Genomic DNA, 72,089 nt, shown 5'->3' on the forward strand with positions numbered 1-72,089 from the left:
TCATTTTCCTAACTTTATAATTTCATTTTCCTAACATTGTAATTTCGTTTTCTCACAAACATTTATTTTATTTAATAAATATATTTAAACAATTAATTTTATTTTTGAAAAAATAATAAAAATTTATTTTTAAACGTAAAATTATTATTAAAAAATAATAATAATTTAAATATTTTAAAACATATTTATTTAATATGATATAATGTTAAAATGAGTGAGTGGACGGTGGGACCCATGAATAATGAGTATTAATTTTAAAAGGGATGTGGGTGAAAGAAGGATGTTGTTATAACGAGTATGTGGCAGTGGGGACCATGCTTTTTGGTGATGTGATAGGTGTTATAACACTAGAGCATTGTGGATGCTCTTAGTTAAATCTCAAAATGAATATAAAATTACGATTTATTCTCTTAATTATCAACAGATCTTCCTGGGGAATAGATAAGGTCAACTCGCGCAAAAGCTCTAAAATCTGCAATAGTCACTACAAAAATAGTCGTGAATAATGATCGAATATTCCGTCGGCATTCCGACGGTATATGAGATTTCCGACGGAATACCAACGGAATTTTTGATAACGGGAAGAATTGGGTCGGCGCTCAATTTACCGACAGAAATTATATTCGGTCGGCAATTGCCGACGGAATTCATGAATTCTGTCGGTATATATTAACGATAGAAAACTTATCCCGTCGGCAAAGGACAAACAGAATGTAACGGAGGTTGTCGACTGAATAAAATTCAGTCGGGAAATCATCGACGGAAATGGTAATTCCGTCGGTGATCACAGACGGAATTTAATATTCGTCGACAATTACCGACGGAATTCAAATATTCCGTCGGTAACTACCGACGGAATTACCGTTTCCATCGGCAATTACCGACGGAGTCACTTTTTCCGTCGGTGATTTTCGACGGAACTACACATCCCGTCGACATTTTATCGTAAAGACCCTGTTGCAGTTCGATATATTCCCGACGGAATGTGGATTTTCGTCGGAAATTACAGACGGAATATTGAATTCCGTCGGCAATCTGTAGTAAAAAATTTGAAATCTCTACTCTGCATTTTCCACTTATCATATATACAGTTTTTATACAATAAAAATCATCACAAACGATGGTAACACAAACACAAGTCATACATCATTCACAATCCACACAATCAACAACCAACACAACATACAATATGCTCACAAACAAATGATAAAACTGTCTAAAAAATAATACAAAACATACTAATAAAACATAATTCAATACATCCAAAAGTAAAATATCAAGTACTGACAATCATAAACATTTAAAAGTATTGACAAGTGAAAGTCAAATATAAAATATCCAAACTTACCATAATACATCACCTACACATATATCCAAATATAATTCTGTAAAAGTCAAATATAAAAGATTATAATCAGACTGAATCGATATAAATGTAATATATAACTAAAAAATTGTAATATATAACTAATTTTACATGTAATAAAATATCTAGATTATATTGTAGATATCCAATGATAGTACGATGGTGAATGTATCAAAATGAACTCTTGAAAAATATAATACAATTTAAGATAAATATCTAAGAATATCCAAATAGAATAATTATATTTCACTTAATTAATGTATGATAAATTAAAACTACTACAATATACTTTAAGCATACAACTACTAAAATTGAGGATGATATGCCAACTATGGCTTGGTTATTGGTGTCAAGGATAGTTAATCAATCAAATAAGACATTGTTAGTAGATCAATAATCTAGCTTCTTTATTTTTTCTACTTCCAGTATCATGGTTAAAGTATGCAATAGCAACCCCTAATACACATATGAGACATGCATTCCATAACAAAATTTAGACTAGATGATTTCACACAAGAGAATAGAATAACAAATAGGATGATTGCACTAAGAAAAAAATTAAGTTGTAATTAAACATACCTCAGAAAAATCTAATCATCAATAGGGTCTAATGGGTCTCGAGTCTCCTGTGACTCAATACCATGCTCTGACTGGGGCTCCTGTGACTGGGGTTGTTGTGATGGGTCCCATCTAGCAATGATTGCTTGCATCTGGGCCAATGCCTGCTCCTGAGCAGCCCACTTCTTCTCCCACCTTTGATCCATGGTAGTTATCTGAGTCTTCAATTCTTGGTTTTCTTTTCTTAATGACTCCATCTCAGAAGAAGAAGAAGAAGAGGAACTCACACGACCCCTAGGAGTCCTCAAGCGATCAAATACCATCTTGGTCTGGGAGCCAAGGCCGTAGAGGGAGGAGTTCTTTGTCCTTCCACCCACAACATTATAATAAATTTCGTTTATTTCCTGGGTGAATAGATCCTGTGACTCCCCTCCCCCTAGTGGTGGCTGAGATGCTTGAGCAACCCTGCTTATCATTTCCTCCTGTGTAAAAAAAAACACAATTATTAAAGTTAACTAATCATTATTAAAGATTAAATATAAATTGCAAGTTAATAATTCAAACCCCAATGTTCTTTGATTGAAGATCTACATATGTACCATCCTTTCTCTTGTAAGTTTTAAGAAATACCTCCAGGCAAGTGGGTTGTCTTTCTAAAGAACGCTCCTGCATGCACAAATAAATTGGGTCACAAATATACAAGCTTGTTAATAATAAAAATTTAATTTACAAAATATTAAATTCAATTCACCAGATCTATAGCGTGCTCCACAATAGATCGCGATCCTGATGTATGCAGAGCAGATCCAGTACTCGGGCCACATGGCTCTGTATTCCTATTTTCTCGTGCTTTTAGAGCCTTTGTCTGCCATCTTTCGGCAGACCAAGTGGCTGTCCATGCATTCCAAATCTCATCGGATACATAAGCTGGTCTAGTGTCATCCTTTCTCATATAATATAAAAGGTCTTTGTATAACTTGGCATAGTAGATATTCCAAGTCGCTACAAATTCTGCCTCGTGTCCATCCTCTCATGTATATTTTTTCTATAATTAGAAATTAAAAATTTAGTATATTAAAGAATAAATATATTTTACATATTCAAGTTACTTACCACAAATTCTTTATAATAAAAATCTTTAGTCTCACTATCTACATGTCTCCATGTAGTACCAACAATGCAGACTCTTTCTTTAAATTTTCTTGTAATGTATGTGGATACTCGATGGCCGTCAGGAGTAAATCTGCATATAAACAATTTTAAGACATAAGATATATATTTAAAAAAAGAACATTAATTACTAATAATTAAAAAATACTTATGACTCTCCAACAACCCTAAGAACTGTAGATCCACGAAGTGGTGGTGCTGGATGATCTGCCTGGTCTAGTGACGAGGATCAACTTGTATGCCCTCGTTATCTTCTTCCTTCTAACCTAGTCTAGTAGTTCAATCATGATAAATTTAGTTAGTTTCATTCACTAGTCCTAAGATAATCGGTCTAGTCCCACAAAATTTTTCCATATTCTCATTATCTTCTTCCTTCTAACCTCATCGAGTAGTTCAATGATGATAAATTCAGTTAGTTTCATTGACTAGTCCTGAGGTGATCAGTCCGAACTCATAAAATTTTTTCACTTGTTACCAAAGTAAATTGGGAAGCGAGCACGACAAGCAATCTAAAAGTCTAGTATCGTTTGGTTACACATCCCATTTAGAGGAAAAATTCCTATAAATAACTTATAGTTAGGGATCGAACTGGGAGTACCTGACTAATAACCTAGATATTCTACCGCAATACCATAACCTTGGGGATAGTCGAGTAGTCGTTATCAATGGTAATGATTGTCACCCTAGTCGAGTGTGTCATGTAGGTTCTCAGTAGCGATAACAATGAATATCCAATATATATATATATATATAACAAATATAAATTAAGAACTAGTTTTTGGATAGTAACTTATCCTTCTCTCAAATAGAACCATTAATATGGAGCTGTATTTGGACGATGATTCAAAGTTGGATTTCTTTGCGTAGAATTAGCCAAATTAGACCACTCTAACTAAAAGTAGCCAAAGTTGACGTGAGTGATTTAGACAATGTAACTAGACACAATTCTCTTTGATTTGATCAAGAGGTACACAAGTTTGAATCATAAACCTATTGATCAATTTATATTGCATGAAAAAAAAATCTATATAGATAAGTACATTCTTTGAAATAAAAGGAATAGATCAATCCATGTCTTCTCCCTTCACTTGAGTTTTGTTCATAGTTGTAGACTTACCTCCATGTTTATAATGCATAAAAAAAATTATATTGAGTGCACTTTGAAATAAATATGGATCAACTATTTCATCATATTTCTCCTCTCATCGATGATAAACAAAATCAAGTTCAATATGTTTTTAATGCAGTATACCTTTCTATCATGTGCTTGCCGATCGCCACCGATTTTTATCAAAATCGAGTATATAGTTGGTACAACAACAATCATCTCTCTACCGTGCTAATTAAGATTTGAACATCCTAATGTATTAAATATAACAATAATAACAATCAAATTATCTCACTAAGCAGGATTGATTATATTATATAGATCCTCCAATATATTCCTTGCACAAAGTGCACACCCACATGCACAACATTTTATGATTCAACTCTATCCTTTCTTGACTCGAATAACTTAGTGTATCAGCAACACTTTTAGGGTTAATACATGGGCTAGATTTGATAAGGAGGATGAGAGAAGGCAAGGGCAATGACTTGTGGAATAATGAGGCTTGTAGTGGTCATATATCACATGGACAAAAGAAATTTCCTACTATGACAACTTCACATGCCATCCTCTTCCTTCGCACGTGATACGACGAGTAAAGTTGAATCCTTAAAGTCAGGTTCGATGCTAAGAAAGTCAGTTAATGTGATGGTTAAAGTTAGAAAGAGATTAACTTTCAGGTCGTAATGATGCCATGTCGAAATAAGTTTAGTGCACCGTCAAATACTCCGACCGATTGGACCAAAAGACCGATCAAATACGCTAGACATATTGCTCGACTAGACCGAACTCTATACTCAAGTACAGAGGCTAAATACAAGATAAACCCCTGACATAAAGTCCGATCGGACATATTGTCCGAGCGGATTCCGAACCCCGAGCATAAACCCGATCGACTCAAAGGTCGATTGAAACTTAGGAGCTCAACTCCCCACTTCTCCAAATCCAAGGCTCTTAACTTACATACGCTCTACCCCAGAGCTGGTCAGACCTCTAGCACTCAACTTCCCATGCATGGACATTACCCTCAGCTTATATCTGCTCGGCCGAGCACCGATCAGACATCTAGGGCCTAATTTTCCACATAAGTATGACTCCTAGTCTACAGTCATCCGACCCAGTGTCGGTTGGACTCTCTTTAGGAGATATCATTGTTAGAGAATCATAATAACTTATCAGGGAATATGTCATTATTCTGACATATGTATGCAATGGAGTTTTCCTTCGTCTATAAGAAGGTTGTCGTATATACTCCACCACTCGACATACTTTGATACCATATATTCTCTACCACCTCATTAATACGGAGGTTATGAGAGGCGGTATAAAAAAGGGGTTTTCTTCATTGGCTAGGTACGCGCATGAATGCATACGCATCCGTAGACACATGTATCTACTATTGTTCTACTACTCATCGTCTTCTCTATTTTGCTTGGCTATTGTTCTGACTTGAACATCGGAGTGTCTATGCCATGGACCCCTTCTCTGGTTCTTGTTCTAACATTTTTGTTGGCTTTGTCTGGTGGTACGCACAGGTTCGCTCGGTGTCACTTTATTTCGGCTCATAGTTTTTACACGGTCAACATCCAAGCCACCTCGACACCCCCTAGCCAACACGTAATTTCTCCCACTTTTAGACATGATCAAATTTGGCGTTGTCTATAGTAACTTCACCTGAATTTGAAACGCGGAGATGGAAGAGGCTGGAAGACTCACTACTGTTACCTTGTCACAAGAAGACTTGAAGCTGCTAATAGCTGCATGAGCGCAGAAGTTAGTGCAGCAACAACAGACAGTAGCGGGGTGTCTGATAAGCGCGCAACTGTCACTTGTGCTGGATCAAATTAATTCATTTATACTCAACGAAACCCCTTAACCTACACTAAGGTAGTATAGTAGAGGATCGGGTCGTCTCTCACGTGGAACCAGTGATAGGACGTTTGCTCTCAGACGAAATCGAATAATGGGGTTTTGTTTTAGAATTTCTACACCTAATGCAAATAAGGAAATCCTAACTAACCATCAAATATGAATTCACAACGCAGTGTCACTCTACACTGTGAGGATCCTTTCTATAGAAGAAACATGCATAAAGAAAGAAACAGTTAAGCAAAAGCAATTGACTAAACAAACTTAAGAACAATTAAACAAAACCTAATTATGCATAAAAGCTAAACCTGTAGTACATTGTCACCTTATGATACAAGATCAACAATCATACATAAATCAAGCTAACATGCATTAATGAACTAAACAAAGTGCATACTATCAATCTAAGAAGCACAGAAAAACATAACAACCTAATTAAGCAAGAAAGTAAACTAAATTAACCTCAAACAATTAACATGAAGGTAAACTAACAACTAAGCAATTCAAACATGAATCAAAACAAAAACTACACTATCCAAAATGCATACGAAGAAAGACAAAACAAATCAAACATGGAAACAAACTAAGTTAAACAACCAAATCCACTCCTCCTCAATCATAAACCAATTCAACTATCCTTTGTCGTCGAACCAAGGGCCCAGATTTGGAACGCCATCACTGGTGAACAACAACACCACACAACTGACCTCTGATCATTGCTCGCAATAATGTCACAAAATTGATAGACAGAATTGGATGGTCACTGCTTCCGGAACGTCGTCCACAAGTGAAAGCTCCATAGCAGCATAGTGATGGATTTAGAGAGGCTTCTGCTTGCCAGAGGAGAACGCTCCACCACAAGAGAACCCTAGATCCATGCTGTTGTTCGCTCAAAGAATCAAATGAAGAGGTACTCGTCGCTTGCCAGCGCAGAATGCTCCGCCGGAGAAGACGAGCCCTAGTAGAAGTCGTCGTTGCTCACAGGAGTTGCCAGAGTTGTTACCGTAGCCGGATCGGAGAAGATCGCACGAAGAGGGAAAGGGGGTGTCAGGCGTGCGAATAAAAGGTAAGGATTCTTAATGGGTTTTGGGTTTGGGTCCATTAGAGCTTCGATCCGGATCCAATAACCAATAGGATTGAAATTGGGTTGATGAATCAGGCTTTTAAAAGTGGACTTTGGATTGAGTTTGAATTGGAGCTCTACTTCTTTGGATGAGGATGATCTCTACAAATGATCCAGATCGCTTTAAATTAGGATGGAAGGCTGGATCAGTTGATCTGACTGAAGGGCCAGGATCTCACTGGATCTTGATCAACGGACCACACTGATTCTGCTTGATCTCCTCTGTTTGACCTCCAAATCAAGTCAGATTCGATCTGATCCGACTCTAATTAACGACTCTTTGAATTTCCTACAAAACCAAAATAAAAACATGCGATTAAATTCCATAATTGTAGAAAATTTATATTTAAGTCCAAAATAAATTCCTACTCACAACACATAGTATAAACAATAAATTAAGTATGCTGAGAAGGTAAAAATGCTAAGTATAAGAGCCAAAATAATGTACAAAAATACTCGTTATCAACTCCCCCACACTTATTCTTGCTCGTCTTGAGCAAATCAACAAAAGAAGAAAGATAACTAAAGATGCATTCCCCTAGCAATTCTCAATCATGCTTAGAAAATAGTGAAAAGAAAGTTACCTAGGATTGTCAAATCTCAAAGACTCACGCATTCATAGATTTAGTTCATACATTGATTAACAAGCATGATAACTTCAATCTATAATTGATAAATTGATGATGATAACAAAATAACCTCATAAGGTAAGTAATGGTGGCTCTCTTCTTATATAAATGTAATAGTGGAGCTCACTCAAGCTACTCATGATTTATGCAATACCATATGCTTGCTTTGCTTCTAATCTCCACCACTATAAACATAAGAATGCACAATAAAATAATGAAGGCATTATTTGAAATATAAGGAAAACTTGAATCAAGACAAATGATAGTGTAAGAAAGAAATAAGGAAGATAAAGCAAGGTAATAGTGGAAGACATGGATATATTGGAATATTACATAAATGAGTACAAGTAAACAATGCCCAAAAAGTATTTCATCCAACTTCCATGCTAGCTCTAAAAACTCAATAAAAACTTGAACAATCTCTACTATAGCTTTTCAATAAACATCCACTCATAATATACAATAATATCTCAATGTCGCTACAATAAATATTGTCACTCACAAAAAATTCTATCGTCTTTCACCAATACAATAAAAATGTGAACAACTCTTACTCTAGCATTTTACACTAAAAATCTACACATGATATGCGATAATATCTCAGGGGACGTTTGGTTTAGGGTAATAGGAGTGGGGAATGGGAATGAGAATCAATTTTTCCCATTGTTAATGTTTGGATTATAGAAATAGGAATACAAATAAGGGAATGAATCCTTGAAATTGGGTAATAACTCATTCCCATGCACCTCCCCTTCAATGAGCCATTACCCTATTTTCATCAATCAAAATATTCCCTTATTCCAAAAATATTCTTGACTTAAAACTAAAATTTTCTCCATTAATATTAAATATCAAAATATATTTATTTATTTTTTCTTTCATATCACTTATCTCTCCTTATTCTCTCTCATTATATTTTCTCTCTCATCATTTTATCACATACTTTCTCTCTCTTTAATCTCTCCTATCACACTCTCTTTCCTTTTTTTTCTCATTACACTTTCTCTCTCATCATACTTTCTCTCTCCTCAATCTCTTCCATCGCACTCTCTTCCTTCTTTTTTTCCTCATCACAATTTCTCTCTCATCACACTTTCTCTCTCCTCAATCTCTCCCATCACACTCTCTTTTCTCTTTTTCTCATCACACTTTCTCTCTCATCATACTTTCTCTCTCCTCAATCTCTCTTATCACACCTACTCCTTTTTTCCTCAACACACTTTCTCTCTCATCATACTTTCTCTCTCCTCAATCTCTCCCATCATATTCACTGTTCTCTTTTTCTCTCACCATACTTTCTCTCTCCTCAATCTCTCTCATAACTCTCTCTCTCCTCATTTTTTCTCACTATATTTTCTCTCTCTTCATCCTCTCCTATCATACTTTTTCTCACATCATATTTTCTCTCATTATGTTCTCTCCAATCACACTCTTTTTTTTCATTTTCTCTCATCACACTTTCTCTCTCTTCATTCTTTCTTATCACACTTTCTCTCTCATAATACTTTCTCTCTCATCATTCTCTTTCATCATATTTTTCTCTCACATCTAATTTTTTCTTTTATTTTTCTTTAAGGGTAAAAAAGGAAACTTTGATTTATTCCGATAAAAGATATACAACTAACCAAACATTATTTTTAAGAGTGATATCCATGCTCATACTCATTCCCATTCCACAATACAATGATTCCCATTTCGATTCCTATTCCTAGGAAAGAACCAAACGCCCCCTCAATATCGCTAAAGTAAAAATTGTCACTAACAAAAATTCTACCACAAATGAATAAAAATGACACAACATGTCAAAACATTTTTTTTTCTTTCTTCTTTTTTTTTTCTCTTCTATTTTTTTTTCTTTGTTGTTTTTGTTTTTTTCTTTTTTTTCATTTTCTGCTTTTTTTCCAATATGTTGTGCACTTTCCTATGCATCATCAACAATAGCTCAAATAAAAAGATAAATAGCCTGTCTTACCTATGGTGATCAAGCATGGTTCACCTATGGTTCTCCTAAATTCTACTAAGCTATTTTCCTCCCCCACACTTAAACTTTTGACCGTCCCGGGCAAAGTACTCATTATGTACATCCAAAAATATCCACATCCCGAGAAAGAGTAAGAGAGTGAAATAAAATGGAAGAGAGAAAAGAATGAAATGACAAATGATATAAATTTATTTAAAAAACATGTGATAACAAAAGGAATGAATAAAAGAAAGTGAGATAACCTTCATAAAAATCATGCAAACCTATAATAATGTGGTCTCGAAAGAATTAAGCAAGTTCTAGAGTGGCATTAACCACAAGTGTATCACACATCAATAGGAATAATAGGCTCAAAAATATCCTCACTAGGTATATTAAAAATTATCATCTCAATCTATCAACATGAAATCCATCATCAAGTTGTAATCACATGCAATCCAAGAATACAATCATGACAATAAATTATCAAATTCGACAATCAAATTTAACTAACTTTCACAATTTCTAAGATGATAAAAAGAACTCATAGAGAATTTATTATAAAAACTGACAAGACAAACTAAAAATGAACTACTAAGCAAAAGCAAACCAATCAAACAAAGCAAACAAAGTAAAGAAATATATACAAGCAGAAAGAAAAGTAAAAGTGAGATGGAACAGACTCTCCTGAAATTCTGGTGGTCGGAGTCGATTCAGTTCCAGAAGCCATTCTGGAAGTGGGATGAATGTAGGTGAAGCTAGGGTTTCGATTATGTAAAATTTGTAAGATTTTCCTTGTATTTTCTTCTTCATTTCTTCTTGCTGTATTGAGAGTTTGTACAAGGCTTCTCCGCATTCAGTAATTACCGAGAAGGAGTGTTTTTATAGTGGATGAGTGTGTGAGGGTCGGATCCTTGGATTAGTCACCTCTTCTTGAGGTGAATACCAAGTAAATCCTTCGTGTTAGCGTTGTAAGTGTTGCTTCAAGTTCATTCCACTGCATATTATCATCACGAAGCAAGACAACGAGTACGATGAGCTATTCACCCCCCTCTAGCTATAAATTGACCCTAATAGGGACATCCATGGTCACTTAGTTGAACCTCTTAATATAGACCCGCAATACTTCCTTGAGCCCTTGTTTGACTGTGAACAGGTTGACATTCATCTTCTAATAGTGACGGCTGCTTGCAAAATGCTAGAGGAATGTTGTTCAGAAGTCTTTAAAGTTGCATATGGATCCAATCGACAAGTGCTTGAACCACCTTTATGTTGAGTTGGAGAGCGTGGTGAGAAATATTCGGCACTTGACTCATTGGTATATTGGCGGAGTGTGGCTATATTGTCGAACTTGATCAGATGGTCCTTGGGATTGGTTGCCCCTGTGTACTCCTCGATCGTCAGTGGTCTTTAGTGAGGTGGCAGTTAGTCGTCCAGGATCTCTTAAGTGAACTACCTATTGATCCACTCGAGAGAATCGTCGAGTCAGGGTGCTTTGCCTTTCCACCCATCCTGGACAGGCGTGTCCTCTGAAGAGGACCCTTGTGTCCTTTCCGCTCGGCCTTGCTCTTCTGAGGGTGTGCGAAATAGCACTCGGTGATATGAGATTGACGCTTTCAGCTCTTTCCAGAAGGTGCTAGTTAGCCTGTTATTCGACTTGCGGTCAGTGGGGTCTTCCTCTCGAGCTCTTGGGTCAACTTGTTGACCCATCGCTGATACTGTCGGGTCGTTCGACACTAGGTAGTCAACTGTTATTTCTTGCTGTTGTTGCATCATCTTTGCAGCTCGAGTGTTTATCAACACCTCCAAATCTTCTCAAGTTAGCATCACAGTGGTGAGTTGTCTAGTGTCTTCTATCCTCACGTTTCGACTACAGGTGAAGTTTCCATAGACGGTGCCAAATATAATCATTTTTGAAAGTGGAGAAGATGATAGGCTGGGGATGTGGCTCTAAGGTTGATGAGGCAAAGACTCCATGCGGTCCTGCAACACAAGAGGTGTTATGCCGGGCCGGGAAGGGGTTCTTGGCATTGATCCTCTGACACTCAAGTCAGTCCTCAGTGGGGAATAGTAGAAAGTTGTAGTAGTGAGGGTGTTGAACAGTAAAGTAATGCATACCTCCACCTATGGATGAAAACCTCCTTTTATAGTGTCACTGTAGCGTCTGTGCACGCATCTTAAAGCATGCACACATTTTTTCAAGCATCCTAGGAAAAGAGAAGTCAAAAAATATACCTGACACATTTCCTTAAGCGAGCATGTAAATCCTTGATGTGACAAGCTTCTAAAGTACGATTTGCGTGTTAAACATGTTCTGTTGTCAATGACATAAACCTCCAAAAAAGATACTATGAGATATGTAGGTGGGTTCCGCTATAAGCCGACCAGCGGCCGCTTAGCAGGGACGTCCCCGTTCGATCGTGCTGAACATAGGTAGCTTCCTTCACTTGGCTTTTTGTTGTCGGAGAGTTGCCTTTCATCTGACCGACTATAAAGCCTGGTTGGATGGGATGGTAGTCCGGGAGATTTATGGCTTATTTCTTAATCGCAGTCACAGGTTCTCCATGGACGATCGCCCGGACCGCCATGTATGACCGGCCCTCTAGCCCGTTCGGCTCACTACACCCGGTCAGTGGACTTTGGCTTTGATTGTCTTGACTTTGACCTTCACGTAAGTCATTCTTCCCTACTTTGACCCATCTTCGATAGGGCCCTCTTTATCACCATATCACACATAATAGAATCTTCCTTTGCCTAGAGGAAGGTTGTCATACATTCTTCACCACCTTACATATTCTGACACAAGACATTCTCTGTCGCCTCATTATTACGGAGGTTATAAGAGGTGGTATAAAAAAGGGTCCTCTCCGTTGGCCAAGTACGCGCGCACACATACACATTACTGTTCTACTATTCATTTTTTTTACTATTTTCGCAGAGCTACCATTCTAACTTGAGTGTCGGAGTGCTTGCGTCAGGGACCCCTTCCTAGTTCTCGTTCTAACGTTTCCATTGGCCCTGTCTTTGATGTGCATAGATCCGAAGGGATCACTCATCGTGATAAGCAGTAAATATATAAAGGATGTATGCATACACCAGAAAGAGGATGGAAAAAACCAGTAACTAATTTCCCTTTTTTTTTTCTTGCAATTTGTTGTAGTATAAAAGCACCATTTTTGGTACCTGAACTTGGAGTTACGAAGCTGCACTTCTTCTCTTCCGGGACGCTCACGACCATGCCGGGACTCTCAAACGAATCCGTCATCTCCCCCAGCTTCGCTGGATAATAAAGAGTCTCTTTTTTTTATCCAAAATTAATTATCGTTAATTGTTGTACAAGGTTTATGCAAGATCTTATTTTTCCCTTCTTTATTGGGAAAAAAGGCAGCTTCTAAATCTAATTGCATGTGAAAGTTCTTGAGAGAAATTAAAACTAGAAAAGAGGCATCCATTTGAAAGTTGATTATTTTTAAATTTGGTGATAAATTGAATAAAAAGGCCTTCATTTTATTTTATTTTGCGCGATGCTCCTTCTCAATCGCACTGGTTTTGTTTGTCTGGCGGCCGTGTTCACGGTGGTCCTTTGGGATTCAAGCGCTTCTCGCTTCCAGGAATGCGTGGAATTCCTCGATCGCCTTCTGCATCGTCGGACTGATGGAAGCAGAGGACGGGGACGGAGGGCACGACCCCGGCGACGTCGGGAACTTGACGTGCCGGTCCGACTCCGACTCCGCCGACAGCTTCCTCAGCGCTGCCTTCCGGTCTCTCTCGAACACAAAGGCCGCCGTCACCGGCAAGTGGGTTGCGATCTGCCCGCTGCTCTTGATCAGCTCCAAGGGAAGGTCGAAGTACGACTGCGCCGCGCCCTCCTCGTCCCCGTCGAGTATTGCCGACGACGACCACGACTCGCACTCGAACCGCTCGAGCGAGGCCGCCCTCGACGCCGTCGTCGTGACGCTGCCCTCCATCGACGCTTCTTTCTCGTCTAAGTTAGCTTCCTCCGGGGGAGGAGGCGGTGGGTGGTCGACGTTGACTAACGGCAGAGGCGGCGGTTTGGTCACCCCCTTCTCAGGCGCTGACACGTCCCCGGCCGCCGGGACGTAGAGGCAGCCGCAGTAGTTGAACATCTGCCTGCCACAGCGCCGACGTCGCACAATCCCCTGCTCGACGGGGTCGAGTCCGGTGATCCCCTCGCCGCTAGCACAGCCGTAGCGAGGCTGCTGGCGGTTTTGGTCGTGGCGTTGTGGGTAGTCACAGAAGGCGAGGCACCTGGGGCGGGAAAGGAGCGGCAGGATGTGCCATTTGGTTGGCGCCATGGTCGCGGGAGATCACTCTGCTCTGATCAAATTCTTCTATAGATACAAAGATGTAAACTTGCAGGCACGAAGTAGTCTATAGACATTGTAGTGGTGAACATGATGAGCTGTTTGTTGCCCTTATCACTTATATATATATCCTGGAGTACAAATCTTACAGATACAAACAGTTCACTCCATCTCTATTATATATCTTCGTTCATATTTAAACAAATTACAAAAATCATTTATATTTAAACAAATTACGAAAAAGAAGGTTGAAGACATGATCAAGATGCAACCCCTAACCTGAGCTATTTGGATCAGTTCAACCTACCTCACCTTTCGGTTGTTTGTGCGTGGCTGGCAGCCGGAGAAAGCCAAACCCTCTCTTCTTCCTATTCCCTCCTCTCCATTCCCTGCACGTAAGCATACCTTAGTGAGAAAACAATCAGATTTTACCAACCTACAAATCATCTCATGACAAATACCATACAAAGAGTTTGCTCTACATTGTTCATTCATTGGGAAGCAAGGTCCTACAGGATAATTAACAATCTTTAGAAGCAAACATGAAATTCCCAGTTTCTTACTCTTCACAGTCAAAGAAAGTAGCTTTACTCACAAACTTGCAATTGTTAAGTACAAGAAGAAATCTGTACAGTTTGTGTTTTGGTATAAATTGTGTGATACATTATAAATTGTTTTGATACATTAAGAAATGAGTGCATTGTCTTTCGGTTTCTTCATCAGCCTTTGCAATAGGCAGCTTCTCCAGAAAATAATTTAAGGCTTGAGAGGTACAAGTTGTGCCTAACAATGTGTTTCGACATAACTATATGATTCAGAGCAAGCGTCACGGTCAGATCAGGTCTATGCAGGGGGAAGAGCACGCCTGCATGTCGGGCATTCCATCTTTATATCCATCCATCTCTGTAAGCACACCGAGTGGAAGCAATGGTCACATGGTGTCACCTGCATGCCCAAGACACGATGGATATGTTCTTGATGAGAAAGAACGTTGATGTAGATGCTATGCACAAAATAAAATTTTGGTTGAACATTTATTATTACCATATAGCGATTTGAGTTCTCTGTGAAGTCAATGGTAGTCATGCAAATGACACAATCTGTCGCTTGAGATGCATAACTTTCAAACTTCCTGTAATAGCAATACTTTTCAGGGAGCATCTGCCAATAACCAGAGAACAATGAGAACTTAAGATGTTTAACTATCGATCGTTAGAATCATAATGTTCTGAAGATCCACACATTTGTATGCATCATCATTCCAACATGAACGATAGGCATACTAGTTTTTGTAATCCTTAAACTAAAGGCAACATGGTCAAATAACACATATCAGGCATGAAGCATTAAAATTACTCATTCTGAAGCAATAGAGTATAATGAGCAAAAAAGATTGGCTCCAAAAAGCACTTTAAATTCAAGGGAATTGACAGTTTATATTATCATGCCCGAAAATTATGAAAAATCAGTGTTATCATATTTTGCTGACAATATGATAGAAAAGAAAGAAAGAACTCAAACCTGACGGGGAATGAACCATCGGGATCCAAGATAATGCTGAAGTAGGAGAATCAATGATTGCAATCCCAAAAATACTCCCAAACATATGCACCAATAGTTATCAACCTCTATTCGCAAAAAGTTGCTTGGGCAGCCAAATATGTAAAATGGTATGGCGAGGCGAGTAACAGACATTCCGATTATGTAATATGGGTGCAAGGGCTTTCTTGTATCCCGAATGACATTAGTCACTATCTGGGGAATCCAAAATGAGTACATAATGAAAATTACTGGCCGCAAGAAATTGTGCAGATGGTATAGTAGCAGAATACCACCTAACAAAATCCCATCTGCAAAGTAGCATAATTGGATTAAGCAAGCAAAAAAACTAAATAGAGTAAATAGCAAATATCTGGAACAGTGGAAAATCTAGAGGATGAAAATTATTATATATAATTAATTAAGAGGATGTAGCTAAAATTTCAGGTCAAGAATAAAGGCACTAAACTTTTGAATTTGTAGTGTTAAAACCCAAGTAATTGACATTTCCCATAGAAAATACACCAAGACTGAGAATAATGGGATGAGCTGCTCAAGTAGCAACAAGGTGTCAAGCACACCTAGATGGCATAATACCTTCTCTTCCAACATTTTGCTCGCATTTGTAACTGCCTTAGTGCATCTGCAGCCTCCACAACTCCCTGTGATGGTATTATTCACGTTATTGAATGAAGTTGGGAGATTGGTGGGTGTCCTCATGGTTCATTTCCACCATGAGTTCACTTTGATCCGCCAACTATCCATCACAGCATTGTTCGGACAAGTTATGGTGACCTTTACTTCACAACCTATTGTTATTTCAAAATCTTCTAACTATGCTTCTGCATCTTCTATTATTACTATTAGTTAACCTAGATAAATAGTTTAAGGTTTTATTTCAGAGATTTTCTGTCAGTACTTTCACATCAAGTTGTGCTTTATGGTTAAGCACAAGGCTCCTGTGGTTGGTTGATTTTGGTGTCTTCTCATATGATAAGTTACCATAAGTTGTTTTACACTACTCAGCTTTCTTCTGTGCCACCTATCTCCATAATTGATGGATCACATATCCCTGGTAAAGGAAAAGGTTCTTTATAAATCTAGCTAGTCTTAGTTTTGATATATTATAAGGCTTGGGTAATACATGTATTTTATCTTGTTATTGATTGATAGTAGAAATCTTTAGTTTCAATTAAGTAATTGCAGGCATTCTCAATGAGTCACATATCAAATATTTCTATGATAAAGTGAAAGATGAGTGCATGCTAACTTTTTTGTATGACAAGAGAAGTAAAATTGATTGATATAACTTAGTATGCATGTCGTGAACACAGAAGAAAAAACTGAAGTATAGTTTGATTAGAACTAAATACTACATTCTAATACAGTGACATGCATACTAAACAATAAGCACTCACAGAAACGGCTATACAGAACAGATAACTCCCGCCTCATGATTTCCCAGCTTTCACCATTTTGCAAAGGTCTACTTGCTTTCCATATAGCAAGGAGATATCTCATCTCAAAAATTGAAAAAACAACAAACTTGAAGAAAGCTGCGGTGGCAAAAGCATTGAACAGGGACTCTGCAACAAAAAACCATCCAAGTTACACAAATAAGTCTATCCATGGTAATATAGTTATGGCTTCAGAATTGATCAGCCAAGTTATTGAAGGAAGAGAGTAAATGGGGAAAAAAATAGATATTAACTAAATGAGAATGTAATGAGAAGACAATTTGTCCAAGACTATAATGGTATGACTTCAATGATGTATTGTGCTGACACTCTGCAAACATTTTCCTACTCTTTTTCCTAGGTTTCATTTATTTAATTATCTATTGTGCAATCAATTGGTCTTCAATTCAATTTATTTTGGCTTAATCACATACGATTGTTGAGCCATAAATTGACAAATTAGGCCAACACTTCTTAACTTTGGAGGTAAGACCAAGGTTTTTAAAAAATAATGTTATGTGCTTGAGTTTAGGTGTCAAACTAGAATGGTATAATATCAGCACTATGTTGTGCCAACACAACAAATACTTTGACATTTGTTAAAAAGTGCTAAAATGAATCAAAATACGTTTTACTCATTTAATTATCTTTCACTTAAATTTTTAGGTTTTAATAGTTACATAGTTAAATTAAAAATAATCTTTTACTTAATTTTACTACAATGTGTTTCAAGACAAATTCACATAAATGCTTCTCTTATATATTTGTTTTCTTAATTTGTTTACTTTAAAACAAACTAGATCAATTAGATTATAATTGAATTAGAATTTTGAATAAACAAATTATAAAGTACAATAATCATTACTTAAATTCATCTTGACACACATCAAAGCGTGCCAAAATATGTCAACACAGGATGGTACTAATCTGGATTGACAGTGCATGAAAGATCACCCATGCTGATCTGTATTGGTTTTAATAACTTACCAAAATGATACATATCGACAGTGCCATTAAGCATGGCACAACATTTCAAACCCACCAAAACTTAATGAAAAATCAAAGACAAACAGAGTTTAACAGCTCTTCATGTCAAATCTACCATGAATAAATTAGCATCACAGAGTATAGTATTAGTCAAGGTTAAATCTAACATGAAGTCCAAATAATAGATGTCAAACCAAAGAATAAGATCTACATACCTACTAAAATTCCAGCAGTTAAATTCAAGAGGCATAGATATGCATCCATAATAGCTTGTTGACCAATCATTAAAATAGAAACTTTAGCAGCACCCTATCAAGTAGAAGAAATAAAAAATAACCAGATTAAAAACATACGATTCTATGAATAATCGACAAGTGCAATAAGATGATTATAAAAAATGGAATAATGGATAAATAAAATACTCACAGATTGAGTATTGCTATGCTCCATTTGTCTAATCAACAAAAGAACTTGGAGAAATGATATCTATAAGATAACAAATAAAGGATTCCAAGTGCAACAGAAGATTTATAAGATGCGAGCCACTATTTGATGAAGGATACAAAAGTGACCATCAACGTATAGTTAACTGCTTTGTTGTAATAGGCCTCAGTATTCAAAGAAGTTGCATTCAACAAGATTGAAGGAAAGCACTCGCCATCACCATCCATTGCTGGACCCTCCATCAACCCCTCTAAATGGTAAAGCTCATGATTTCCATCTACTAATAAAATAATAGCTTAGCAAGTGGAAGCTGGTATACAATGGAAGTTAGTGTACAATCTTAGTATTATTGGATAATAAGAGAAAAGAATGCCCTGATATTCAACTAAGATAGCAGGAGGCTGAGTCCTGGTTGCAATGGCAAGGATTGAGAGCAACACATGCTTGAGAAGGACATAAAAACCATATTTTCTACTTTCTTAAACATAACAAATTGGTTAAGATGATAAACCATGCCTGGAAAACGTTTTTAGTACATCAAACAGATTTTTTAAAAGACATGGAAATGGTTATTATACATATGAAGACACTTTTGATTTTTGGTTTAAGCTTAGTGAGGATGATATGCTCTAGTAAAATCAAAATTTAAAATGACCCAAGCATCAATGATTAGACTGTCTATATCTTCTGATATTTCAGTCTCCTTGAGATGTTCCAAGTGAATTTAATCATAGGAGGCTGCATCAAGAAGTTAACTTAAACTGAAATCACTTGGTGACCTCTTGATGGTCAAAAGCATCAGTGGTTCAGATGCCTTCACAATTTTTAGTTTCCCCTACGACCAACTCTCCACTTCTAAATATGCTCTGCACAGGATTTTTTATCCATTTCAAAGATAAAAGAGGTACTGAAACATATACACATATTATAATTTAATAGATGCATAAGAAAATAACTTGCGCTCACAAATAATTCCAGAATATTAACTTTACAGCAAATAACTAGGCAAGATATTATCAGGAATTATATCATGGCTAATAAGAAATCTACGAAGTCAAGTACCATTTTGTCTAGACGAGATCTGTGAAACTTGAGCAGCAATCTCTATGTGACAATGTTTCTCAATGTCGTTAGTCAGAGCTGACAAGATACATTAACAAAGTGAGAAAGAAACATAAATAAAAAAATAGAATCCAAATAGTAAAGGTTATCCTACATTTTTTTCTAGGGCGTTTATCTTGAATCGATTCCTGAAGAACTTGGGAGGAGAAAACTCCAATCTGTCAGCAAATGAAATTTTCAAAAAACAAATAAAGCCAATTAATTTCACGTGAAAATAACTGGGTCCCATTTTTTTTGGGACAACTGGCATATACAATTGTGTTCAGTCATTTAAATGATGGCACTGAGCTCAACTTCATTTCTATACTTCCAGCAAGAACATTTACATTAATTGTAATCTATGTTCCACTTCCATAGTGTGGCTTTCATTTATTATCATCTCATGTAATAGTCCCATGTCTCCTTATCGAGTCAGCATAAAGCAATAACAAAGCAACCATTGATCATACAAAAGAAAGATAATTATTAGAAAAATAAGTCTACAACTGCAATGCCAAGTCATCCAAAGAAAGCATCCATTAATTATTTTGAAATGGGCAATCCCTTACCCAAAAAAAAAAAATCTGCTATATATAATTATATCATCCAATTAATTATTTATGACCGGAACGATATGATTTCAGTACCATATTGTATCATGCTGATATGGTTTCAAAACTTTTTATATATAAATATATTAATTAAAAATATTTCTATTAATATTTGTAACTTACAAACGCTTTATTGAGTTATATTTGATATGTTGAATGTTGACTTCAAGTTTGATATTATTTCAAAAAATGTTTGATGTTTATTGAGAAAAAATTAATTTAGGGATAGCTGAAGTGTAACAAGTAGATATGATAGGATCAAGTAGGTCTTAATAATTTGTTTCTTCCATCTTAAAGTGATTTTGTTCACCTAGTGACTAATAGATAGATGCAACAACAACTAAGTCTTATCCCACAAGGTGAGGTTGACTTGAACTATCTTTTAGGAGGTTTTTTTCCCCTCTATTAATCTTGTGGACGGATAAAGGAGGGCAATAATTAACCATCCTTAAAGAGATTTTTTTTCCTAACTATTTATGTCCATCTATTCCATTTTTTCTGTTTTAGATCTAAAAGGCATCCCTTCCCCAGTACAAAAAGACTATTCCTTAATCAACTCCTTCTTAGATCCTCAATATAGTTCCGATTCGGAAGAGAATCCTTTCTTTGACCCACTTTTTGATGAAACTTTACAAGACTTCCAGCATTGATCTCTTATGTATCATCATTTTATACCACAAAATCTTATGGATCTACGTTCTGATCAACGAACTTGTACTCATGACCGGCAATTACAAGAAGGTTCTGATCATCTTCCTTGTTTTGCTTGTGGCTATTATCCCTCTATTTTACAACGTGGCACTTGCAAACTTTGCAAGAAACAATATTGCAATTTATGTCTCAATACTCTTTTCCAAATTCATATGCCACAAACCCTAGCTGTTCGAAAAGGCACTCGCAATACTTTATTAGAATCCAGAGTTTCTATTCTCGAAACCCGCCTTAATCTCTTAGAAACAGAACTTGCCCTCCTTAAGGAAGGAACTTATCCACTTGAGGAACCTAGTCCTTCTTCCTATCTTCAGGAACCTTATTCAGATAAGGGAAAAAATCCTTTAATTTTGGACTCCTCGCCCCCTAATCCGGAGTTTGTTTTTATCCAAACTCCTAGCATATGTAATACGGGACTTACACTTGATATTCGAGTCCAATGTACCTTAAATATTCAAGGACATGAACTCACATTACATGCTTTCTTAAATAGTGGAGCCACCACCTCCACTATTGACGAAACATTGCTTCTATCTTTTCTTCCTTCTACCCTTATTAAAACCACCAATACACCTCTTTTGAGTACTCAATTTGATGGACAACAATTAAGCTGCATTAAATATGTCCACAATGTACATTTGCGTTTCTTTACCAATTGTGGAGTCTTTAGTTCTCCCCTACACTTACCTCAACTTTGGACACGCCTTATGCCCCATAAATCTATTCCCCTAATACTTGATCTTAATTTTCTAATCTCCCCAGGCCGCGGTCTTTTACTAACTAAGGATTATGCTTTCTTTCCACCCTCATTATCTCTCCTATTTTATCTGCTTATCCCTCTGAGGTTAGCGTTGGGCTACGTGGTGGCACCCCTCCTACTGAAAGTTGCAATCCTACTTCCTCTACCTTACCCTGTCCCTGTAACCCTAGCTGCTCCACCTCATCCTCTGGCCAACCAAAATCAAAAACCAAGAAACCTAAAGTTGTGCTTTCCCTATAGGAAAACTAGATAGACTTGACTCTTGGAGCCCCGAAGCTTTTAGCAATTTTATACCTGACTTTGAGGTCACTTTTGAACCAGAAACTTACTATCAAGATGGTTTTAAACCCTCCTTTTTAAATACACTACTTACCAAGAAAGACACATTAGATGCTGTCATCTCTAGATTAGAAAAAAATAGAAATTCTTGATGAAAATACCCTTAAATATTGGTAAAAAGATAAAGTGTATTGTAAACTGAATATTATCAATCTTGACTTAACTATTAAAGCATAAGACTTAAAATACTCCAATTGGGGCATAGAAGAATGCAAGATGCATATTACTCAACTTCTGGCATTATAAGTTATCCAGAGATCAAATTCCAGACATAGAAGTCCTGCTTTTATAGTAAACAAAGAAGCTGAGAAGAAAAGTGGACAGTCTCAAATGGTGTTCAACTATAAAAGGCTTAATGATAATTGTTATGAAGATGGGTATAAAATACCAGATAAAGATCAATTACTCGATAAAATTCAAAAATCGAAATGGTATTTTAAATTTGATATGAAATCAGGATTTTGGCAAGTTAAAATGCATCCAGAATCAATTCCCTGGACATCCTTTTCTTTCCCGGAAGGCCATTTTGAATGGCTAGTAGTACCTTTTGGGTTAAAAGTAGTCCCTCGGGTCTTTCAAAGGAAAATGGATGACATATTTAGACCTGTGACTGACTTCACATGTATATACATTGATGATATTATAGTATTCTCTAAAACAAAAGAACATTATGCACATTTACATATGATTTTTAACCTTTTTGAACAACATGGTTTAATTGTTTCCCAAAAAAAAATGAAACTAATTGTTCCTTACACTGCCTCAGTCTTATAGGTCAAGGTATGATAACACTTCAAGCTTATATCACCAGCAAAATCTTGGATTTTTCAGATAAAATGGAAGACATTAAAACACTTCGATCATTCTTAGGCCTACTTAATTATGCACGGCTTTATTTAAAAGATATTGGAAAAATTAGTGGATCTCTGTATAACAAAATTTCACAAACAGGACAAAGATATTTTAATCACAAGATATAGATTTAGTAAAATAAATTAAAGTAATGGTCTAACAATTACCTCAATTAACTTTACCTTTAGATACGGATTACTTAGTAATTGAAACAGATGAGCTAGGGAGGAACTTTATTTAGTAAAAGATCTAAATATGGCCCCAAAACTTCAGAACAATTGTGCAGATATACCTAAGGAAAAAGGAAGACTTACATCTTTAGACTTTGAGTTACTAGCAGTCATTTATTGTTTAGAAGCCTTCATGTTATTTATTTGGAATAACTATTTGAACCGATTGTGAGGCTATAGTAAAATATAGCCAACAGATAAAGGAGGTAAGAAAAGGAATAGGCTTTAAACGTTGGATTAAATTTACAGATGTCATTCTTAATAAAGGACTCAAAATCCATTGGGAACATATTAAAGGCAGTGGTAATTCTTTAGCAGACACTTTATCAAGATTATTAATTTAATATTGTTTTGCAGTCATGGATACAAAGAGAGTTCGCACTTATGGCTACCAAAAGATAATAAAATTCGGCAATCAGGAACTTCCTCAATTCTCTCGCAAAGGAGATATTTTTGAGTTCTTGATAGCATCCAACAATGCTTAATAGATAATATTTGGAATATTCCTACTTCACCTGGAATAGTCGGCCAAAAGATAGCCATTATTAATGCTATGTCAAATTACTTCCTTACTACTATTCAGAAACCACTTGGAAAAAAATTCTCCTATTATGCTATTTTCTCTAGGCCTTATGCAGGCCTTTATGCTACCTGGGATGAAGTGAAAGTCTTACTTCCAGAAGAAGATAAACCTCCTTATAAAGGGTTTTATTCACTTAATGAAACCTATGACTTACTCCCAGAGAAATTAGGCCCCAACTTTATTATAAGCTCATCACTTCATCTGGAAAACAAAATACAAGGCGACAAAACTTATTTAATGGCGGTTTCTTCCAATACTAGCCCAACAAGGCAAGAAACAGATATGCTTTCAGTACCACTTAGGCCACTCCATTACCAAACCTTAGAAGTACTACAAGGCCACAAGAAGAAAGATCATCTTTTCTCACTAAAAGCCCTACCAGAAGACCTTACTTTATACTTACAAACATTGAGCAATATTTCTTCTTATAAAACGTTCTTAGAACTCTCAGATGCATTAAACTAGTTTCATCAAAATGAGACCCCCGGAATAATGATTACTTATACAGAGGAATACTCGGAGAAAATCCCATGTATAAAACAGTTTTCTCAATGTGCTACCACAAAACTAATAGACTTGGGTTGTAGATGTCAACTTTTATATTCAATACGTTAAGCTAATCTACAGTTGGAAAATTTCAAAGAAAAAATTATAGAGGAAGACTTATTACGCCAGAATCACTTATGACTTATGGACTGCTCCATCAATTATGGATCCAAGAGTTAGACTCAATACCATTAGTGCCAAAAGCAGCTAGAATGACGGTTTCTTTTTCTTCAAGTAAGTGTTGGAGAAGTCGTCCAAGAGTCTTTGGTACTAATGGTATTGAGTCTAACTCTTGAATCCATAATTGATGGAGCAATCCATAAGTCATAAGCGATTTTAGCGTAATAAGTCTTCCTCTATAATTTTTTCTTTGAAATTTCCCAACTGTAGATTAACTTGACGTATTGAATATAAATGTTGGCATCTACAACCCAAGTTTGTAAGTTTTGTGGTAGCACATTGAGAAAACTGTTTTATACATGGGATTTTCTCCGAGTATTCCTCTGTATAAGTAATCATTATTCCGGGGGTCTCATTTTGATGAAACCAGTTTAATGCATCTGAGAGTTCTAAGAACGTTTTATAAGAAGAAATATCGCTAAATGTTTGTAAGTATAAAGTAAGGTCTTCTGGTAGGGCTTTTAGTGAGAAAAGATGATCTTTCTTCTAAGGACTGATAATGGAGTGGCCTAAGTGGTACCAAAAGCATATCTGTTTCTTACCTTGTTGGGCTAGTATTGGAAGAAGCCGTCATTAAATAAGTTTTGTCGCCTTGTATTTTGTTATCCAGATGAAGTGATGAGCTTATAATAAAGTTGGGGCCTAATTTCTCTCGGAGTAAGTCATAGGTTTCATTAAGTGAATAAAACCCTTTATAAGGAGGTTTATCTTCTTCTGGAAGTAAGACTTTCACTTCATCCCAGGTAGCATAAAGGCCTGCATAAGGCCTAGAGAAAATAGCATAACACGAGAATTCCTTTCCAAGTGGTTTCTGAATAGTAGTAAGGAAGTAATTTGACATAGCATTAATAATGACTATCTTTTGGCTGACTATTCCAGGTGAAGTAGGAATATTCCAAATATTATCTATTAAGCATTGTTGAATACTATCAAGTTGAAGTCTTAAAGGAAACTCAAAAATATCTCTTTTGCGGGAGAATTGAGGAAGTTCCTAATTGCCGAATTTTATTATCTTTTGGTAGCCATAAGTGCGAACTCTCTTTGTATCCATGACTGCAAAACAATATTAAATTAATAATCTTGATAAAGTGTCTGCTAAAGAATTACCACTGCCTTTAATATGTTCCCAATGGATTTTGAGTCCTTTATTAAGAATGACATCTGTAAATTTAATCCAGCGTTTAGAGCCTAATCCTTTTCTTACCTCCTTTATCTGTTGGCTATATTTTACTATAGCCTCACAATCGGTTCTGATAGTTATTTCAAATTTATTGCAAATAAATAACATGAAGGCTTCTAAACAATAAATGACTGCTAGTAACTCAAAGTCTAAAGATGTAAGTCTTCCTTTTTCCTTATATTTTCCTTAGGCATATCTGCACAATTGTTCTGAAGTTTTGGGGGCATATTTAGATCTTTTACTAAATAAAGTTCCTCCCCAGCCTGTCTCACAGCCATCTGTTTCAATTACTAAGTAATCTGTATCTAAAGGTAAAGTTAATTGAGGTAATTGTTAGACCATTACTTTAATTTATTTTACTAAATCTATATCTTGTGATTAAAATATCTTTGTCCTGTTTGTGAAATTTTGTTATACAGAGATCCACTAATTTTTCCAATATCTTTTAAATAAAGTCGTGCATAATTAAGTAGGCCTAAGAATGATCGAAGTGTTTTAATGTCTTCCATTTTATCTGAAAAATCTAAGATTTTATTGGTGATATAAGCTTGAAGTGTTATCATACCTTGACCTATAAGACTGCCTCAAAAGTCAATGTAAGGAACAACTAGTTTCATTTTTTTTTTTGGGAAACAATTAAACCATGTTGTTCAAAAAGGTTAAAAATCATGTGTACATTTTCATAATGTTCTTTTGTTTTAGAGAATACTATAATATCATCAATGTATACACATGTGAAGTCAATCACACAGGTCTAAATATGTCATCCATTTTCCTTTGAAAGACCTGAGGGGCTACTTTTAACCCAAAAGGCATTACTAGCCATTCAAAATGGCTTTCCGAGCAAGAAAATAATGTCCAGGGAATTGATTCTGGATGCATTTTAACTTGCCAAAATCCTGATTTCATATCAAATTTAGAATATTATTTCGATTTTTTAATTTTATTGAGTAATTGATCTTTATCTTATATTTTATACTCATCTTCATAACAATTATCATTAAGTCTTTTATAGTTGAACACCATTCGAGACCGCCCTCTTTTCTTCTCAGCTTCTTTTTTTACTATAAAAGCAGGACTTCTATGTCTGGAATCTGATCTCTGGATGGCTTGTAATGCCAGGAGTTGAGTAATATGCATCTTGCATTCTTCTATGTCCCAATTGGAGTATTTTAAGTCTTCTGCTTTAATAGTTAAGTCAAGATTGATAATATTCCGTTTACAATCCACTTTATCTTTTTACCAATATTTAAGGGGATTTTCATCAAGAATTTCTATTTTTTTCTAATCTAGAAATGACAGCATCTAACGTGTCTTTCTTGCTAAGTAGTGTATTTAAAAAGGAGGGTTTAAAACCATCTTGATAGTAAGTTTCTGGTTCAAAAGTGACCTCAAAATCAGGTATAAAATTGCTAAAAGCTTCGGGGCTCCAAGAGCCAAGTTTATCTAGTTTTCCTGTAGGGAAAGTGTAACTTTAGGTTTCTTGGTTTTTGATTTTGGTTGGCCAGAGGATGAGAGGGAGCAGCTAGGATTATAGGGACAGGGTAAGGTAGAGGAAGTAGGATTGCAACTTTCAGCAGGAGGGGTGCCACCATGCTGCCCAACGCTAACCTCAGAGGGATAAGCAGATAAAATAGAAGAGATAATGGAGGTGGAAAGAAAGAAAGCATAATCCTTACTAAATAAAAGAGCGCGGTCTCGTGGCAGCCATAACTCCACAGTTGCCTCTACATTTATGAGGTCGCCGTAAGGTCATGTCTCCGTGTCGGTGACACTTGGCCACCAAAATAGTAAATTCCACCTATTCCAACAGGCACGACATCTATTTTATAGGTGAAGTTGATTAACCTATTGTTTAATAAAAAAATGCAAGGCTTGAGGAGTTCTATTCTTGTCTTGCCAGAAAAGCAAACATATGTATTGGGGAAGAACACAAGACCGCAACTAGTTACAAGGCAAAGGTGTTTGGAGGTTGAATAAAAACTCAAAAGGGGATATAAAAAGAAAAGAATTAATACAAGGGTATGCTATATAGAATCACCTTACTATTTTCTAGGTGCTTTGCACAACTTGTTGGTAGGATATACATGAAATTCTTAAAATGTCAATTGATCCATTAGCTTGTAAGACCCATGTCCAACTACTTTTGCCAAAATTCATAAGCTTGAGTTAGAAATAATGATAAATATAAAAATCATTGTGTCAATCTAACTCTTTCATTAGATCACAACTCTCTATTTTAAAACTCCATTAGATCACAACTTTTCGTCTTCAACAAAAAAAAAAGGGTGTGATGACCTTCCCCATTTAAGATTTGATGCCCCTATTAAGGTGGAAACTCCACCTAGGAATTGCAAGATCATTCTTCATTGGCAATATAAGAAGTCCAGTGGTGGATTCCTTTAACACGGCTAACCTTTCCAATCATCTCATCATGCTTAGGATTTTAACAAGGGCAACTTTGTTAACAATTGTAATAACTCATTTAATGAGATAATTGACTCATTAACTTTTTGGAACGACCACTTGTCCAAAATGCTTAAGCCAAGTTAATAATGTCCCATCGGGGCGGTACGGTAGTTAAGGCATGGGTTGTTGCCACATTAAGTCATGGGGGCGCAACTCGGCACGTCCGAGCATGCCTTCCCCCATGTCTTGGCCACTACACTAATGGCTAGTAGTCACCCGTGATTTACCTCCTCCGTATTCACCTAGCGAGCGCACAGGACGAGCGAATCGCTTTTTACCACATTAAGCCAAGTTAATAATAGCTCACTGATTTAACCCTATAAAATATCTCCAACCCACTACTTTCCATGTGGAACTAAAGTATGATGCCATATTGCACATTTAAAAAATAACAAGATGTTGCATTGCATAGAATCTGTTATTTCCTATGGGCTTTACTTAATGCACCATAGAATCTATTTAATGGCAAATCATCTACCAAGGTTATTTAGATCTTGTAAATTATGTCAAGTGAAGCTTTCTTTAGTCTCTAATTAAATTAGACAAAAACAAAAAAACTAAAACTATTCTAGGGAAGAAATAATGCTATACCTAAAAAAGACTCGATCAAAATAGGAACTAGGAAAGATACTAAATCAAATTAAACTTACCAAAATTATCCAACATTCATAATAAGGCTATTAACTTAAAAACTACATTAAATAACCTATCCTCCTATACAAGAGGATCTACCAAATAAACTTCTCAAAATCTTAAACTTTTAAAACTTAAATTCCTAATTTACATTAGACACGTAATTAGAAAGTGAGATTAACAAGTATATGAGGGGTAATCAGAAAGTTAGACCAACAACTATACAAGGGGTAACACCATGTTGTAGAAAAAAGTGCATACTACTGAAACGAAACAGGGTAATTAGTTCACTTAAACAGAATGCATAAACTGAGAAAACAAAAAACGTCTCAGATCTCTGAGCTGTGTATAGCATTCATTTAAATATGAAGCACTAACAAATAAGAGGTCTACACCTTATAATACTTAAAGAATGTAAGGTTTAGTTTCAGACTTTTTCATGGAAGGTTGGATTTATTGATTAATTATACATCTTTTACCTTCAATACAAATAGGCTGTTGATAAGATGAAATATCAGTCTTTCATGATGCATCAAACATCCAAATAAAAATATAGAAATCATTTTACGGAATACAAAACAATCTATTTCGAAAGAAGTCGACTAAGGCTAACTATAAAGACTGCTAACTACTTACCAAATGATAGGGATTGGAGAAGTAATCCTGTTGAAGTGGCTCATTATTAGGAACACTACAGGGGGCAATGAAAAACAGAATCATCACTTACATGCACATATGAATGGGGAAAAAAGTCAAATAAATTAACATATATGTATGCTACCATAATAATTCATGTAACAATAAGAAGAAAACAGGAAGTTAAAGCCTGGAACAACTAACAGGTTGTGTATCTAATGTAATATAACTGAACTATGAATATGCTGGCATAAGTTTGTGTTGAATAATTACTGCACATAAGATATGTCACGTTGGCAAAAGATAATCATCAAGCCATGCATCTTTCAGTAGGCATTTGGCAGCACAAATCTCATTTGTGAATCAAATTTTAGTTATTAAGATTTTATAAGATTTTCTTTCATTGGCAAGTGGTACAGTTCAAACAACTCAATGCTGTGTTAACCACAAAAAAGACTAGAAATGTGAATAATCAAAGAAGTTATTCTGATATCTTCAACAAATAACTAAGACTGCAGTGAATTTTAAGTCCATGGCACGAAAATTGAATTAATGCTCAACCAAGTCAACTAACTCCTCTAAACCAAGAAGAACAAGAAATAAACATGAAATCATTTCCACAACCAGTAGTATCTCTCACCACTTGGGAATTTGAAAAGGCTGCACATAGTTTACCTTGCAAATGCAGAGTCAGCAAAATGCATTGGACATGAAAAGGCAAGACAAGGAGTTAAAAAGATGTAAATATAAAAAAGAAAGAAAATTAGACACAAATGACTGTACCAAGTACTAGCAATGCTGAAATTAGTTGTAGTTCAGTATGATACTAGACCGTCCACCGAGCAGCAGTGTGGTGTATGGAGTGATCAATATTTTTTGTGGGTAAATGAAATGGTGATATTAAACCAAGCTTCCCATCATCAACCAAATATAAGAATTTATAAACTGCCACCAGAACTACAATGCTAAACTGGTACAAATTCTTGTTGGGCTGGTAGAGAATACATGTTAGTGTACCCACTATTCATATCCATCATTGGAACTATACATGAAGTCAGATAATGTGAGCCAAGATAGTCCACACAAGGAAATGCTAAAGGCAATAGGTATGTGTCTGTAAGTGTTAGATTTCTACTAATGCAAACATCGTTTCATGTTTGTATAACATTTGCATGTTGACGCAAGGAGAAGTGACACAACACAAAATCGAACCCTCAAGCCACCAGAAGATTGGGACAAAATAGACAAAGTGAATAGAATTAATATCTTACAAAGAGAAAACAAATCCTTACCCAGAGGAGAAACTATCACACTGAATAAGAAGATTTACATAGAAAATCAAAGGAAAATTTATTAATTAAAACTTGTATTAATACATGGAACCTAAACTTTTTTTGTAAACTGATGACAATAATACATGGGATCCTATTTTTTTTATATATAAATTGATGGCAATAAGACTATTCTTAGTAAATAACAACTTAGTTTACCATACTAAAAATCTTAATTAACTTTTTCAAAAATCTAAACAATGTTCACCAACTATTTTACTATAAATATAACAAACTACAAAAATTGTAAACTACTTCAAAATTTTCAACAATTTTAAATAGAATTTAAAAATTCCGCTTGCATTAGGAAGACTATGTCATATAATATCACTCTAGTCAGTTTTCATGTGATGGATGGAAATAATTGCCTCGCTCTAAAAAGGGATAGCACATATCATTGCAGTAGCACATCAAACCAAAACCATTGTCAAGATAGAGGCACTACTCAAACACAAAATTACTATGCCTGATGGGAACTCTAGAGTGCAAATTGTGGTGGGGGCATCAAGAAAACAACAAGAAGAAGTGGGAAGGCTAGTCGAGTGACCTCTAGCAAACAATAGAATCATAGACTTGCTATCTCTACTTATTCTTTTTGTTCTTCATCTTCTTCTCCTTGTTATATTCCTCCTCTTCTTCCTCTTCCTCTTCCTCTTCCTCCTCTAATCTTAGTCGGTGTCAACCAACACCACCTTGTACCAATACATTATGATAAATAACAGTCTCTAATGCCATCTCATTTTGGAAAATTAATGAAATTTCAACACAAAAGGAAATTTAAAACCATTATGAGTGATAAAGGCATGTTAACACTACATTGACTAGTAGTTATCATGAACATCATACTTATACACGTTGATAGGTTATTATCACTTCGTACACAAAAACAAAGGGAAAGGACCAAATTTCAAACACTTTATTATGGTAACCCTATATAAATGTAGTATGCAATGTCAAAAGCCAACCAAGATTCAAAATCTCAATATGTGCCGAACTTTCGGTCTTTGAGTGTCGGTAATGGATTGGAGTTGAAGAAGGATAGATATGAAATATAGAAAGGAGATATTGTTTGTGTTGAGCATGGTTTTAAATATTATATCATGATTGGCAAAACGGTCGAAATATATCATTCTGGTAAATTAGTGAAACTCAATACCACTTAGGATAGACAATATCTCCTTCCTTCACTTCATTGTCTTCAACCTCCAATATTGCATCACTTCATTGTCTTCAACCTCCAATATTATATCTGTTAGATTATATATATTTATTAGAGTTATTTGTTTATAACCTTTAGGGCAATTTAGTCTTTTACCCTTTTAGTTTAGGGCTTAGGATTTTTTAGCCTTGAATTTCTTTTTGTTTTTGCATTAACTTGGTTTTGTTTTTTGCTCGGTTATTTGTGAGCACAATTCATTATGTCATCATGAAGGGTTGCACAGATGATTCGCTTCAATCGATTAGTATCTGATTCGATGGAAAAAATTATTCGTAGTGGGGATATGTTATGAAAAACTTCTTGCGGGAAAAATTTATGTGGGGATATATTTCAAGTGTGCAAGTTCAACATATGGATAACATCGCTGATGATTATGCAAAAGTCGTTGGATGTTTAGGAGGCTGATAATGTGAAGATTATTATGTGGATCAATAATTCCGTTTCACACTCCATTAGTGCTCAGTTGGTCAAGTACAAGACAACCAAAGAGGTTTGGGATCATCTGACAAGATTATACACGCAGTCTAAGTTTGTGAAACAATATCAATTGGAAGCAGATATTCGCGCACTTCGACAGCAAGGTCTGAGTGTCCATGATTTTTATTCTGCCATGTTAGAACTATGGGGCCCGTTGACACTCATAGAATCCTTATAATTGCAAGCATTCCTAGCTTATTTCACTTGTAGAGAAGAAGAACGTCTAATCCAATTCTTGATGGCTCTTCATAATGACTTTGAAAAGATTGCGCGGAATAATTTTGCATCGTAGTCCTCTTCCTTCAGTTGATTCAGTAGTATATGAATTGCTAGCTAAGGAGATTCGCCCTAAGTCTAAGATAGATAAGAATGCATCTGTTTTTTCAGCACCACAGCAACCTACGTCTCATAATCAAAGTAGGTTGACTTCGAAGGTTTGTAGTGATGAGTGTGCTTATTGCAAAGAGGGGCATTAGAAGTCGCAGTGTCCATTATTGTTTAATAAAGATAACCTACCACAATAGAAGAAACAACCACCGCAGCAGCAGTATCAACAACAACCACCATTACTACATCAGAATGTTTCACATAAATCTGATAATCAACCACAACAGTTGTCATATGAACTACCTCAGTCTAGTAATGAAGTAGCTACCACCTCTTTAGATCCACATATACTTGAGCAATTTCAACAGTTCCTTTCTTCACAGCTTTGTACCATGTCTACTTCTTCTCATATAGGTTTCTCATCCTCTAGTACATTAGATACCTTCCTCTTTATGGATCTTAGATTCTGGAGCCTCTCATCATATGTCACCTGACTTGTCATCTTTTATCTCCTTGTCTTCTAATTCATCTTTATCAATTGTGACTACTAATGGTACTCCGATATCATTAATAGGTGTCGGTTTTGTTGTTAGAACTTGCTTGTCTCTTCCTGATGTTTATTATATTCCTAGTCTTACACTTAATCTTGTTTTTTTTTGTTAGTCAATTGTCTTGAGTCTGGATATTCAAATTTTTTTTCTTCATTAAATTGTTATGTGTATGACCCACAATCTCAAAAGGTGATTGGGACATGTCATAGGCAAGGGGACTCTATGTCTTGGGTAAGATTTAAGTACCAGATGTTGCAGTTTCTAGTTTCGATTGTCATCTTTCGTTCTTCTTCTAATTTTTATTTATAGCATACTAGTCTAGGTTATATTTCAACATCTCGTTTACAATTTTAGCTTCATCTGGGGTATTAGGAACTTTAAAAAGTCATGATATTTTTAATTGTAGTAGTTGTAAACTGGCAAAATTTTCTAGTTACCTTTCAATAAAAGTCATGATATTTCTGATTGTAGTAGTTGTAAATGGGCAAAAATTTTTGATTGTAGTAGTCCTTTTGAACTTGTTCATTCTGATGTGTGAGACCTTCTCCTATTACTTTAAAAGGGGATCAAGATATTATATTTTTTTATTAATGATTGCATTCGTTATACTTGGATTTATCTTATAAAACACATATTTGATTATCCTACCATCTTTAATAACTTTAAAACTCTTGTCAAAACTTAACATTCGGCTATTATCAAGTATTTATAATTGTGATTTAGGGGGCAAGTACACTTCCAATGTTTTTTCTCGTTAACTTGCATAAGAAGGTACTATACATCAAACCTCGTGCCGAGAAACATCTAAATATAATGGGGTTGCGGAGAGAAAGCATAGACATCTTGTTGAGACAGCTCATTCGTTCTTATTGCCTGTGGATGGTCCTAGTGTTTTTTTGGGGAGAAGCAGCTCTTACTCATATTCATGTAATTAATAGGATTTCAACTTCTCACAATTCAAATTTATCTCCTTTTAAAAAATTGTATGGTTGTGCTCCTGATTATTCCTCTTTACGTGTTTTTGGTTGTACTTGTTTTATTCTCCAACCACACGTTGAGCGTGATAAATTATCCTCTAGGTCTGCTTTGTGTGTCTTCCTTGGTTATAGTGTTGGTCAAAAGGAATATCATTGTTTTGATCCAGTTAGTAAAAAGTTAGTAAACAAATCAAAAAGTTAGTAAAAAAATTACAAGTCTCTTATCATGTTGTGTTTCTTGAATATATTCCTTTCTTCTCCGTACCTCTTCTACCAAATGACATGACTCATATAAATTTTATTCGCATTGATCCCTTCAGTACCGACATCGACGAAGCCTCACCCATGGCTACTCTTCCACACAACGGTGTCACTGAATCTGGTATTCTCGAAACATTTCCTCCCCTTCCCCCTCCTCCTGCGACTGTTCCCATCACCTTGTGAGATTACGGACAATCCTACTCGTCGGTCTACATGCCCTCATAAGTCTACTAAACTACCTGATTTTGCTTATTCTTATTATTTTAGCTCCTTTGCTTCTTTTGTTGCCTCTATTCATTATCTTTCTAAGCCTTTGTCCTATAGAGAAACTGTTAGTAACCCTCTTTGGCAGAATGCTATAGATAAGGAATTAACTGCTTTGCATCATACTTATACTTGGGATTTGGTACCTCTACACCAGGGAAGTGCGCCATTGGTTATTGTTGGGTCTATAAGATCAAAACTAAATTTGATGGTTATGTCGAATGGTACAAAGTTCGTCTTGTTGCTAAATGTTACTCTCAAGAGTATGACATAGATTATGAGGAAACCTTTGCCTCTATTGCTAAAATGATGACCATCATTCGTACGTTAATTATCGTTGCATCTGTTTGTCAATGGAAAATATCTCAGATGGGTGTCAAGAATGTCTTTTTGAATGGTGATCTTCAAGAAGAAGTGTATATGGTGCCTCCTGGAGTTGCTCACCGACCTAGTGAAGTTTGTAGGCTTCACAAAGCTCTCTATGGACTCAACAAGCACCACGTGCTTGGTTTGCGAAGTTCTCCACGGTGATTACCTCGCTTGGCTTTCGTCCTAGTAATCATGATTTGGCTTTATTTGTAAGTGCACGCGTGCAGGTCGTATACTTTTGTCTTTGATTTTGATGGGATCAAGTCTTTGAAGTTTGGATTAGCTCATTGTTTCGCTATGAAAGACTTGGGTTTACTCCCCTATTTTCTAGGGATCAAGATCGCCTCTTCACCAAAAGGTTATCTCTTGTCTCAGTCAAAGTACATAGCTAATCTATTTGAGCGTGCACGTCTCATTGACAGGGTAGTTGATACTCCCTTTGAGACTAATGTTCAGAACTCTCCATCATATGATTCTTTTTTGCCAGATCCTAACCTCTAATGTGCAATTGTGGGAAGCTTGGTTTGTCTCATGATGACTCATCCTAATATTGCACATGTTGTACATGTGGTTAGTCAATTTGTCACTGCACCGATTACAGTTCATTGGGTTGTTCTTCGCATTCTCCGATATCTTCGAGGAACTCAGTTTCAAAGTTCTTATTCCCTTCTATTTCCTCATTAGAGTTGTGTGCATATTCTAATGCTGATTGGGCGGGTGACCCTACAGATCGTAAGTCGACCACCGATTTCTTTATTTTTCTTAGAGATTCTCTTATCGGAAGAGTAAGAAGCAAGATGTTATTTCCAAATCTTCCATATAAACTGAGTATCATGCCATGGCTACTACCACTTGTAAGATTGTTTGACTACGTTGGTTGCTTGCAGAAATAGGAATTTTTCTTCGGAAACCTACTGCTCTTTAGTGTCATTCAGATTGCGTGTAATACAGTTTTTTATGAGAGAACGAAGCATATTGAAATTGATTGTCATGTCATTAGTCATCATCTACAACTAGGCACTATCACACCGCCTTTTGTTTCTTCCTCGTTGCAGATAGCTGATATGTTTACCAAGGCTCATTCCGCTTCGCGCTTCCGTTTTTGTCTGACAACCTCTCGATGCTTCTAGCTGTAGCATCGTGAGTTTGAAGGAGATGTTAGGTTATATATATTTATTAAAATTATTTGTTTATAGCCTTTAGGATAATTTAGTTTTTTACCTTTTCAGTTTAGGGTTTAAGATTTTTTAATCTAGCTATATACGGCTTTGTACTTTTTATTTTCACACTCTTTTTGGATTTATCAAGATAGCTACTTTTTTCTCGTTGTCAATTTCTATAGTATCATGTCAGGAGAAACGGTCAAACTATATCTTTTGGTAAATTACTAAAATTCAATACCACTCGATACAGACAATGTCTCATTCCTTTATTTCATCTCCTACCTCCTTCAACATTCAATTTGTCGTCAATACCATACATCAGAGTGTCGATGCAATACTAGTACAATATCTTTCCGGTCACAAATCGAAACTATGGCATGACTCTAGATTTTGAGCCTTGTGTTGAGCATGGGCAAAGCCAACGCCAATGTAAGCCCAACGTGGGTAGTTGCCCACACTAGGCCTAGAAAATTTTTTAAAAAATAGTACATGAAATTAAAAAAAATAGGAATAAAAACATAATCATTAAATGATGAGCTCGGAGAAAAGAGTATGCAACGAGTCTCAAAGGTCAAACACAATCTATAAGATCTCGCTCCGTTCATGAAGAAGGTATTTATCGAGAGCTATAGATAGATACAATCACATTGAAACGGGTTTTCCTTAATGATCTTTTAGAGACATTAATTATGTCAAAGAAAAGTATGGTGTATTCATTGATTAAGCTTTTGATATTGACATTAAGTGTATCGGTTGGATTGTGACTATAGAGAGAGTGTTTTCTGCCATGAGAATTGTGAAAGACAGATTGCGCAATTGAATGAGTGATGACGGGATGAATGATTGTCTTATTTTCTTTGTAAAAAATATATATATTTCTAATAATTGATAATGAAGTCCTTGTACAAAGTTGTAAAATATGAAGACTTGAAAAGAAAAATTATAAAGTAATTATTATGTGGTGCTTTATGATTATAAAATTTTATTTTTTTTTTATTTAGCAATTATATTATATAACGAAGATCCTAGCTCCGCCCTTGGTGCCGAGTTATATTGAGTTTCATTGATTTACCGGGACCATACGATTCGACCATTTTGCCTAGAACAGTATGAGATTTCAAACCATAGAGCCATTTATCGATTTTTGTTTTTGTTCTCTTTTCTCTTTCTAGCAGTGATAATGCATTATTTTGAGTTTTGGAGGAAGTGAATAACTTGAAAATGAAACTAGGTAAGGTTAAAACTTTAGAAACATGTGTCACTCACAAGAACAAAGATATTTAAAGATAATGTTCCAGAAGCACACATGATAGCCAATTTGATCACAGATGACAATTCAATTATTTCTATAAAAGCAAACTCAGTAAATAAAATAGACAACAACTACCACAACAATAATTAATATGCATGTTCTCCTACTATACTAATTCTAACATAACGTATAGATTTTATATCATAACAAATAAACACATGCATTGCATGACATTAAAATATAAAATGATTGGATAAATAATAAAATAAGGAAGCTAATAAGAATTGTCACCTGTTTGCCACCATCCGAAGTTTGTGGAAAGGCCATATGTGCACTCCATCTAATCTCATCTGAGCGAACCCATGATCGTGTTCTTTGTCAAGAACATCATGGAAAGTAATGGATCCCTGTTAAGATATAAGATGTCAATATTTGGAAAGGTATGAAATAAGTCAACAAATGACATCAAGTGATCAGCACACTAGTTTGAAGTTTGAACTGCCTTAAAGACTAATGGACTAAACAGTGAAGTGACACTGGAAACAATTCCTCAAGCTTAACTAATAGCTCAACGTAAGAAGTGGGTTATCTTTCAACATAATTATATCATCTTTTATGATCTATTTCCCATTATTTCATCATTTGTTAGAACTACTCTTAATTGCTAATAAATTGCACACCAAGTACAGCAACTAAAATGGGAAGTAGGTTCTCATTTTCTTTTTGAACAATAAAGATGATTCTCACATATATCTATAAAATGATTCTCCATGGTAGCACTCCAATTCATTGTATCAAAATCATTTCTTTGAGGAAAACTGATACAAGCGTGCTCCTTTCACTATGCATCCCTATTCTGCAACTATTTTATTAAAAAAAAAAACAGGTAATATACAGTAGAAATTGTTTCAGATTGTTCTGTAAATTCATGCATCCATTGTGTTAAAATCTCAAGGGCATCTCCAATGGGAGATTTTTGGAGGAGATATTTCTCCAAATACCCTCTCTCTCTCTCTCTCTCTCTCTCTCTCTCAAATATCCCCCATTGTGGGGGATATTTTGAGAGGTGAATAGAAATCACCGGGCATAACTTTATGCCCGGTGATTTCATGATAGGTGGCATGCAAGTGGGCCCCATAAGAGGTAATGATTACTTTATTAAGATATTTTATTATATAATTTGAGATATTTGAGAGAAAGATATTTGATAGGTGAGACCCATAAATATTTGGTTGAGGGGATATTTGATTGTGAGATTTGGGATATTTGAGAAGTGAGATATTTGATTGATGATGTGGACGTGGGGACCACAAATATTTGAGAGAAATATTTAGTGTTATTGTGGATGCTTTTAACTATAAATCTACTGGGCAAATAGAAGAGCCATATGTAGGAAATAACACTCAACATTGGGCCAAAAAGTAAAATATGCTTGAGAGATGCATATAAATGTACTTTGATTTGAATGTTTGATTGAAAATGTTGATAATGCACAATAAATAAAATAACTTCATCATCAAAGAAAAGACACTAGATTTGTAATTTATGCAGGTTTGAACGTCTTTCACACCTGAACATAGTGTACTCCACGAATCTTTGTTTGAGTAGTCACCAACTCTAGAACTGATACACCACTAGATTTCCCAAAATCTAGGAATCTGGAAGAACCATTTGCTACATCTAGAAAGCTCCATTGTCCTGCAGCCCAAAAAGTTACACATCATGACAAGGCAATATTTAGTCTAGTACAAAGCATATATCAGTACTGATTCTCTTGCTTTATTTTTAAATTAAAAAATATTCTTCAAATTGGGTATGATACTTTTCTCTACTATGATCATAAATCAATGCACTTTTTCCTTGAGCAAGAGGGAGATGTTAATAAATGATGGCAATATCTCATAGTAGCCAGAGGGCATCACCATCATATAAATGTATCATCTTTACAAGTTAGCTTATGAATACAGGAAAGGAATGACTTTCTTTATTCCCAACTTCATACACTATATACCAGTGCTGCTTCTCTACTTAATTCTACATTTCTTTTTCTTCTTCTAATTTCTGAAAAAAAGAAAAAAAGTACACATCGTCTCAGATTACCTAGCTCTAATACTTGGATTCTTCATCAAACTCTTTCGACTCTACACTGGCATTGGATAATGACACAAGGACTATGACGCTGCGAGTAGCCGCTTAGAATCTCTGTTGATCACATTTAAACAATTTTTGAAATATCTATGTAGGACACTTGGATCCACGCCCACGTCTACCAGAATCCAAGTTATATAGAATACCAGTATTTACATTACCAAAATTCATTCATCTTCTCAAAAGAAATACTCGGATTAAACAAATACTAAATATAGAAAAAGGAGTTCCAAGTGGAAATTACAAAACAATATGCACAATTAAGCACAACTATCCCTATGGCAATATCAAAAGTCAAAATTTCATAATTAATTATATTGATACTAGAAATTTAAACTGCATACAAGATGCGAGTATGCAACCACCATCCTATAAAGCAAAACTGAGTCCTGAGACAATTCAGTTTCCTCATTTCATGCTTCTTTTGCCTTGAGAAGGATCCTGGAGGTAAGATCAAGCTACAACTAGCTAGCAAAAACACATACTGAAAGAAACTCTAAATTTTATACTTTATTATTAGTGTACTTATTCTACACCTTCACCTTCTAAAAAGAACATACATCTTAGCGCCTTCCTTGCACATAGGTAAAGCCATCTTGAATCAACTATTATGCACTTAGGGAATGTAGCATAGTGGCTAGGCATGCCTCTTATTAGCACTGATGGTAATGCATAAAACGACCACAATCATTTAGTAGGGATAACACCCCCCCTCAGTATAAAAATTGAAGACATTGGCAACAATTTCTAACACCCTTAAAGAACACCATAGCTATAGAGAGGAAACAAGATCATAATCATCAAGACATGCTTATCATGAATTTTACTCCCCATTGAGATTTATGTAAACTATATCACTAGAGAGGAAATGAGATAAACAAAGAAAAAATGCAGATTAGATGACATATCACAGATATTTTCTTTAATATTAATCCAAATAAGAAAAATAGATTTAAAAGAAAAAACAGAAAAATAGGCAAGTGAACTTGCTTAGTTGTCTATTAAACTGAGAAATAATATTTGACATTTGGACATGGTCTGTTTCTTTCCTTGAGACAATAAACCAATAAGAAACTACAGCATGACAACTAAGAATAATAAGCTAACCTTTATATGTTCCTGTAATATTCCACGGAGAAAAAGAACTGTCGCTGTCATCTCTCCTAAGGAAAAGCTGCTAAATTGAAAAAACATAAATAGCCAAAAAGTATAAACGCTAATCAAAGTGATATTAGAATAGAAGAGTCAAAAGGGAACCGATTATACAGCAAGTAAAAGTACATTAAGTGCTTGTTGAAAAAATTATGTAGAAGACTAGCATAAATTCACTTTTGAGTCATTAGAGATACTTAGCGAGAAAAATTCGGAATAAAAAACTTATCCTAACACTTTATCTTGCAATCAGTATGCCTCTTTATAGCATCTACCAACAAATCAGGTTATATTTGTAACGACAAATTCTTACAAGAAAAAGGAAAGATCTCACAGTCCTACTAATCCAGAAAGATTGAAAAGGGTCGTAAGGAAGTCAAATAATCATACCATTACAAGACTAGATATTTAGTTTGCAGCTAGAGCAGTGACCTAGTTCCTAGATGTTTCTTGTGATGACCATTGGTATGGAATGATCCACATCCTAATGTTTTCGAAATGTTCTTGGACATATGTGTTTATTGTGTTCTTTGAAAAAAGGGCAAAGAAGGAAACATACCTCCTCGCCCCAAGCTCCATCAACCGCAAAAGCCCTTTGTTTCAGAGGCCTCAGAGCCATCAAGGGGCTGACCAGCCCAAGAAACACCGCGACCGCCGCAGCACTCCACAAAGACCACCTTTCCCCTCTCCTCCCTTCCATGCTCTCCGTAAGCCAGCCGCCAAGGCAAGAAATAGCCCCTGCCCACAAGACGCGGATGATATCTTCAATATCACAGCCGAAGACGAGTCAATTGAAGACGAAATGGCGTGGAGCCCGAGTCCAGCGGCGCAGAAGCCGTCGAAAGCAAAGCATCTTGGGTGAATCCAAACGTGAAGCGATCAATCTATCTGGGGAAGAAAACGACGGCACGGGGGGTCGTGGTGGAGGTCAAAGGCGACGAGGAAGAAGCAGCGTGGAATAGTAAACGGCATCCACGTCCGGCTGGACCATTAAGTCTACCGCCCAGCCAACACACACTGCAATAGTGAATTTGTTAGGGCTCGCCGAACAAAATTTTTATATAATCTTTAATAATAATAAAAAATTGATAAACTTCTACAATTTAGAAGAAGAATTCTTAAAAATACTATATCAATCGAGACATATATCTTTTAATTTATATTAATATCTTTTAAGACTTATTTTATATAAAAAATATGCACTTTCTCTTTAGTCCAAATTGATAATATTATGAGTAGCGAAGTTTTTATAAATATTTTAGGTCAACTACATTATTATTTATTTTTATCATGTTAATATTTAATATAAAAAAGTATTTTAATATTTTTTATAATAGATTTGATTGATTATGTTAAAATGAGCTTAAACAAGTTAATTAAGTTTGATCAAATTAATTTTAAATTCTAATATAAAAATACTCTCTATATATACATTTTTTATAATTTAAATTATATAGTTTTTATATATTGCATCATTATATGGTAAAAATAGATATTACATTTCATCTTGATTAAAAGATCCAAAAATTACTAATCCAATCATATAAGACTAAATATAATCATATATATTTTATAAAAAAACAATAATCATAGAAAATTACTGATAAAATTAAAAATTATTTCTAATATAAAAAACGAAAAAAATGATATTAACTTAATTTAATTTTAAGCTTCTCTAAAATAAATTATTAAATAGTCTAAGTTCTTAAATAGTAAGATAGTTGATGAAAATTAAGGGTGACAATTCGGTTCGGGTTCGGATTGATGGGTTTGGATTGGTAGGTTGGCGGGTTGGAAAATGACAACCTGAACCCGACCTGATTATGAATTCGGGTTAAACTATTCAACCTGAACCTGATCTGTTTATTTTCACTTGACCCGAACCCGACCCGTTGACCCGTTTAACCCATTTGACCCGTTTAACCCGTTGACCCGTTTGACTCGTTTGATCCGAACATGACCTGAATTAAATAAAGAAATTTTGTATATTAAATTAAAAATTAAAAATAACATTTATCTACGTAAATTGAAAATCCATATCATAAATGATAAATCATAAAAACATTGCTATCAATAGCACATCTGTTTAGGATTTTTAACTTTTTTAAATTTGTAATTTTAGTTTAAATTTATAATTATAAACGGGTTCACGGGTTATAATTGGATCATTTTAGGTTGACTCGAACCCGACCTGTTTATTAATTGGGTCAATTGGGTCGACCCGATTTCGACCCGAACCCGAAACTACCCAACCCTAACTTGATTTTTTTGTTTTCAGTTCGGGTCGTGTTTTCGTGTCGGGTCAAAAATTGTCACCCCCTAATGAAAATAAGATTGGACACCTTTTTTATTATTTTTTTAAATACGTTTTTTTATTATTAGGGGTATTATTATTTTTACCCTATTTCATTATCAAAGTGTCAAAGTTATATCCTATTTTATTTTTCATCGTTATAATTTTAATAAAATTACTATAATATAAAATGATTTCAGCTAAATTATTAAAATATAAAATAATTTTAATATGTAAAATATTTCTAGCTAAAACTATTATAAAGTGAAGAAATCTTAACAACTACAAAATTTTTAAACTAAAATAATTTATATTAATTTAAAATTATCTAATAATTTTGATCAAAATTAATAAAAAAATATTAAATAAATTGTAATCGAATTAAAATAATTTTTTTTTATCAAATTAAGTAAATTTAACTAATGTTAATTAAATTTAATTAGTTCTGAAGCAATTTTAAACAGTTTGGATTAAAATAATTTTATCAAAATTTTATGGTATAATAGTTGAATAGAAATATAATAATATTGGAAAAATATTTTTAAAATAAATATATATATATATATATAGGAAATAAGGGGTGATTTTTAATTTTGAATTATTATTGGTATATTTAGCATGCCGTTTTTCAATTGTTAATTGCTCTATAAAATTGGCTTCTTTGGTTTTAGGACCGGTCGGCCACACAGATATGAAAATATTTAAAATCAAGAGTGTTTTCTGTAAATCTCATTAAAAAAATTACAAATTTCACTCATTTTAAAAACATTACGCCACTATCATCACCTTTCTAATAATTTTTTTATTCCCACTATTAATTTACTTATTTTATTATATATTTTTTACTTAATTTTATTTATTATATATAATATTAATTAATATTTAAATTTAATACTTATAATTATATTAGTATCCTAAATTTTATATAAAAATATTTATTTATGTAAAAATAATAATTACATACAAATAAATAAATGTCTAGTAAAAATATAAATAAATAAATAAAAATTAAAAAAATAAAAATATTAAAAATATATTAAATATGGCAATGGACTTGGCTGCGCACAGTTTCGGATTTTTTTTTAACGTCTATGGATTTAGGATTTAAAATTTAATATTTAGGATTTAGAATTTATATAAAAATTTATAAATCCAACAGATGAGATTTATTCAGTGTAAATGAGTCAAACTCGTGAATTATTCGGATTTTGATTAAAAAAAATTATTCGATTAAATTAATAAGCCGAGCTCAAATTTTATTTCGATTTTAAAAATATTATTAAATAGAGCTGAGTTTAATAATATTTAATTTATAGGCTTACAAACAAATTATTCGTAAATTATTCGAATTTTGATTAAAAAAAATTATTCGATTAAATTAATAAACCGAGCTTGAATTTTATTTTGATTTTAAAAATATTATTAAATAGAGCTCGAGTTTAATAATATTTAATTTATAAACATACAAACATATTTATTTAGAGACTCATAAATACACTCATTAAGAGTCTTATGAGCATAGAGCTCGTTTATCTTCTTCTTATTATAATAATAATCAGCTGGGCTCACAGCCCTCTGCTGCCCTAATTGATCGAAACGAGAAGCGGTGAGAAGACAGAGAAGCCGGGCATGGCGACCGCGGCGGTGAAGGTGATCGGCGTGGTGGGAAGCGGTCAGATGGGGTCGGGGATAGCGCAGGTGGCCGCTGTCGCGGGCTTCGACGTCTGGCTCCTCGACTCCGACCCCGTCGCCCTCCAGCGGGCGGAGAAAGCCATCGCCGCCTCCGTCCAGCACCTCGTCTCCAAGGGTCAGCTCTCCCAGGTGATCTCCTTACCTAATTCCCCTTTTTCCTTTTTTTTTTAAATAAAAGAATCTTTTTTACCAGAATTTGGAGTGAGAATTGAGCTTCTCTCAAATTTTACGAGGGATAGAAATGGGAAAATTTTGTCATATTCATGTGGAGATGAAACAAACATGGAATCTCAACAAATATATGAAGCAACAAAACTATAACAGCATCAAAATGTAGGTGAAAAATAAGAAATCAACGGGCCAATGAGGAATGTGAGAGGAATTTAGAAAGTTTTACATAGTTCTATAAACTTGTAAACTAGTCAAAATAGATTGAAAGAGAATGATCTCATTGAATATTCTCTCTTATGTAAAAACCTCCAAGGATTTTTACCAGAAGATTATACGACAGTAGCAGCAGCTAAAATGGCACTCTCAGTTGATGTGGCATTTAAAATTTACAGAAGGGGTACACATGGCAAGTGGTGTCGAAAAAAAGATAGCACCAAAACCACTAGAGGGGTGTGTGCATCGACCAAAATTGTGAAGGGATAACCATCAGTATTTAGTTTTAGATAAACTTTAACCAAGCAAAGTAGAGGGTTTTAGATTAGCCTTGACTTAGCAAATTAGTGGAAGTAATGAATAGTTTAACTGTTTTCTTATTGATTAAATGGTTTCGCTTTGTGGCTATCTTATCGGCTCAGTGATTGTGTTGGTGGTACTGGCATGCATAGTTAAACTTAGTAATTTGCATGATGTTTGGGTACAAGTGCAAAAACAACGTATAAAATCTGGTCATCCAACTATGATTGAAAACACAAGATGATTTTTATCCTCCAAGTTTTTATTTTCTTCTCTGCGGGTGGAGTTTAAAGGACGCTAACCTAGGAACCTCATCGAAGCATGAATTCGGTCCCCCTCTTCGAGTGCAAGGCTCTATCACTATACTCGTAAGCCAAGCATGAATTCGGTCCCCCTTTTTGAGTGCAAGGCTCTATCACTATACTCGTAAGCCACTCAAATCACGAAGAGGTAACAACATGATAGTCATCCTTAGGCATGCAACCTCTTGTCTATCCATCATCAAATGCCTAAATTGCATGAAATGGTGAAGTGGCAAGCAACAAATTACGCTTCAAATTTGGTTGGAAGGCATGGATGAGCGGGGTCCCACATCTGGAGCCATTTAGGGTCTGTTTGCTTGCATAATAAAAAAACTTGTTTGTAGAAAATATTTTTTAGGATTTTTTTTAAGAAGAATAGATTATTTTATGTTGTTTGGATTTGTAACTAAAATATGTTGGTGTGAATATAGAAAAAAATCCTTATCAAGACAAGATCAGGTTGATAAGGCAGCTTGGTGCAACTAGGCCCTCCCAAGCCAAACTGTGAGGCACAACATTATGGAGTTCATTGGCTCTGGAAGTGTTTGAAACTTCCAATGGACTGCTGCTCTCCAAAATCAATCTTATGAGATCATGCTATCAAAAGGAATGGACCTTATCATTGTCTGGCCATCCTACTATCAGTTCTGCTACCCCTAGCACTTTCTTTCCAGCCAGCTTCTTTTACCTAAGGAAACCCCAGTCAACAATGTCTAGGAAAGCCTTTTCCCAGGTGCATTCATTGTTCATCTTTATAATTTTATTTATCTTTTATGCTTTGATTTTCTTTGTGTGTGTGTTTCCTTAACGAAAGATGGTGGGTTCATGAAAAAAGAATAGTCCCTTTACTGAATTATTATTTAACTTGTGTGCTTAATCCTTGTATATATAATTTGCATTTGAATACATTGAGCGTTTAGTGCCACCATGGAGGGATCCTAACTTGGCTGTATTGAGATAATGGGAAATACCTTTTCTATTTGCGATCAATTTTTATATGTCAAGTAGACACGATAAACAAGAAGAGTGAAAGGATTATTTAAGTTTCTGATTTTTTTTCATTCAAATGGAAGAACATGATTGATAAGTTCAAACTTCAAATTTCACTTTTGAATTAACTGGCAAAATGTGGAAAAAAATTGTTTCATTACTCTTCTTTTTCTATGTTTTCTCCCCGTTTATACAATTATTATGTTATCGCTTCACAGCTTGCAGGTACTAACTTATTGAACCACTTGAGATACACATCAAGTTTAGAAGATCTTAAAAGTGCAGATGTCATAATTGAAGCCATTGTGGAATCTGAAGTCATAAAGAAGAAGTTATTTTCAGAACTTGACAGGATTGCAAAAGTTTCTGCAATTTTGGCATCTAATACTAGTTCCATATCCATTACTCGCCTTGCTTCTTCAACTAGCCGACCAGCACAGGTTCTAGCTATCATTTTCCTTCTTCAGTGACAAATAGGCTGATACTTGACTCTTGATTTATTCAGGAAATGCTTTAAATATTTTTTGCCTTCTAATTTTGTGATCCTTTTAGAAGTATTTGTATCGCAGTAAACATCAAAACATTTGCATAGTTTTATTCTAATCACAATTTTTCTGAACCATTTTAGCTGAATCATATATCATATATCATAATGCTTTCTGAGAAGTATAACAAGAATTCGTACCAAAACAGTCAGTCTTCTACATTGATAGTGGCAATTTGCTAATATATCAAAGAACTTCCTCATCAACATGCATTGCTACTGTTCTGGTGACTATTAATATTATCTTCCATGGGATTGAGGTAGTTCTCAATGCTCTGAATCTAGATTATATGATTTGCTCGTCAATCCAGCCACAATTGTCTCTTGTTGACTTTAACTGATAACCACATGGTTTTGCATTTACCAAGTCAATGTGATCACTTGAATCAATATTAGCTTGTTTTGTTCTGTACCCCATGGATCCATTAACTATAAGCTTAGTTTAGATCAAAATTGAATGAAAATTTGTCAATATATTTAAGTGCATATCATTTTTTTTCTTTGTAGGTATTTCTACTAATAAACACAGCAGGAGACAACCAAAATGAATATCGTTCATCATAAGATAAGCGGGTTTTCATGCTAAAGTGTTTTAGGTTCATGCAACTCTTTTATAGTAGATAAGCCTCTTAAAATCTTTTACACTATAACACTGCCTAGATTTATTTGGCCAAAGTAGCAAGATAGTTCTTTGGGAACAGAAGATTTCTATGTTGTTCCCACAGAGCAGATGAGTGAACAGAGATATACATTAGTTCCCATAGAATCGCCTTTATGGACTTCATAACTAAATTCATACTTGTCTGATGATTTTGGAAGAGTTGCGAATGTTGGGAAAGAAGAGGTATAAATGACTAGTACTCAATTTTACCCCAAATTGTGCTTCTTGAGCCCAATGGTTATACTTGCTTCCAGCATGGCTCAATTGGCTGTTGAAGCTTAGTAGCCGGTGAAGTGATAAAATATTAGTGGATCGATAGGCAAATTGAATGGTTTAATGTTTATCCTCTATAGTTTGTGCTAGACTTAGGTAAACTTCCTTCGAACTTCAGATGATCCAACCATGCCATGCTCTTTCTTTCAAAATGTGGAGAACCAATCTAGGCAGATTATTGTAGATTTTTTGCAGATTTATTGCACAAATTTGATTATTACAGATTTGATTTGATATTGTATAATTAGGAAGATTTGATTTGATAATAACCCTAATTAATTAGGAGATATTATGTGATTTCAATTCCTTAAATAGGAGTATGTAATTTGTATATAAAAGGAGGCAAGTTCATTTAAATAAATGTAAAGTTTTATGGAGAAAAACTATATGGTATTAGAGTGAAGTTTCCTTCTGTTGCTCAGCCGCCTCTAGAGTTTCGGTCTTCATAAGATTTTTGACGACGACAACTTTCGGCCATAATGTCTCTTCTACCTCTGTCTACTAATTGAGACTGCAACCAATCAGGTCGGACTTCGAGCAGATGTCGACAAACTCTTCCTCAGTTAACTTTGCTCCAAATCACACCATGATTCCGGCAAACTCTTCCATAGTCAACTCTGCTCCAAATTATCTCATGATGCGACACTTTCGAATTCAATCCGAAACTATCTCTGGCTCAATTACCATTCACAAACTGAGTGACCACAATTATCTTTGGTGGTCACAATCTGTAATGATGTTCATCAGTAGATGAGGAAAAGATGATTATCTCATGGGCATTCCCTAGAAATAGGCAGTCCGAAGACTCCGAAGTATCAAGTTTGGAGGGTCGAAAACAACCTTATTATGTCATGGCTAATCATCTTTATGAATGCAAAAAACAGTGAAAGTTTTTTATTGTTCATGACGGTCCAAGATATATGGGAGGCAATTTGTGATACTTTCTTTAGCCAAGACAATGTTGCTAAATTATTTCATGTGAAACACTCTCTAAGACATTAAGCAAGGTAATCATTCAATAACTACCTATTTCACAACTTCAATCACTATTAGCAACAGGTGGATCTCTTTGAAACCCATTACTTCTAAAGACCAAACGTATTTCAAGAGATTTGTGTAGACCAAGGGAGTGTCTAAGTTTCTAATGGGACTTGATTAGTCTCTGAAATACAGCAGAATCCTTAACACAAAATCACTGCCAAGTCTTCAGGAGGCATTTTCAGAAGTTCGAAGGGAAGAAAGTCGCATGCGGGAAATGTTGGGACAGCTAAACGTCGAAATTGAGCCTCTTAAGCCAACTAAAGCAAGTGCTCTAGCAGTCCGGAATCTTGCTCACAACACGAATGGCAATTGGCCGAAGAAGGGGCACCCATGGTTTGACTACTATCAAAAGCAAGGACACACCGAAGACGTGTTGTAAGCTTCATGGGAAACCGATGGATTGGAAGCCCTCCCGGTATTGCGAAGCAAAGGGAAATGTTGTAGTCACACCTAGGGGTGTAAACGAATCGAGCCGATTCGCGAGCTTTTCGAGCTGGCTTGATAAATATTTGATTCGTATTCAAACTTATCGAATTTGAGTCTGATTCGAACATGTTCGAACTTTTTTTTAAGCTGAACTCGAGCTCAAATTATTTAGTTTGATAGTTCCCGAGCCGCTAGCGAACCTTAATATTTTATTAATATAATATAATTATATATTTAATAAATAAATTTCGAGCCTCTTGAGTACTTAGTTTTAAGCAATAGTTCGAATAGCTTACAAACATGTTCGAATCTTTCGAGCCGAACTTGAACCTGAGCTTTGATTCAAGCCGAATCTAAGCCAAAATTTTTAAACTTTTCGACCTTCGAATCGAGCTTGAACTCGAATATAACTAATTCGAGCCTTAGATTTTTTATATTCGGCTCGATTCGATTCGTTTACACCCCTAGTCACACCCATGACATAGTGTGACAACTTGGTTCCTTTTTCTAAGGAACAACTTGATATTCTCTAGAAGGCAAACAGATCGCCTCCATCAGCAATGCACACATCTGCCCACTTTTCTTGGATTGTGGATTATGGCTCTTTAGAGCACATGACAGGTGATAGATCACTTTTCTCCACTTTTTCACTATGATAAACCCCAATCGTGCATAAAGCAAAGGGGATGTGCTAAAGTAGTTGGGACGAACCATTCATCTCTTAAGCACGCTATGAAACACCCTAAGTTTTTTTTTTTTTTTTTTTTCATCATATAACATTCCAACAAATAAGGAAATTGTTTGTTATTGATAAACCTGTCATACATCCTAAGAATTTAAATTGAAAGCAAATTTATTCTCTCTAAATTATAAATGTTATTTATTTATTCTTTATGCGGAATCAGTGAGTCCTCGGGAGTGTACTGTCCAACCCAGTCTGGTCAAGGGTCCAAGCCTCAAACGTCGTCCGTTTCTTCACCTGCCACACAAACCCAAAACCCGGTGAGTTTAACTCAGCACCTCCAAACCAGTGTAGTAAAATCTTCTTATCTAGTCGCATGCATCAACAAATCTATCTTTATTTGGATTTGTTGTCTAACATACAAGCAAACAGGCATATAAGTTTTTTTTTAACAAAAACATTATACTATGAGTATCATCAACATTACTTTGAGTATCCATTGTGTGTTACATTATAGACATTTTTCCTTTAGCATTCATCATATATCATTCTTAGATAGAGGCGCATTAGTCATCCTTTATCCTTTGTTCGATTAATCAATCTGTTTAACCATGGTACCAGGTGGCGGGGCGTCAGCAACTCTCGTCACTGGGCCGTGGCCAAATATGGAAATCCGATATTGGGGTCCTCTAGGGCCTTGTCCCGTAAACGGGGTCCCTCTGGGGCCTTGACCCTTCCGGAATTCCCATTAATTATAGTCTTTTTTTTTCCATCATTAAATAAACAGAAATTATCATTTTCTATATTAAACTATTTAAGAAATCATACCAGTAACTACGTGTGGTCATAGCTTATCAATACCAGACTTCACAATTTACATCCATAGCAGTTAAGCCTATTCCCATAAGAAGGGCTACTTAAACTCCAAACATTTCATGAACAACTTGGACATTATGAGACAGAAAGGAGTAACAAACACTAACAAAAATCTGATCCGAGGTATAGCAATTATTCTGTTCTAAAAGTCAACAAAAAAACTGAATTGCAGTCCCACCCTCTCCTTCAATACCAAATTCCCTACACTCTTATCAATTTCCATGGTTGAATCTATTGGGTGAAGCAACCTGCACCACTACCGATATCTTATTTGGATCTAAGGTATGTAGTTCATGCAACTTAAGGAATTCATGCAACTTAAATAATAACACGGTCATGCAGTATTAATACCATGTCTATATTAAGAAGCTAGGATCACTTAACAGTTTTATGAATATGGAAGAAAACAAGCAAAGTTCACTTAATACCATGGACATGAAATTTTAGTAAAGAGCAGAATAAGGATTAATTTATGCCATGGTCATGCAAAAATTCTAGAAGAGAACAAAAGGAAAAATTAATCACTTAACACAACATCAACTCCCTTTTTCCTCCACACTGCTCGAGGAAACAAAAGCTTTGCCAGAGATCAACCCAAATCCACTACTCTCCACCCATTCTAACCAATAGTCGAATCCACTACCCTTCTAGAACACAACACTGATGCCCACCAGCCAACTCTGCCACCGTAAACAGAAATCACCTCAACACAATATCATCCAACCTAGTCCAAAACACTGTACCTAGAATTTGTCCACCACATCACAACTAGCTTGAGGAAACCCAGAACCCCATAAACTGAACCTCACACTTCCAAGCCGATCAATAAAAAAAAATCCACTTGAAGAGCAAAGCAAGAAAAACGATTCAGTTGACCTGCTGCTGAAATCCCCTTTGTCGAAACAGATTTATTGCAAAGAAGCAATACAAACACCAAAGATCAACTCCAACGCTCAAACTCAAAGCAGGCTACAATCAATCAAACCCTTGCTTATATCACAAACACAACCATCAGAAACCCTGCTAGCCAACCGAATAAAACCCTCACTCATACCTGCTGTAAAAAGCCTAGAGTTCCCTCAAAACTTGCTGCGTATATGGATTCAAGGAGCCGAAAGAGGTGCTGGAAAAATAAGCTACTGCAAATACCGGGATAACAAAAAGGAAAACAGACTTAATTGAAGGGAAGAGAAAGGGTTCTAGAGGTGCCTTGTTTTCGGAGACCCGGTGTTGGCGCAGGTGGCGACGGCGAACAATGGTGAGGCGCCCCCTTTCCTTTCCTCCTGTCGAGACCTCCCCCCTCTTCCTTTTCTTCCGCCGAAACCCTTCTTTTTTTTTTTCTCTTCACTACCCACCCCTTATAAGAACCAAATCCTTCAGGTTTGGCCCATTCTTTATCAATTGGGCTAAGCCCAAGTGTCCATTCCCCCTTAAGTAAAACAAAGAGTTTATTTCTATGTTCCCCCTTGGATTTCTTTTTTTTTTTAAAGAAAGGGAAAAAAAAACATTGGACTTTACAAACCCTCTCCCCTTTAATTGAATTTCGTCCTCGAAATTTTAAACTTACCAATTAACTCCGGGTAGCAGACCCTCATGTCAACTTCTGTCTCCCAAGTGACCTCCTCGTCAGCGTGGTTCCACCATTTGACCTTGACCATCCTGACCATCCGATTCTGTAGCTTCCTCTCTTGCCGGTCCAGTATTTGTATAGGTCTCTCCTCATAGGACAGATCCGGGGTAAGCTGCAGTGGTTCAAAATTCAACACGTGGGAGGGATTCGACATGTACTTGCACAGCATTGAGACATGGAACACATTATGCACTCCTGCAAGATTAGGTGGCAAGGCCACCCGATATGCCAATGTTCCCACCCTATCTAAGATCTCGAAGGGCCCAATGAACCTCGGGCTAAGCTTACCTCTCTTACCAAATCTCATAACAACTTTCATCGGTGCTATTTTCATAAAAACGTGATCACCCACGGCAAATTCCAGGTCCCTTCTCCTCTTATTAGCATAGCTCTTTTGCCGACTTTGGGCGGTCTTCATTCTCTCTCTAATCCTGGCTACTAGGTCTGCTGTATGCCTCACGATTTCTGGTCCCACCTTTGCCCTCTCTCCCACTTCATCCCAATGGATGGGGGATCTGCACCTCCTTCCATAAAGTGCCTCATAAGGAGTCATGCCTATAGATGACTGATAACTATTGTTATAAGTGAACTCCACAAACGATAGCTTTGATTCCCAACCCCCCTGAAAATCGATCACACATGCTTGCAGCAAGTCTTCTAAAATCTGTATCACCCTCTCCGATTGACCATCTGTTTGGGGATGAAATGTTGTACTAAACAATAGTTTAGTCCCCATGGCCGAATGCAAACTTTTCCAGAAAGCCGAGGTGAACCTCGGATCTCTATCCGATACTATAGAAACGGGAATCCCATGCAATCTGATAATCTCTCGAACGTACAACTCTGCGTACTGAGTCATGGAGAAGGTGGTTTTTACTGGTAGAAAATGTGCTGACTTCGTGAGTCGATCAACTTCGTGATAGTCGATCAACTATCACCCATATGACACTCACTTGGCTACCAGGATTCATAAACTCTAGTACTTAAGCCTGGAGGTCTAGAGTTCGAATCCTGAGGGAGGCAAAAATCGACTGGCCAGGGGTGGAAAGTCCTAGTGAGTAACAGCATGGCCGACGGTCGACGACCCGAGGGTCGCCAAATGGGTCGGGTCGTTACACGCTAACTCTACATTCTGTGCTATTTGTGTCTAACCTTGATTGTAATCTTGTGTCTGTTAGTAGATTAAATAAAGATATCAACTGTGAGACTAAATTCTTTTCTAACTCGTGTGTTGCAGGATTTGAGCGCCAAGAAGACGATTGGTAGTGTTGAGTTTCGTGAAGGCCTTTACTTAATACCTATCTTCGAGCCATTTGGTTAGTCACAAATGTCAATTGAGTCTCGGTGATAGTAGTCAGTGTAATAAAGAAAGTGATATTATGGTGTAACACTTTTGACTTAGTCAACCCAATTTTTCATATTTAAGGTATTTGCTTCCCTCACTCTATTAATAAAAATCCGAGTTTGTTTCAATGTGAAGTTTGTCAAATTGCAAAATATACTCGAAACACTTACTTTCCCGGACAATATAAGCCTACGTATCCTTTTTCTCTCATCCATGATGACATCTAGGACCATTTTGTACCGAGTCTCATGTAGAGCTGTCGGACAGGCCAACCCGTGGAGGGGCGGGTCAGCCCGTAGCGGGCCAACCATTTGGCGGGACGGGGTTGGCCGACCCGTTAACTTGGCGGGTTGGGAAATTTCCAACCGAACTCAATACAAGACAGGTTGCAGGTTTGGCAGGCCAACCCGTAGACCCATCAATTTTTTTAAAAAAAAATTAAAAAAATATTTTATATTTTCAACGTTTTATTTCGGAAATGTTTCATTAATCAAATGTATTCATAAATATGTATTTTAAATATAAATGGACACAAACGAGTATTTATGTTGGATGAAAATTATTATTTTTATTTTAAAATTATAATAAAGAAAGATAATAAATTGACATAAAATTTAGTTTACATATATTTCTCGACTCGCGGGCCAACCCAAGCCCGTCGCGGGTCGACCCGTGCGGGTCGCGGGCCTAGGCCGGTCGGCCCGCAGCGGGCTTGGGTGGATAAAATTCCAACCCAACCCGCTTAAATTGTTTGGTGGGGTGAGCCAACCTGACGGACCCAACCCAAATTGACGGCTCTAGTCTCATGGGCTCAAGGTGGTTTCTATTATTGGTTGATGATCACAGTAGATTATGTTAGACATTCCTAATGAAAGACAAATCAAAAGCTAAGCAAATCTTCCAAAACTTCCATATTATGGTCAAAAATCAATTCAAAAGTGATATTCAAATACTCAAGACCAACAATGCTAAAGATTTTATTAATTCTGATCTTGGCTCATATATCAAATCTAATGGAATTATCCAACAAATCTCATGTGTTGACACACTGCAACAAAATAGTGTGGATAAACGGAAAAATTGCCACAATCTTAGGTAACTTGATCTCTACTATTTCAAGCTAATGCCCCAACTACATTTTGTGGAGAAGCAATTCTCATTGTTACATGCAAAATTATTTCCCTAGTCTCGCCGTATCTCTGACCTTCCTTAAACTCTTCAGCGGTTTCACTTTTGTGCATATTCACTCTTAATACCGAGGCAAGTTTGATGCTCGGGTTCATAAATGTCTCTTTCTTGATTAATCCTCTAATAAAAAATGATACAAATGTTATTCACTAGTCACCAAAAAGTTCTTCAACACTATGGATGCTATTCTTTGAAACTTTCCCTTACTATAATACTACACGTCTGGGGGAGAACATTACCAATGAATTGCAGTATTGGGAGTAGGCATCCCTTCTTGGGCCATCATCGTTTGAGTCTTCATCATGGTCTGAGTCTTCCGTTCAACCTTTCCCAAAATCTGGTGATCCACCCTTTCCAAATCTTGATAGTCACCCTCCTTATTCTCATATTCTACAGGTGTATAAAAGATAGAAACATTGAGTGCCAATACTATCTCAATATTGCCAAGAGAATTCCCCAAGCTAAGTTAAATCTGAATCGCAACGGGAGACAACAAATTCTAGTCCACAGCTGGATTTTACATAAAATCTACCAGTTGCACACAGGACAGGTAACACACTCTTCACAGTTGCATTTCCTATGTGATGCTATCTCCATCATTTCATGCATTTGTGACCTCTTTAGACCGAATCAATATTCCTATATCATGAATGGAAGAAGGCGACTATTGAGGAATGTAATGCACTAGAAAAGAATGGCACGTGGGTGATAACAAAGCTACTATCAGGAAAGAAAACTGTGGCATGTAGGTGGTTGTTCTTAGTTAAACAAAATGCAGATGAGAGCATAGACTGATACAAAGCACGCCTAGTGGCGAAAGGATATACTCAATCATATGGAATTAATTATTAAGAGACTTTTGCGCCAGTTCGTGTTCTAGTGCCCATTGTTGCCAATTTGGTCACCGTATCAGCTTAATGTTAAAAATGTTTTCCTTAATAGAGAATTGATTGAAGAAGTATATAGTCCAAGTAATACAAAAGGAAAAGTATGCAAATTCGGAAGGCATTGTATGGGCTGAGAACAATCACCGAGCATGATTTGATAAATTCACAGAAGTCTTAAAGAATGATGGATACTCTCAGTCACAAACTGATCACAGTTTGTTCACTAAGTACTTCTCAGATGGGAAATCATAGTTTTGATTGTGTATGTTAATGACATTGTCCTTTAAGGAAATCATGGTGATGAAATTAGAAAACTGAAGTCTCATGTTTAAAGCATTCGAGATCAAAAAGACTTGGGGCACTTAAAGTATTTCTTGGAAATGAAAGTGACACGAAACAACAAAGGCATATCTGTTTCCCAATGTAAATATGTACTTGATCTATTGTGTGAAACTGGAATGAGTGATTGCAAGCCGACTGAAACTCACATGGATCCCAATACTAGGCTTATGCCTAGAACTGATGAATTAGTGATTGACAAAGGATAACACCAATGGCTAGTGGATAAGTTGATCTACTTAACTTATACATGTCTGTACATAAGTTTTTCAGTGTCAGTTTCTAAGTAATCCATCTATGGATCACATGGATGAAGTGAATCGTATATTAAGATACCTGAAGAAAGATTCAGGAAAGGTCTTATGGAAAGGAAATTAGGTAGCAAATCTTTAGAAGTATATATTGATGATGATCAGGCATGGTCTCCAAATGATAGAACGTCTACATCAGGATATTGTTCTTTCATCTGGAAAACATAGTAACATAGCGAAGCAAGAAGCAAATTGTGGTTGCTAGAAGTAGTTCAGAAGCTAAGTTTAGAGCACTAACCTAAGATATTTCCGAGGGGATATGGCTAAAGATGTTGCTAAATGATTTCAAAGTTGAGACAACATGCCCTATTCAAATCTTATGCGACAACTAGTGAGCCATCACAATTGCCAAGAATCTTAACCACTATGATCGTACCAAACATGGGGAGATTGATCGACATTTCATCAGCGAGAAAATTGAAGATAAATCAATCACCCTCAACTACATTCTCTGAAAGCATCATCCTTACGAAGACATTATTCAGACCTACTCTAAGTGAGATGAGACCATCCTCGGGTTGGAATGCATCTACCGCCTAGATTGAGGAGTGTGTTGTAGATTTGTTACAGATTTATTGCACAGATTTACTACAAACTTGATTTGATATTGTATAATTAAGAAGATTTGATTTGATAGTAGTTGTAATTAATTAGAAGATATTATGTGATTTAAATTTCTTAAATAGGAGTATGAAATTTGTATATAAAAAGAGACAAGGTCATAGAAATAAATGTGAAGTTTTCTAGAGAAAAATCACAGAAAATACTTAGGCCATAGTGTGTATTCCATATGTTTATCCTCACCTGCGAATTTTCCTGATTCTTGCCATCTAATCCATCATATCAACAAGAGACATGATGACCAAGCTTTATGCCACTCTGATCGCAGGTGATAGGCATGCACTTCATGAATCCCCCTCCGGTTATGAAACTGATCGAGATTGTGAGGGGAGCTGACACTTCAGATGAGGTCTTCATAACAATAAAAAACTTGGCAGAAAGGTTGGATGATACATGAATCGCTCAATTGTCTTGATTTAAATATAGTTTTATTGTTTTAGTCATAAGCATGTTTCATTCTATCATTTGACAGGTTCGGGAAGACTGTAATATGCTCTCAAGATTTCCCAGGCTTTATTGTGAACAGGATCTTGATGCCGATGATCAATGAGGCCTTTTTTGCTCTCTACACTGGTGTGGCCACAAAAGAAGACATCGATAGTGGAATGAAACTGGGCACAAACCATCCATTGGGTCCATTACAGCTTGCAGACTTTATCGGTTTGGATATATGTCTTTCCATTCTTAAAGTGCTTCACGAAGGGCTCGGAGACAGCAAATACATCCCCTGCCCACTTCTTGTTCAGTATGTTGATGCTGGTCGACTAGGGAGAAAGAGAGGGATTGGTGTCTACAACTACCAGAATAGAAATCCATTAGCTAAACCATTATCCTCGCTGTAAGTCTCGCAACGGAAAAGATTCGCGGAACGGTATTACGTGAAATAGAATAAAATTGTGGACTTGATACTGTTAACTATGAAATGTGCTATGGTACATTCATCAAGACTTTCAAACTCAACTTGCATTAAAGAATGATTGGCTGGCTAATTAGGCTCTAGTTCTTGTCATATTTTGGTTAATGCAATTTGGAAGCAATTGATTTTGGCCTTCATGTTTGATGTCTTGAAAATAATGTTGGCTCAGGGAGTAGCACATGTCCATGACATCTCTGACATAATTTGACGTAATGGTCAGGGATTGAGTTGTGGAAATTCAATAATAACGGTAATTAATTCTTTGTCTAACTAAGAGCATCTACAGTGAGAGCTCCGAAGGAGCTCTCACTGCGGATGTGGTAGTACGGAAGAAGCTCTCTCCCATAGTGGGAGGGAGCTTTTTTCCCATTTGACAAGGAGCGGCTTCATACAGATGGAGTTATTCCTTCATCGTTTTTTTTTTTATTTTTTTTAATTAAAATAAGTTTTTTAAATTTAAATATAATATTAGAGATGTTTTTTTAATTAGGAAAGAAATATATATGGTTTGGAGGTTTAAAAAATATGGAATCATGAAGTTTCATGTTAACAATTTATAAATTTAAATTTTATAAAAATTTAATGATGTATAATGTAAAATATAGAGGAGAAATGAGAATTATATGTAGTGAAAAGTGTGAGATCCATGAAGAAGTTTTTGAGAGGTTTTTTGATAGTGGAAAGAAATATGAAATTTTTAACTTTTGATGTGACGCAGACGTGACAACGAAAGAGCTCTAAATGAGCTCTAATCGCTGTGGATATAAGGTCAGCTATATATTTCTCCTATATTAATGGACGTAATTTTTCAGTATTATTATTATTATTAAATAAATTTTAATTTATTTTATTATTATTAATTTAATTTTTATCTCTTAAAATAGGGACAATTTCGAGTTTATCTCTTATAATTTTATATTTTATCATATCCAGTCTAATATATTTCCACATTCTAATTAGTTGTGAACACTCAATTTTATTATTATTTTTATAAAATTAAAACCCATTTGTTTTAGAACAAATAGGATATGATTCAATTCCATGGTGTAAAAGATATTTGTTCGCCCAGCGTCTTCGCTAGCATGTTCTCAGGTCAATACGGAAGAAATAAATTACGGGTGACTACTAGTCTTGAGTAATTGAATAGTACATGGGAGCACAGGCACACGACTACTAGTCGGGATCTGACTCCTAAACTTCATGATGATAACACCATCATGCACTAGCCAATTCTCCATCATGAGGGATGGATATGATTCTATTCCAAAACCGAAATGAGAAGGATAGAATACAAGAGACCTTGGTTGCATGCACTGACATTATATTGCTAGATTTCTGATTTAGTGGAATCTGTCACCATAGTATCTTACAAGGTAAGTCCAATAGTTATGTGTAAGGAGATAAATCAAAAAGCTATAGTTAATCACCGTAAGGGAGGATATTTTTCTTGACTTTACTGGGATAGATTCAGGTTTTGGTTTTGATTTTGGTTTGGAGAGGATTTTCAACCAAAGAACCCAGTCAACTCTAGACCGTATCACCAACTTGTCACGACCCAACCTCTTACGCACTGACGCGACGCCACTCCGCAGCTTCTGTCGTGCCAGTACAGTCGCCAGCCTGAAGAAACTCGAAGTGACACCTCTCGGTGCCAATGCCACTGGACTCCGAGTCGGTGAACTCTTCTCAACTTTAGGAACCTTGAACCGTCGGTGATTGACCGCCTGCTCCACGAGTCCTTCAACCATAGCATCTCGTCCTCGGGGAGGTCGACGGTCGTGCGTGCGGCACCGAGGTGGCGGTAAGTGGCGTGTCAACGAGGCTTAACCATCAACACGTAGCTCCCCATAACAGAGTATGCTGGCTTTCATGGTGAAGTCGACTTATCGTCAAGATATAAGCTTGCAAAGGGAGGGCTCGAGCCATGTAGCACGCACAAGGTGTCTCCATCCGAAGGCCAGTGGCAGATCAACAGTCGCTCAGTTCTTGCCCTCTATGAACTGAGAAACTACAAGGCATGTCTACATACAACAATGACAGCATTGACGGAGGTACCCAAGGACACTAGCTACTGCGCTTCGTCGAGGGTGGCTAGGCGAAGGTAAATGGAAAGCGAAGGATGAGTTTTTGGGCAACTGTGACTCAGGCCGGCTCAAGGCTTTAAGGCATATGCCTAGGGCGCCTATTATACTGGGCCCATCAAATATATATATTAAATCAAATATGAATATTAGTTTAGAAATATAAGAGTTTGTATATTAAATATCTAAAATTATGACTAAAATAAATTGTAGTTATTTTTTTAATTTGTTATATTTGACCAATAATTTTAAATTTTTTATAGATTAAAGATTATTTTTATTTTTATTACTAGACTTATTGATAATTTTAATTTTTTATTACTAGATTTGGTTGATAATTTAGTTTTTATTTTATTTTTATTAAAACTTGATCCATAATTTTTAATATTTTATTGATAAAAATTTAATTTACCTACCAAAATTAAATTTGATTAATAAATTAAAAATATTTATTAGTTATACTTATTAGTAATTAATTTTTTTATAAAAATATTTTTGAAAGTTAAAAACATATTTAATATTACATTATTATTTCTCTTTAAATTTATTTATTTTTCTTTTTTTCTTCTTTATTATCTTTTTTACCCTATTGTTATTGTGTTCTTGTCCTAAGTTATTATTTATGTTTTTTTAATAATTCGCTGTCATGTTTAATAGTTAAATATTTTTGGATAAATTAATTTAATTGATAATTTATCCATGTTAAAATTGATAAAAGACCCATGATTATAAAAAATTTATTATCTTAGGTCACATAATAATAATTTTATCATTATATCAAGATTTTTTTTTATCATCAAAATTAAAATTGATTGATAATTTTTTTAAAAAAATTACAATTAAAATGTAAATTAATGTTACAAAATCCGTTAGTATTTTAATATTTTATTAGAGAAATTTAATTTTATATACTTAATTTAAAATATTTATTAAATAAATATATTATTTTTTAATAAATTATGTTGAAAAGTTTAACAAAAAATAATTTTTAATTTTAAAAATTTTACTAATAAATAAGTGAGGTTTAAGAAAAGCATGACTTAATTAGTTTCTGTTTTTCAATTGCATAAATGATCGTTTACGATATGTGATAAGGCTTTAACTTTTTTTTTTTTTTTCCTATCTGGGCGTAAGAATGGTTGAGAGGGCGACTGTCACTACTTCGTGCCTGGGCGGATGTCTTAAGGGACGCGGGCCGTACAACATGGCACAGAGATGCCTGTGTAGCAACTGTCACCTTTCAAAGAAGACGATCACATGGACGAAAGGCTTCACACTGCATCAAGTGAAGAAGCCTTCAAAGCCCAGATATTGCTGTGTCTTTTTTTTTTTTTTTTTTTTTTTTTCTGTATTTCAAGGTAATTAGTTTTTTTTTAATTTGATATTCGTCATCTGCTCCTCCGAGTGCTTTGTTTATTTGGATGAAAAAGTATATTTTCTTTATTGACGTTTTTAATAAGTAACGAGTTTTACAATCTGAGCACACTACACTGATTCTTCTTCGTCGTCTTGCAGATGTCTTGGATTCAATCAAATCTTATATTTAAAAATTTAGTAAAATCATGAGTTTAAAAAGGATGTATGATATTTTTATTAGTATAAGATATTTTAGATAAATTCTAATAATAAAGTCATAAGAGTTTAGGTTCAATATGGATAATATCATATCATTATAGAGATGTGTGAACATCTTTTGGGCACAATAAATGACATCAGAGTCATAGTCCAGATCAAATGTCATGTGGGGCAATTTTGAACGAAGTTGTAGATGAATCCGGAGCAGGTTAAGGTGACTAGATGATCGTGAGGAGGTCCGAAACAAGTCAAGATGATTAGATACTTATGGAGAGATCTGGAGCAGGTCAAAGTGACTGGAAACTCACAGAGAGACCCGAATCAGGTAGGGGTGACTGGATGTTGATATTTACGAGGAGGCCCGAAGTAAGTTATGATGACCAGATACTTGCAAGGAAGGCCAAGAGTCATTCAGAGTGACCGGATGCTCACGGAAAGGCCAGGAGCAAGTCGTGGATGCTTGCTGGAAGGCTCAGAGCGAGTCAGGGTGACCGGATGCTCATGGGGAGGCCTAGAGTTGGTCAGGGTGATAGGATGCTTGTGGAGAAAGTCCAAAGCGGGTCAATAATGACTAGATGCTCGTTGGAAGGCTCGGACCATAAGAGTAATAATGTTCACGGGGAAGGCCTGAAGCAGGTCAAGGTGATCGGATATTTGTGGGGAGAATTAGAGAAGGTTAAAGTGACATGCTCTTGGCCACCCTCAACTTTGTTCAAAGCCACCCCACATGATATCTGATTTGGATCATGACTCTGATAACATTTGTTATACCCAAAAGATATTCACATATTTCTATAATAGCTCTGATACCAATTATTAAGATTAAAAGAATTAATCATTACCTTATAAGACCATTATCCTTTCCAAATCTTTCCAACTGTTGGATTTAATCAAAGTCATAATAGAAAAATTTAGAAAGGATAATGGACTTATAAAATAAAGATATCTTAATTCTTTTGGTCCTAATAAAATAGAATTACTCATGAAAATGTAACACATGGAGTCCCTCAAACTCGATGAACTTATTGCTTGTAATTTCTTTTCGTCTTTGCGACGAGGACATGCTATGCATTGTTATGCCATTGGGAATGGTTTTGAGTTGTAGCTGGATCGAGATCAAAGTGTTAAAAATAATATTTTATTTTTTATTAATGGCACACATGTATGATGGTTCATATTTTTTGATTTTATTATAATTAAATAACATGATTAAATAGCTATAATTATGATTAATGACTATATTCGTATTGGTCAATGAAGAAATAATTATCTTCATATTCATGCAAATGAATGTACACGAAGATGAAAGATCATTCTCATATTCATGCATTATGAGAATGAATGAATGGAATTAAGAGATAATTGAATGTGCACATTGATGGAATGTGTAGATAAAAGGTCGCACAATGGTCCTCCCTTTACCCTATATATAGACCTTTTCTCTATCAAAGAGGCTATGAAAGTAGAGGTCAAGAAGAAAAAATGCAATTTTTTAAAGGATTCTAGTTTCTTCATACTTGAAGGTCATCATGAGCCAAGGTATGTTTTTTAAGTATTGTGAATCATCTAGTTCAAAATCTTGAGCATTAAAGAATATGCAATAACTTAATTTACATATGCATATTCATATTTATGAAGATATATATTAGACTTACACAAAGAGTATGCAGTGTCAATGTAAGCGAGCTCATCGTCGTTGTAATACCCCGGTTCTGAGATTCTGGTTAAGTATGACTTAAAATGTTAGATGGTACTATCCATATCACCAAGGTGCACATTCCTTTTCGGAAGCCCAAACTTAAGAACTCCAAAGTTAAATGTGCTTGGCTTAAAGAAATCTGAGGATGGGTGACCTCCTGGGATGTTTTCCAGGATGCGTGCGAGTGAGGACAAAATATGCTGAAAGGACCTCCGGTGGTCTGTGGAGCTACTCGTCAATCTGATGGGCAATTCTGGTGGCGTTCCTGATTCGGTCCGGGTGGGGCTCGCCCAGTCGAGGCATTAGAGCCGCAGTGGGCATAGTGGGACTCGTACGTGAAGGCAGACCTAGAGGAGAGGTCAAGGGAGAAGAACTCCAAGGCCTCAAGAATAGTCCCTTGCTGCTGAGGAGCTCCCTAAAAGAGCATCCTCTATCGATGAGGATGCCACCGGAGGCGTCGACGCTGGCTGCAAAAGATGGTGAAAAAATAAAATAAAATGATAAATTAGGTAATACTCAATTTGGGACGATCCACTAATACTCAATTTGGGATGATCCACTTTATAAAAATTTTCACCGATCATATAAAAAGATGGTAACAGGCTAAATAGAGGGAGGATCATGGAAAGGGAGATGAGAATGTTAGTTAGAGTCCTAGAGCCAATCATTTGATGATTGTTGTATGGACTCATTGTATCATATTCTTGTATATTAATAAAGGTATTTGTTTTGGTTATTATACTTACTTGTATTGGTGCCAAATAACTAAGTATAGTAGCGTCCTTGAGTAGAAGGTTCTTACCTATATCAATCGATTGGTTGAATCGATAGTGAGATGATATAGGGAACACTACTCTTAATCATTCCTAGTCAAGTATTAACATTCAGGGATAATGTTAATGCAACGAGACTAGCATGTAGGTCAACTCGATGACTTGATCTCACAAGTCATGGATATGGAGATATCAAGTTGACACATGGGTATGCATTAGAGAATGTATACTGAATGACCCGCCATGAGAAAGTATCATGGATCGTTAGATGAGTGTCATATACTTTCTCATGTGGCTATTAGTATTATTGGTGCGGGAAGCATCCGACGATCGAACCTGAGTTTTGATAATGGAAAAGGATTCAAAGTTAAGGTGTGTTGTAATCTAACGTGCTTGACTAAGTGTTTCAGGAAAGTCCTAACTGTGGTTAGGCAGGTAAAAACCCTAGGGGGTGGTAACCCTATGCATAAAGTCTTGGTGGGTCGAGTGCTTCAGGCAAAAGTCCTAGGGGTAACCCTAGGTGGAAAGTCCTGGTGTCGCGAACCAGGTGAAAGACTGGACCAGTCGGGAAGCGGAAGTCCAGCAGAAAGTCCGGAAGCATCGAGCACCGAGCAAATGTCCAGTCGATCTGGAGGATCGCACTAGCAACAGGTAAATCTCCTGAGTGGAGTAGGTGAGGACGCGTTCCCCGTAGAGGGAACAGTAGGCGCCGGGTCGACCTAGTGTTTCTGGTTGGAAATCCGAAGTCAGACCCGGATAGTCCAGAGACTGCCATTATATTCTGTTATCATGTTTATTGTTGTTTTGTGCTAACTTTGTTTTGCAGGGTAAGTGTTTGGGACTAACACTTTTGCAGGACAAAAGGAGCACAAGTTAACCTCGGATGAACAGTGCCCGAGGCGCCTCCATGGAGCTTGGAGGCGCCTCGGGTGCGAGCCAAAGCCAGTTGTCCAGAAGGGTTGGAGGCGCCTTGAACAGGTGGTTTAAGGCGCCTTGGACACTGATGAAGGCGCCTTAAGCTCGATAAGAGGCAGCGGTCAAAGCTTTATCGCAGAATTATTTATGGGGTAATACTTAGGGATTCAAGGCGCCTTGGAGCCTGATGGAGGCGCCTTGAACACCCTTTATAAGAGGGTTTTGACCATCAGCTCAATATATCAGACTCCAAGCGATTCCTTTGCATATAGTTGCTAACGACACGATCCAGAAGTGCTGCAACAACCTCCCGACGACCTGGAGCTCTGTTTCTTCTTCCTTAGTTGTCGGTATAAAGTTGTTATTATACTTTCATTGTAATTAGTTTGTAATTCTTATCGAGCTTATAGTTGTTACCCACGGAAAGCGATCAAGGATCGCGGGCCTTCGAGTAGGAGTCGATCAAGGCTCCGAACGAAGTAAATTCCACTGTGTCTCTGTGTTTGTGTTTCTTTATTCCGCTGCTTGTTTTTAACTCCGATAGTTTTACGAATCGAACGAAATAGCCGCGAGAGCTATTCACCCCCCCTCTAGCGCGTCTCGATCCAACAATTGGTATCAGAGCGGGGTCGCGTTGATTTGGTGCAACCACCAATCACACAATTTTTTTTTCGCGGTGTTTTAAATTTTTTTTTTTGGAGTCAACTGAAATTAGTATTATTACTATATTCCACTTTTTTTTTCGTTCGTATCGATTTCGCTCGAGGTTGGTGCAACACCACTCGAGTTAGTTCTTTTTCAATTCTTTACTCCCGCACTACTATTCCAAGACTTAGTCTTGGGACATATTTTTTATTTTTCCTTTGCATATTTTCTCTATGGCCCAACAAGAGGGTTTCAGCACCGTTCGTCCCCCCCTCTTCTCCGGAGAAGATTTCGGGTATTGGAAGGGACGAATGGAAACCTACCTGAAAATCCAATTCGAAACCTGGATGATAATCAAGACTAGTTTGGAACTGCCAACGGATAAAGACGGCAAGCCTACACCCTGCGAGAACTGGGTGCCATCCCTAATCAAGAAGGTGGAAGCCGACGCCAAAGCTACCTGCACCCTCCAGTGTGGTCTTACCAAGGAGGAGCTCAACAGAGTCGGTCCATTTTCAACCGCAAAGGAGCTGTGGGAGAAACTGATAGAATTCCACGAGGGCACCTCCGACACCAAGGTAAGTAAAAGAGATCTTTTACTTAATAAACTATACAATCTGAAAATGCAGGAAGGTGAGACGACAAGCTCTCTACACGCAAGAATTCAAGACATCCTCAACTCTCTCCACGGAATAGGGCAAAAGGTAGAGAATCGGGACGTCATAAGGTACGCATTAAATTCATTTCCGAGGAGCACATTGTGGGCATCAATGGTAGATGCCTACAAAGTCTCCAAGGATTTATCTTCACTAAAATTAGATGAATTATTCTGTGAGTTTGAATTACATGAGCAAACTAATGCACAGCCAACCGAGAAGGGGGTTGCCTTGGTTGCAGGTACCAGTCGAACGTACGAACCGAGATCACGAAGAAGAACTGAACCAGAGTCAGAAGAAGAACTGAACCAGAGTCAGAAGAAGAACCTGACTCAGATAATGAAGATGAAGAACTGACAACAGAGCTTATGAATCTTGTGAAGAGACTTTACAAGAAGAAGAAAGACTTCAACAAGAAGGACCTAAAGAAGGCAGTCCAATCCAAGGAAGCCCAACCAAGATCTAAGGTAAAGTTCGAAGTGATCTGCTACGGGTGCAACCAGAAGGGGCACATCAAGGCCAACTGCCCGAATCAAAAGGATGCAAAGAAGCAGAGAAGGAAGAAGGCCTTAAAGGCAACATGAGACGAATCTTCCTCAGAAGACGACGACGACAAACTCGATCAGACGAGCTTACTTGCGCTGATGGCCCAGGACCAGATCGACGAATTCGAGAGCGAGACCGAGTCGAAGACCGAGTCCGAGAGAAGTCACGGATCCGTATCCATTTCCGAAGGGCCCGATCCCTCTGTAAGTATCCCTCGCCTTAATAATCTAGTTAATTACTTATTGCGAAAATTAGCTAAGTCGAATATTAGAATTAAGTCACTTTTAAAGGAAGTAGCTGTCCTTAAAGAAGTGATTGACTCCAAATCCTTAACTGAATCAGTTCAGATTGGAAACTCAATTCATGTTCAAAAACTTGAAGAAGAGAACTCCAGTCTGAAAACTCAAGTTAAGGATCTGGAGAAAACTCTAGAACGGTTTTCTTTAGGTTCCAAGAATCTTGACCTAATTCTTGGGACACAAAGAGCTGTTTACAATAGAACTGGTCTAGGATTTAAACCAAAAAGAAAATATAAATTCTACTTATCTCTTGTAAAAAGAACAGATAGAAAAATAGTCCAAGCATGGGTCCTCAAGTCCAAATTGATTAATCAAGTTGGACTTGGTCAATATTGGATCCCGAACGATCAAATACACTACCTCGATAGACCATATCGAGGCTATAATCCAGGGGGAGCAAAAAGAAAAACGATATTAATTAAACGAACTCAAAATTCAAAATTAAATTAAAATTCAAAATTAAATTCAAAATTCTAAATTCGAAATTAAATTAAATTCAAAATTCAAAATTTAAAATTCAAAATTCGAAATTAAATTAAAATTAAATTAAAATTAAAATTCAAAATTCAAAATTCAATTAAAAATTTGAAATTAAATTTAAATTAAATTAAAATTAAAATTCAAAATTCAATTAAAAATTTGAAATTAAATTAAAATTCAATTAAAAATTCGAAATTAAATTTAAATTAAAAATTAAAAAAATTTGAAATTAAATTAAATTAAAATTCAAAAATTCAATTAAATTTGAAATTAATTCAATTTCAATTTAAATCAATTAAAATTAGAAGGAGGGTCCAGAATAGCTGGCACCCGTAACTAAACTACCCAACTGCGTAACCGAACTTAATCTACCCGAAATGGGTGAACAAGAGTAGACTACCCGACAGGGTAATTAAGGTTAGAAAAAATGGGCTAGGTTTAACTTGGCCCACGGTACTGGTGAAGTTTTTGGATGATAGTACGTTAGGGAAGCTTGTGCATCGCATGTCTAGGAAGGTATGGCTTCGACCTGGTGCATTTGGCCAAGTGGAACTGATCGAAGCTACCCTTAAATGGATCCTAACCAATTAGACCAAGGTTTAGTATTAAATTCAATGGGTAGGACTATTTGGAAAACCTCGAAGGCATGGTTACTTTAATGAGTTCCTTGTGACTCACCATAGCCCAGAAGTTTATCCAAAGAATGCTTACTTGTTGAACCCAAAGCTAAACCTGAATCTAACACAAAGTTAAACTAAACCCTTAAATTGAATCTCAATTCATCTCACAAAAATTATAGGATTCCCTGATTGAAAATTTAGATCAGGTGAGATGACTAAGAAATTTAAAATTCAAATTCAAAATTAAAACTCATAACTATAATTAATTCAAATTCTATAATCAATTAATCAATTTCAAAAAATTCTTTTAAAAATCCTTTTAAAATATTTTAAAAATCTCTTTAAAAAATTAATTTCAAAATTACTTTTAAAAATTATTTTAAAAATCTTTTAAAAACTTAATTTCAAAATTACATTTAAAAATTATTTTAAAAATTATTTTAAAAATCTTTTAAAAAATTAATTTCAAAATTACTTTTAAAAACATTTTTAAAATATTTTTTTTAAAAAAACTTGATTTAAAAATTATTTGAAAAATCTTTTAAAAATTATTTTAAAAAATTTAATTTCAAAGTTTTTTTAAAAATCTTTTAAAAAATTTTCAAAATTATTTTAAAAATCTTTTAAAACTTAATTATTTGAAAAATCACTTTTAAAAACTTAATTTCAAAATTACCTTTCAAAATCACTTTAAAAATCTTTTAAAAACTTAATTTGAAAATTATTTTTAAAAATTATTTTAATCTTTTAAAAACTTAATTTCAAAATTACTTTTAAAAATTATTTTAAATTTTTTTTAAAACTTAATTTCAAAATTACCTTTAAAAATTATTTTATTTTTTTTCAAATTTTTTTATATTTCAAATAATTAATCCACTTAAAATAAATATCCAAAATTTAATTAACCAAAAGTTAAATTAAATTCAATTCCAAAAAAAAAAAAATGACATAGCGCTTGTTGAAGGCGCCTCGCATACAAGGGAGGCGCCCTAGAAAGCGGTGGGAAAACTCCCGCCGCCTGCTCCTAAGGCGCCTCGGATTATCTCTGAGGCGCCTCAAACCACTGTCCTAAGGTGCCTTATAACTCAATTAAGGCGCCTTAAGACCTAAAGCTTTTCACGAACAGAACAGATTCTGTTCGTTTCGATCTGCCTCATTTTGCCGACGTTCCCAAACGGGTTCTCGTCGAAATCTCGTCTCTAAGGCGCCTTCAACCTGTTCCTTCTCTTTTACACCCCACAATACCTCCTAGGTAAACTCTAATTACTTCCCAATCAATTTTTACATAATCTTTGTGCCTATTTTGCCAATTTTTGTGTAAAATCATTGAAAATAGGAAACGACGTCAAGTAAATCCCAATCCGGCTAGACTCCCATCAGCCGACCTTAGATTCCCAACTGACCAACTTAGGGCTACATTTGCTAGCTTTAAATTTAACCCTATCAAACCTAGATACGTAAATAGGCCATTTTTTAGTTAGTTCTGTCACCCATCGGTCCAGATGATAGAATACTATCAGCTGGACAAATTGGTTTATTGCAGTAATGCAATAAATCATGATTTATGTGCACAGTTCTATCACAACCTTGAAAGGGTTGATGATAGAACATACTCCTCTAGAGTTGGTAGTACTGACATTCAGCTTACCCCCACTTTGTTACGTACCGCTTTAGGGCTTAGAGTGTCAGAGTGTACCTTCCTTTACTACCCCGGTAGAGATCTGCCATTTGGTGATCCCTACTCTCATATTACGTTAGACACTATCTACACATATTTTTTTGGGGGTGAGAGACCACTCGTCTTGACTGAGTTCGGGTCAGTTTCTCTTAGAGTCTAGGACTATGTCATGTATAGGATCCTGACAGCCTGCATATTGCCGATCTCATCTCGGGATGCCCCGAAGATGCGATCTTCACATTCATTCTTTCTATATGCCTTGAGTCATCGGTTGGACATTGATATAGCCTTACACATGTTCCAGAACATCATCTCAGCATCTAGTACAGTCACTTCCCGTATAGTGCATATGCCCTACTGCCATATTTTGACTTCCATCTTTTCGACCATCGAGGGTATAGATGTGACTAGAGGAACAGTTATCCCTTTAACCATATACGACGAACTAGGGTCACGCAGTTGTAGACTAGCCCGTGTTGAGGTCAACGCTGATGGAGTTCTAGCCTGGACAGGTCAACCACAGCCAGCCGATGCCCCTATCGATCCAGAGGCCGAGGATATACCAAGCGACGGAGAGGAGTGGGACGACTTCTTAGCCGAGGACTTTTTCTCAGATCCTTCCACCTCTGCTGGACTCTCTACATCTGCCGGTCCTTCCACGTCGGCACCGCCTTCTGTCGAGGGCAGACTCATCGGCTCGAGATCCAATCCTCTCAAACGCGACGAGCTGTACTAGAGAGCCATCGCTTTCTTTGATCTATGCGATCCGAGATGGCTGCAGGATTTGCGTCTCTCCGAGGTGAGATACGGCGTCAGGGACAGCCTCAGCCGGCACCCGAGCAGCCTCTAGCCGATCCTCCAGCTGACAATCCACTTGCTTGACTCTATCTTTTTAGATTGTCTGGATATGTCACTCACTTTTTGGACCTGGATATTTTACTCACCTTTTGGTTGTATCCTGGAGTTGGGTATCTTATGTTTAGCTTACTTATGCTCTTAATTCAGTACCTATCACTTTCAAAATCACTTTTATCATGTTCTTTTCAAAAATTTGTTTTAAAAATTCTAGGAAAAATAATGATTTTAAAATCTCATTTTCTTAGAATTTTCAAAAAATTGGACTTAGCTTAGGCTCCACCCTAGAAATCCTGTTCCCCTAGATTTAAGCCAGAGCATCTCACAAACACCTAGGTATACCTTGCTTGTGTTTGAAAAACATAGAATAGTGTGAGATGCATAGGGTACAACCTGGACTCAAGAATGCTTATTTCTGTGCATTAATATGAGTCTGAGCGTTAAATACTTTATTAACAGTAATCAAGTCAAGTCTTCCAGCTCTAGTCAAATCTAACTGGACTATATGACTTAACTCGACTAACCAAGTGAAAGCTGCTGCCCTCTAGGCAATCAGCAAGTAGCTAAAGGTTAGACAGTTGGTGAAGGAAATATTAAGTTTAAGCATGCTTGTACTTTAGGGCTCTCATACCTGATCAAAACAAATTAATAAATTAACAACTATTTCACTTGACTCATGCTTGGACTTAAGGACCAACCAATTTAATTA

General features: G+C 36.0%; 3 protein-coding genes across 4 annotated transcripts; 1 reads left to right on the plus strand and 2 right to left on the minus strand.

Moving 5' to 3' along the window:
• Positions 1 to 13,107: 13,107 nt before the first annotated feature.
• Positions 13,108 to 14,547, minus strand: LOC122020656. The gene has a single exon (XM_042578665.1). It carries the CDS (start codon positions 14,097 to 14,099, stop codon positions 13,374 to 13,376), a length of 726 nt encoding a protein of 241 aa, XP_042434599.1. The 5' UTR covers positions 14,100 to 14,547; the 3' UTR covers positions 13,108 to 13,373.
• Positions 14,548 to 14,673: 126 nt separating this feature from the next.
• LOC122020655 (transmembrane E3 ubiquitin-protein ligase FLY1-like) lies at positions 14,674 to 41,879 on the minus strand. 2 transcript variants are annotated; one of them, XM_042578664.1, is made up of 14 exons: positions 41,417 to 41,879; positions 40,813 to 40,879; positions 39,128 to 39,255; positions 37,849 to 37,964; positions 29,367 to 29,421; positions 19,752 to 19,815; positions 19,598 to 19,675; positions 18,655 to 18,812; positions 18,518 to 18,577; positions 18,307 to 18,400; positions 17,066 to 17,233; positions 15,630 to 15,958; positions 15,153 to 15,269; positions 14,674 to 15,053 (listed from the first exon to the last, which is right to left on the minus strand). In XM_042578664.1, the coding sequence occupies exons 1-14, from the start codon at positions 41,555 to 41,557 to the stop codon at positions 14,952 to 14,954; spliced, it is 1,677 nt and encodes a 558-aa protein (XP_042434598.1). In that variant the 5' UTR covers positions 41,558 to 41,879; the 3' UTR covers positions 14,674 to 14,951. The 2 variants fall into 2 exon arrangements, with proteins under 2 accessions (XP_042434598.1, XP_042434597.1); XM_042578663.1 differs by having other exon boundaries at positions 18,655 to 18,815.
• A 2,819-nt stretch (positions 41,880 to 44,698) lies between these two features.
• On the plus strand, positions 44,699 to 58,641 carry LOC122021771 (3-hydroxybutyryl-CoA dehydrogenase-like). Its single transcript, XM_042579928.1, has 4 exons — positions 44,699 to 44,971; positions 47,037 to 47,258; positions 57,911 to 58,023; positions 58,115 to 58,641. The coding sequence occupies exons 1-4, from the start codon at positions 44,780 to 44,782 to the stop codon at positions 58,482 to 58,484; spliced, it is 897 nt and encodes a 298-aa protein (XP_042435862.1). The 5' UTR covers positions 44,699 to 44,779; the 3' UTR covers positions 58,485 to 58,641.
• The last annotated feature ends 13,448 nt before the right edge of the window (positions 58,642 to 72,089 follow it).

Source organism: Zingiber officinale, chromosome 9A, assembly GCF_018446385.1.
Source record: "Zingiber officinale cultivar Zhangliang chromosome 9A, Zo_v1.1, whole genome shotgun sequence".
NCBI lineage: Eukaryota > Viridiplantae > Streptophyta > Magnoliopsida > Zingiberales > Zingiberaceae > Zingiber > Zingiber officinale.

Excerpts from the sequence above, each read along its gene's own strand:
- LOC122020656 (XM_042578665.1), bottom strand. The coding sequence starts at position 14,099 with ATGGCGCCAACCAAATGGCACATCCTGCCGCTCCTTTCCCGCCCCAGG.
- LOC122020655 (XM_042578663.1), bottom strand. The coding sequence starts at position 41,557 with ATGGAAGGGAGGAGAGGGGAAAGGTGGTCTTTGTGGAGTGCTGCGGCG. Across the intron at positions 29,422-37,848 it reads CTTCGGATGGTGGCAAACAG|TGTTCCTAATAATGAGCCAC; the intron begins GTGACAATTCTT and ends TGCCCCCTGTAG. Across the intron at positions 18,578-18,654 it reads ATACGTTGATGGTCACTTTT|ATATCATTTCTCCAAGTTCT; the intron begins GTATCCTTCATC and ends GTTATCTTATAG.
- LOC122021771 (XM_042579928.1), top strand. The coding sequence starts at position 44,780 with ATGGCGACCGCGGCGGTGAAGGTGATCGGCGTGGTGGGAAGCGGTCAG. Across the intron at positions 44,972-47,036 it reads CCAAGGGTCAGCTCTCCCAG|CTTGCAGGTACTAACTTATT; the intron begins GTGATCTCCTTA and ends ATCGCTTCACAG. Across the intron at positions 47,259-57,910 it reads CAACTAGCCGACCAGCACAG|GTGATAGGCATGCACTTCAT; the intron begins GTTCTAGCTATC and ends CTCTGATCGCAG.